Source organism: Populus euphratica, unplaced genomic scaffold (assembly GCF_000495115.2).
Source record: "Populus euphratica unplaced genomic scaffold, PopEup_1.0 scaffold25.1, whole genome shotgun sequence".
NCBI classification, from domain to species: domain Eukaryota; kingdom Viridiplantae; phylum Streptophyta; class Magnoliopsida; order Malpighiales; family Salicaceae; genus Populus; species Populus euphratica.
In genome coordinates this window covers 2,925,476-2,997,216 of record NW_011499851.1, presented here as the reverse complement: position 1 = coordinate 2,997,216, position 71,741 = coordinate 2,925,476, and the positions used below count along the sequence as shown (strand labels likewise).

The following is a 71,741-nucleotide window of genomic DNA, read 5'->3' as shown; positions in this document are numbered from 1 at the left end:
GACTGTTCCTGTTCACAAATTAGCAGACATATTTGTTGCTAGCTTTGAGATAAGTTTTGAAGAGCAGCTATCTATGTTGGATTCTGTTGATCTGAAGGCAAGGCTGTCAAAAGCTAATGAGCTGGTTGACCGACATTTACAGGTAATCTGTTCATCCTCTGATAGCTAATATCTGATGCATTTACATGAAGTGAACTTGATTATTCCTCTGGTCTTTATGGACTCTTGCATTAACATTTATTTGTGGACAGTCAATACGTGTGGCAGAGAAGATCACACAAAAGGTTGAAGGACAATTGTCAAAATCACAGAAAGAGTTTCTTCTGCGTCAGCAGGTATGCCTTTTTCTTAGCTAGTATATGTAGATACTTCAGCATATTTGAAGCATCTATTATGGAAATGAGAGCCCAGTTTTCTGGTTTCAGTCATGCAATTTAAATGTTTTTAGACATAAGCTATTTTAGATGCAAGTTATGTTTTAACCAATTGGTAGGATATTTTTGGAGGATTCATGCTACTATCAGTGATAAACAATTTTTTCTCTCCGGAGGATGGAAGTTCAAACAATCTATAAGTCCTGTCATAAGGCTTTAATTTAAAGATAGAAGTTGAAGTGCTGCATTTTATTTTCACCTTTTAAGTTCATTATCCAATGGAGCAATTTTAGCAGTATTGGGGGAAGAGGGAGAGAGGGTTATGATAATATAGTTTTTACACTTATCAGACTCCCCAGAATTATTTTGTGAGTGATGGGGCCTGAAAGGCGCCTTAATTGAAGGCTATTAGATTGATGTTGGCTGGTTTACTTAGCCATCAGATCTGGAACTATTCATCTTAGCTTTTTTTTTTTTTTTGTAATATATATATGGTTATGGCTATAGATTATGATGCAAAGTGCTATCAGATTGATAAAAGTGCGGCTGCTGACCCATTAGTAAATTGTTTACTTATATATTATAGAACATTCTTTTCTAAATCTTTACTAGATATTATAATAATTATAAGAACATTTTTTTCTAAATCTTTGCTTGATATTACAATTATTATAATTTTTGGGCTTATCCATTTGATACATATTCTAGATGAGGGCTATAAAAGAGGAGCTTGGTGACAATGATGATGATGAGGATGATGTGGCTGCCATAGAAAGGAAGATGCAAAGTGCAGGGATGCCTTCAAATATCTGGAAGCATGCCCAAAAGGAGTTGAGGTATGTGTTTTTGGATAAGATAGAACAGATGATCACAATCTTTTGATAGCTGAATTTAGAGTGGCAATAAAAGTAGTTGATTCTTATCCAGTCAAGGATTTTACTAAAACTACATGTTGATGCAGCATTAAAATATTGTTATTTTGGGAAGTTTACATGAAGAAATGCCATAACTTGTGTAGATGACTTTATTCCAAATTCCCTACAGTCCTAGAAAACTCTTATGAAGACTTGATGGTGTTAGAAATTGTAAATGTCAACATTTAGATCTGAGAAGACATCTGATTTACAAACATTCCATTGCATTTAGTGTTGTGCAAACCCTGACACTGGAGAAGCTTGTATCCTTCCTCTCAATTTATACTTGCATCAATATTTGTTGATGCTGATTGGATGACCCAAGTTTTTTAGGGTTATCCATACATAGAGACTAGGTGGATCACTGTTGCATACCCATTAGGCTGCTGCATTTCTAATATCTCAGTGGGATGTCATAGAGCCAAAAGAGGTTCTTATCCTAATTTAAGGTGAGAATTATCTTCAATGGGTTACCTGCAATCGCTAATTCTCATGGTTTCTGTGTTTTACCTTGTTTCCTCTAGAAAAATTTAGACTTAATTTGAATTGAAGTCTCTTGCTCAGAAATGTTCTAATCCAAGACCATAATTTCATATTCTCCTGCCTTGGGTTTTCTGTTCATTTCTACTATACCTGCACTTTTTTTTCCATTTCAGGAGGCTTAAGAAGATGCAACCTCAGCAACCTGGTTATAATAGTTCACATGTTTACTTGGAGCTTCTTGCTGATCTGCCCTGGCAGACGGGAAGTGAACAACTTGAATTGGATCTAAAAGCTGCAAAAGAACGTCTTGATAATGACCACTATGGTCTGATCAAGATCAAGCAACGTATTATTGAATATCTAGCTGTTCGCAAGGTTGACCTATTTTCAAGTGTTGTTTCCTTGCATGAATTTTTAAAATTTTGAATTTCAATTAGATTTTTGTTGGATTCATTTGTTCCACTACAGCTTAAACCAGATGCAAGAGGCCCAGTGTTATGTTTTGTTGGTCCACCAGGTGTTGGAAAAACATCTCTGGCTTCGTCTATTGCTGCTGCCCTGGGCAGAAAATTTGTCCGTATATCACTTGGTGGCATTAAGGACGAGGCTGACATTAGAGGGCACAGGAGAACATACATTGGAAGCATGCCAGGGCGTCTCATAGATGGGATAAAGGTAGAAAGTACTGTGACGGATTATATCTTTGCAATTTTTGCTCTTTCTTGTCAATATCTTTGTTGGTACACAAGCCTCTGGAAGGTATTTCAATTAGGACAGGAATTTCTATATGGGGTAGCTGGAAGTTTTCTATTATGCTTGTGCATCAGCTTTTAATACCTGAGTATTATCCACATATGTAACTCACACAAACTAGATTCCTATTAGTCCCTATCATTATATGACTGAAATCACACTTAAAAATTTGCCTCTGTAATTCTAGAGGAGAAGCAGTGATGCTTTAATTGCAATCAAAGTGTTCCATGAAACCTGTTAGTTCTCTTGAGAGCTCAATAAACAACATATGGACAGATTAAATTCTGTCACAAGTGCACTGAAATCTAAAAGTTCATTCTTTTAGATTTGTCAGATTAGTGGGAGATTATTGTCCTTTCTGCAATGATGGACTACATTTTCAGAGGAAATGGAACACAATTTCCAATTGGTCATTATTTTATGCCAATAGATGTCTTTGTAGAAGGGAAAAAACCATGATTTCTTTGATCAGTAATGCAGTTATCGGCCCAGTTCATACTCCCTGATTTGTGCCAAGCATGCGATGCCAATGGGTTTTAATGAACAAATGATCTGAACTGAAGAAGGCTCACCCAGTTTTCAAGCTCATCCATGGGATTCTGCTTCAATTTATGTACTTTATGTCCTTAGTTCTGGAACTATGTAGATTTGCATAATTTGAGCTTTCTCCTTTCTTGCTTCTTTTGATTTGAGTTATTTTTTTGTCTGGATAATACAGCATGCTCATAATTGGAACCTTCTGTATTCATGCTTACCTTTCTAGTCTAAAACTTGGGTGTAAATTAGACTGGAATTGGATAATTAAGTTCTGTACCATCCTGCAATTGATTTGTTTGTTGTGTAAGAGTTGAATTTTGAAGCCAAGAGCCAACTTCCTCTCTGGAGAAAAAGGAAGATCATGTGACCAAGTTTGTGATATGTTTCTTTTTCTGGTCTTTTGGCTTTAGAGAGTGGGTGTTTGCAATCCTGTGATGCTACTGGATGAGATTGACAAGACAGGTTCTGATGTGCGCGGGGATCCAGCTTCAGCTCTGCTGGAGGTTCTTGATCCTGAACAGAATAAAACATTCAATGATCAGTATCCTTTTATTTTTGCTGCAGGATGTCTTTCACTGAATCTTAGTTTGGTCTCACTGGACACACATTTGCATCACTAATGATTAATTCCAGATACATTTGGTTTTTTCATTACTATTGTTAAAGATCCAAATTCTATTTGTTTTTCTTTCAATAGGACCAGGATCTATTTGAAGGCAAGAAGTTCATATGGAGAAGGTTTTGAAATTTAGAGCTGATTTGATGCCATTAAATCTGAACTCTGATTAAAATAACATCTCCCTCATGATAAGTATGCCAGAATGATGCTTCCTTAACTTAAGGTCTGTAGCTATCTGAATGTTCCATTTGACCTGTCAAAGGTGATTTTTGTGGCAACTGCAAATAAGATGCAGCCTATTCCTCCACCTCTTTTAGACAGGATGGAGGTCATTGAGCTGCCTGGATACACTCCTGAAGAAAAGCTTAGAATAGCGATGCAGTATTTGATTCCAAGAGTTTTGGATCAGCATGGGTTGAGCTCTGAGTTCCTTCAAATTCCAGAGGTAGAGGATTTGCTAGGGCTGTTTTTATCATTTATAAACTTCATGCTCAAGGATATCATTGCCCTTCACAATTGCAAATTGTGCTTGCTTGTGAGATTAAATTTAGTGTTTTCTTATTCTCATAGAAGTCCACCATTAAGCATTTCATATTGGTGTGAACATCTTTTAGTTGGAGGTCATCTATGGAAGTAGTACTATTTATACTTGATGAATACTTTTTGTTGAAAGTTGTCAGCCAGTGATTTCATTAGTCATCAAATGCGTGTAATGGTGTGGTCATTTATTATCTATCATAGGATACCATCCCTGTATGTTCAAATCCTGGTTGTTGAGACTTCAATTTTTCAGATATTGAATTGTGATAATATTCATGTCTGGTCAGATCATCAAGGTATCTGTATATTCCATTGAAATATTTTCAAAGGGAAGGGTAGATACAGTAATGGCATGATATTTTCTGAATCATCCAATCATCGCATTTCTTTCTTTCTAAATGCTTTGTCCAATTGTTGTGTTGTTTTTTCTGAAGTGGTTCATTCAATATTTGACTTATGGATGCTATGGTAAGTGTAATAAGAATGAAGTGTTTGAGTGGTAGAGGGAGAGGCAGACAAAAATTGACATAGTTTGAATTGTTAAAAAACAGATTTAGAATCATGACAATTTTCTGAAAGTTTCTCATAACCAATATTAATGGGGAAGGAGATCCATGTAATTACTCCATCTAGCTTGGGATGGAGACGAGTTGAATTCACCATGACCATCTGTTTAACATAATATCTTTGAAATTTTGCAGTCTCACATATGATGATCTGATTACTTCTTTCCAAACTAAGATGAATCCATGTCTTTATGTCTTCCTGCTTTGGAATTATAAAGAAAATGAGAAACAAAAGGAAAGGACTCAGTGAGATTACTGCAGATTCTGTAACAAGCTGCACATGTTGTAAGGGAATATATGTCCTGAAAGCCTTCCCAATATTGCAGGCTATGGTGGAATTTGTCATTCAGAGATACACAAGGGAGGCAGGTGTACGAAATCTGGAGAGAAACTTGGCTGCCTTGGCTCGTGCTGCAGCTGTAAGAGTTGCAGAGCAAGAACAAACTGTACCATTGAGCAAAGATATGCACCGGCTTGCTTCACCATTGTTGGAGAACAGACTTTCTGAGGGAGCAGAAGTGGAAATGGAAGTTATACCAATGAACGAAAACAATCATGAGATATCAAACACATTCAGTATTGCCTCACCTTTGGTTGTGGATGAACCTATGCTGGAGAAAGTACTGGGGGTAATGATTTTTCTCATCATTTCTTGATTTTCAACAGGATGCTTTTATGTTTAGATGCTTCTAATTTTATATGCATCAGTCAAGTTTATTTTAATAGGTTTGTGCTTTGTTATATTCATCTGCTTAGCAATTAGATTTAGTTGGTTTACTATTGTACATAAGGGTGTTAATCTTGTGTTGCTGGAACCTGATTGTGAAAATTTTCTTTATATTGAAGCACTTGCATGACAGGCTCACTTGGATGATCTTATTAAAATTGATGACATTTGGTTATGCTTTAATGGTTCCCTTTTCCAAATTGAGAATACTGAGTAGGATTGTGGTTTGGCTATTTCAAATTTCTTTGATAGAATTGGTATGTGCCAAAAGCCAAGCATGATAACTGCACTGCTGGCATCTTGGTTTTTGTCTTGGCATTCATGGAGGAAGTTAAATTGCTCAACCTTCCGTTTTGTTTGTTGGAGTTTGGATTATAGCATGCTAAAACATTTTTTATGTTGACTAAATACTGTGGTTTGTCCATTTACATCATGTAGCATGTGAGATTGTAATTTTGACCACATCTGAGAATCTTTTTCTGTGATTCAGCCTCCACGGTTTGATGACAGAGAAGCAGCAGAGCGTGTTGCAACCCCAGGTATTTCAGTTGGGCTTGTCTGGACTGCCTTTGGTGGAGAGGTTCAGTTTGTGGAGGCTACATCAATGGTTGGAAAGGGTGAATTACTTCTCACTGGACAACTTGGTGATGTAATTAAAGAATCAGCACAAATAGCACTGACATGGGTAATTCAAATTTTTCCCGATCTTTAGTTCATTCCTTGTACAATTATGAAATGAATAATTATCACTATTGAGGAAGACCATGCTTTAAACTGGTTTTAAACTGCTTATGTAATGTTTATTTGCCCTATATTGAAGAGTGCAGCACCTTCCACTGTTTGAAATGTATGATTGGATATAAAATCACAAAAAATAAGCTGTTATGCAGAATATAATCCTGTTTTATACTCAGAAAATTTCATTCAGAGATACTTAATCTGAGTCTTCTATGATGTAGGTACGAGCAAGGGCAACTAATCTTAAGTTGGCAGCTGCTGACGAAACCGATCTCCTTGAGGGTCGAGATGTTCATATACATTTCCCTGCTGGTGCTGTACCTAAGGATGGGCCCTCAGCTGGTGTGACATTGGTAACAGCTCTGGTTTCACTGTTTAGTCAGAAAAGAGCAAGAGCAGATACAGCTATGACTGGGGAGATGACTTTGAGGGGCCTTGTGCTTCCTGTTGGCGGTGTCAAGGATAAGGTATAGCCATTTGATTAGCTAGTCTTGTTAGTTTTATCCACTAAAAAAGAGTATCTTAACTGTGAAGTGGTATGATAGAGCAGTTGGTTTCACCTCTAGCACTTCTCTTCTTTCTTTCTTTCTTTCCCTTTTCTTTTCAAGTTGAGCCATATGCCACAACAATGACATTTTGACATTTTGTTTTTTCCATTTAGAGCTTAATAAATGGATTTCTTGTACCAAATTACTGTGTTTGTTGGAAATGTTAACGTTTTATAGTTGTACCTGGTCTTATGTGTTCTTGCTGAAAATGTAAACACATTCTCTGTTATTGTGTTTTCATATGCAACATATTTGTGCCGGATCAGATTGGTGACTACCAATTTAGGCTTCAGTTTTAAGCTTGATATTCTTCCAAGCATTGGCAAATAATGGTTTCTTCCATTAAAATTATTAGGATCATCCAAACTTTTCTGTATTACTTGACAACTGCCTGGCTAAGCAGTTGGGAATGCCAATTGGTAGGCTCTAGCAAATTCAGTAACATTTCTTACGAGAATCAAATCTTCTTGTAAAATGGAGTTTGTGATAAGTGATGTAGCTTTCTGGGGATGTTGCTAGTATCTTGTGCTCGTTTTTTCATATATGCATATCTAATTTGATAGATTGTAGTTTTGCATGTATGTTTTTGTGGTCAATATGATGGTTATGGCTTACTTGATTAATGTACCATTTGTTTAAAAAATGGACCATAGTCATTAGTTTGGGGAAACACCATCTCTTAGCCATGAACTTTATCAATGTAGGTGCCCAGCTTTGCCCATGTGTAGTATGCATATATCAAAGGTGCAGTTTCTTAGATTGTTCTCTTTTGCAGATATTGGCGGCACACCGCAATGGCATCAAGAGAGTAATTCTGCCAGAGAAAAATTTAAAGGATTTGGTTGAAGTACCCGCTGCTGTGCTTGGCAGTCTCGAGGTAATTTTATCTGTTTGAAGCATAACGAGTCTTTTTTATCAGTACATGTTAAACATAGATTAACTAGTCTACTATGGAACCACAGTGCCAATTCCTCTTTTAGATTCTAATACTGATTCTAGAATCCCCTTGCCTTTTTAATTCATTTACCTCACATTTCTGGTCATGTTAAAAGGATTCTGGATGGCAAATATATTCTATTTGATTCATTTGTGAATTCGTTGGTAGCGTGGACATTTTCCCCTTCAATGGACTGTTTGAGATTAGTACAGGTCAATTGCCAGAATCTCTCACATTGAGGAATCTTTTTATTTTAGATTTCTCAACCATACGAAACTTAAGCATGGTAGTCAGATGGTAAACATTTCTTGTGATGATGCTTGCCTCACCTGTGTGCATCCCACTCTCATTTTGACAGATTTTACTGGCTAAGCGAATGGAAGACGTGCTGGAGCAAGCTTTTGAAGGTGGCTGCCCTTGGAAACAACACTCAAAATTATGACAGAACCCCCTAGGACCATATCTAACCAATCCCTGTTGACATGGTATTTGGCATGTCCCATGTAAATTGGCAGACAACAGATTTCGCCTTCATTCTGCTGCCGCCTTCAGCAATAGGAGATCAAAAGAAGTGACATTCAGTTATACTGGCCACTGGTCAAACAAGGAATGGCAAGTTCTACCGCTTGGACCTTAACATTCATAATCTTTGAAAAGTTACCCATGAATCCACCCCCCTCCCCTCTCATGCGTCATGCGGTGGCTGTATTTATAGCAGGTGGCTTGGGTAAGCCACCGCATCCCTATTGTTTCGGCACCCCTTCCCCTTCTCATCCTTTTATGTGATTATAGATTAGTGTATGTATAAGTTATTTATTTAACGGAGCTAGGCAATGCCTGCCATTCAGTTAAATGGGACACTGATTGGAAGTTGTGTAAATTTGTTCTGAATGTCGAGGCTTGTCTTGACAGGTTATTTTACACGGTTCCTGATTATACCAGCAGCCGCTTCATAGTGTATGGCTTGTCTATATGTGGACGACCATATACATATAATTTGAAGGCCTAGTGAGAATTGTTGGAAGCTTAAGCTTGAAGTATCAGGCAGTATCAGGCTCTCTGCCAATTGATTGTTACATCAAAGGATTACTGATTTAGTCGCGATGCAGCACAGTTGCAGCAACAATACTAAAATCAAATGATAGAGTCGCACTCCTTGATGTAACTTCCTTTCTGATCTGTCTGTTCACATGTAATACAAGGCAGATCCGCTGTATGATTTCACCAATACTCAAGGTGTAAACTAAAATTGTGTTGTTATGGGTAGCTATCTCATTAATCTTATGACTTAATACTAGGATTTCTGGTGTGTCGTAGCAACGGCGGGGCATTTGAAAATGTGATGATAATTTATTTTTTTAAATGTTTTTATTTCGAAAAAAAATAATATTTTTTTTATCTTCATCTTTATTTTTTATATTAATATATTAAAATGATATAAAAAAATTAAATTGAAGTAAAGAAAAAATTATAAAAAATATTTTTTTAAAAGTGTTCTTATAATGAAAAAATTAATAGGTTTCTGGAAGTCACAGCGTTATCCATCAACTATCTCAATTTTTTTGAGCAACGTCAATAAATAAAGAGCTTTGAGCAGATTTAAGATGTTCGACAGATTGCAAGGGCATGCACGATGCAGTAAACCATCTTTTGAAGAACAACGAACCAAATCTTTCTAATTCTTTGTGCTAGTTTGGAAGCATACAGTTCCGTCTCACTGCTCATTAATTAAAAATCAGGCAAGGGTCCTGGATTCAAAACAGAGTCACCCTGATAGTCCCGCTGTATACTCAACAAGCTCAATTCACCAGAGCACTTCCATTTTCGTGTCATCAAACAACTTGTGAAAAACAGACTTATCGTTGACTTTTTTTTTTGGTTTTTTTTTATCGTTGGTTTTTCTTAATAATATTATTAAATTAGTCAAAACTATTGAATTTATTTGAATTAATGACACAAATCCTAGATTTTTGTTGCTATTTTAAAAACACTATCATTGCATGACATTATTTTCTCTGTAAAAACTGTCCATGCAAATGTGCAAGATCAAGTAAACCTCCGTTCAAAATCGATAAGCTAAATTAACAGTTGTGAGAGAAAATATTGTTAATCATGAACAAAATAGAGTCAAGCAATGTTGTTATGCATGGTCAAAATGGAGTCAGTAGGAGGCGGGGATGAGACATATCTGCTGAACTAACTACAACTGAGGAGAAGGCAGATTTGTTACAGCACCGCAGGGTTTCTCAATCACTATTCTAAATCGATAGATTTAATATCTACATCTAGAAATTTTTTAAAAAGAAATTATATTATAGTGATGCTTTTTACAAATGATTTAGGTTTTTATGAAACCTCAAATCCCATAAAAATAACTTAAATATGGATGTTATGAGTCCCTAGCCTTCTTCCAAACCCTTTTTTTTTTGTTTTCCTTAACATAAGAATTTTCACGGGCCATCTTTCACAGCTAGAGACGAAGTGTAACATATCCCCAAAAAATTTGGATGCTATTTCCACTGGATTTTCTATGTGATTGTTACAAAACAATGTAATATATTGCAATTCTATTTGTACCAATTTAAAAACAATTAAGATGCGTATATAAAAAGTCATGAGAAAATATTTTTACATCAAGTATATGCTTAAATAATTCGTCCATTAAAATATTCATATTCTTCACGATAATATAATATACTTGATTTCAAAATATTGATGGATAATCATATATCCAAATCTGCTTGTTTCTCTTTTGATTTGATGTGATTGTCGGCCACCCAAAAGCCAGGGCCTCCATCTCCTAACCCTCTTCGGCCACCCAACAGCAAGGGCCTCCCTCTCCTAACCCTCTTCTTCTCTGACACGGGCTCTCCATCTCCTTATTTATTTGTTCCAGAAAAAAAGAAGAAGGTAGAGTTGATTTGCAAGAAATGATGGGAAGCTACAAGCGGCCACAAAGACCTGGAAAAAAATTGCGATGGAGGTGCATCATCACGTAAACCAGCAAAAAAGATGGAAAAATTGCAACTCTGCTTTTCGAGAGATCGAACAAAATTGAACCAATATGCTAGCAGGGAGATGATTTGTGGCTAGCACAGGTCTGCTGCACTACTTTGATATCATTTCTCTAATCGAATTATACGATAATTTAAATTGTTTAGTTGTTAGTATTAATAGTTAAGCAGGAAGCATACCTTAATATTTATCATGCTGGGAGAGATTGAATGTTTATGTAGCGATATCTGTTAACTAATCTAGACAACTACTTGGGATGATATTTTACCATAACATGTAAGTTTATTACATCAATCAAGTCATGTTTTGCAAGGTATGCATGTATTTCAATGCTGAATACCTTATTATTTGAGATAGAATAAATTGATATATAATATTTTTTTATGTAATATTTATTAAATATATTATTCATATTGCTATAGATGACGAGTACTAATTTTTTTATGTATATATTTGATGTATTATTTAACACGGGAGGCTCAAAAAGTAACAGCTGTGTTGCATAAAAAAAATTGATTAGATAAAATATGATTTGGTAAAATATTATTAATGAATGATAAGATTATTTTTTATGAACAGAGAGATATAGTTAGGAAAGAAAGTTTGTTTATGAGTGATCAAATTCCATTCACAAACATTCCAATATTATCTATGAGCTAGAGAGAATTTGGTGTTGACCTATTCATAAACATTATAAGTATATCCACATATTAAATGAGTTAAGGTGGTGTAGCTTGCTTATGAACACTTGAACACTTTAAGCATGTTCACAAGCAGAGTTTATTTTTAGGTATAATTAGATTATATATTTTAATGTTGTAAAAATTATAAATTTAATTTAAATTTATAAAATATTATGTGAATTTTAATTATATTAAATAATAAATCATGAATTTTGATGAATTGAGAAATGTGTTGATTGATGAATTTTGAATTGTTTTAAGAGTTGAAATTTTAATTGTTGGGCTATTTTTATTTTTTTTTACATGGAGTTGAAATACTTGAAAAACAACCCTACTCGTATTTTTACTAGGCTCACTAAATTATATTATTTTTAAAATATTTTTGTATTGTGTCATTTTTTCTATATGTTTTTTCCTATGCTATTTATTTCATAAAAAAAAACTTATCTTTTTATATATTAAGACAAAAATATATAATAGCTAAAATTGTCAATGTATACACATACAAAATAGGAGGAAAATATTTGTTGACAAGGAAAAAAACTGCAAGTAAAATTCTTTCAAGATAATATTTCATCCTAGCACTTCTAAATGACAACATAAATGCCTTGGTCCTCGTAAATTTTAAGATAAATCTAATGTTTTTTTATTGGATATTGAATTTTATAATTTATTTTGATTTATTATCTATAAAATAATCTTAATCTCATGATCTGGGTTACGAGTTTTACGGATTACTTGACTCTGTTATTTTTTAAATTTTACCCTTCAATATTGAACTGATTAAGAATTAAACTTCGTAATTATTTTTTATTTTATTTTCATGGGATTATCACAGTTTTATGATCCGAGTTGTAAGTTTTGCGTTTTAGCTAGGTTCATTTAAGTTTTTTTCTCCTTTTTTTAATTATTTTTTTAAATTTCATCCTTCAATATTGGATTGATGTAAATTATACTTTATATTTTTTAAATTTTTTTGAAGTTATCTCAATCTTCTAAGCTGTGTTTGATAGGTTAACCTAGATTCTTTTTTTTATTTTATATTTTTTCAATTTAATCCTTTAACATTGGATTGATTAAGAATTAAATTTTATTTATTTTTTTTTCTATACGATTATCATGGTTTTATGACTTATATCACATGTTAGGTTTGTTGACTAGTTTTTCTTCTTTTTTTTTTAGTTGATTTTTTTTTAATTTCACCATTTAATATTAAATTGATTGATAATTAGATTTCATAATTTATTTCGATTTGTATTATATCTTAATCTCATAATCTAGATCATGAGTTTAATCGGTTAATTCCAGTGGTTTTTTTATATCTTTTTTAATTATTTTTTTTAATTTTATTTTTCAACATTGAGTTAATTGAAAATTGAACTTTATAACTTATTTGATTTACTTTTTATAAAGTTACCTTATTTCATAACTTAAAGTTTAGAAAATTAACTTGAGTTAACTCTTAGCTTATTTTTTTAGTTCAATTTTATTCTTTAAAGATGATTGAGAATTAAATTTAATATTTATTTATTTTTGACTGCTTAGTTCAATTTTATTCTTTAAAGGTGATTAAGAATTAAATTTAATATTTATTTATTTTTGATTGCTTTAGTTACCAAAATTTCATGATCTGAGTAATGAATATAACAAGTTGACATGATTTAATCCAAGATCAATCTAACATGTAATTTCAATATTTTTTAAAAAATCATCTTAATCTTTTTAATCAAACTACACTTTTATCAGTTATTTAAGATGTGTTTTGAACTATCAAGATGTTTTTTAAACTATCAAGTTAACCATATCATATTAAATCAATTCTCAATGTAATTCTAACATTAACATCTCAATATTTTTTTTACATTAAAAAACTAATTCAATCCAACCCCATGTAGCTGGGTCAATGATCTACTAACAAACTGTTTAAAGTTCATCTCTAATAATGTTTAGTGAAATAAGAGTTTTTATCGGACAAATTATAAAATAACAAACATCAAAAATCATTTTGAACCAAATTTTGTTAAAAAAAGATAGAAATTACCATATTACTTATTTTGATTGAAAACTAATCCTAACATTAAAATGATTTCCCTGGCTGGTCATGAGGTCTAGCATGAATCCAAATGAATCAAACAACAGCTAAAGTTCATGCTCTCAAAGGGCTACTAAAACAAAAAATAACATTAGCAATTCACCTGATTATTGCCATGACATTCTGAACTAGCAGATCTATTTAAATGAGTAATATAAACGTCTTTACTAGGAGATTATAACCAGTTCGAAGCTGTAACCAAGAGGAATGCCTCATCACATAACCAAGACTCTACAATTGTGCAACATGCATCATCTTTATCTAACATCACCATGGCTTTAAAAGAGATGGAAGGTCATACCACCAAAAAAAAATTATCTTACAAAAATAATCTGAACCTAGTGTCGCAGGCTTGGAAAGAGAGAGAAGAGCTAGCATGGAACACCAAAAATGATTTATCTTCCACTAAACTATCTTTAATGTAGTGTATGATTTTTGTTAGATGATAATATAAATTATATTTTAGGATCTCATCTAAAACCTTAAATTTTTAGGTTAAGATGATTTTTTAACATGGAACTTCACCTAAAATTTTAAGCTTTTGAGTTGAATTGATTCTTTGACATAATATTAGAGTCTTGATGACCAACAGTCACGAGTTCGAATCTCACCATTCTTATTTATTTGATAAAAATTAAACACAAGGTAATGTGAGCCTGTACAAATTTCAAGTTTAAAGAGCTTTTACTTGAATATGTGTGTTTGAAAATAATATAAATTATATCCTAAAACCTCACCTGAAAACTTAAACTATTGAATTGAATTGGTGCTTTGGCATTTCTACAATGAACTAAAAAACAAACTGAACAAACTGATCCTATCTTGCTCACAACATTTTTTTTTTCCTCCAATAATTCAATTCATGTGGCACTATAATTACAAAGAAGGAAACCTGCACACCTATAACCAATGCCTTCACACTATTTTCAATAAATTTACACGGCAAAGCAGTCTCACCTGAGGAATCAGCCTGATGCAAAGGGTGAAAGCCTCTTCCCCTGACCCTGTCAACAAGACAGAGAAACCAAGATATATAAATCTTTCCAGATGCATCAGTTTCTTTGAATTCATGAACTAGATTCGTGAGCCCAAAAGGCATCTGGATCTGGGCAGAACAAAGAAATGTCTTGGATTTCTAGATTAGCAATGTGCCAATCTACTAAACGAGCTTGTACTGACTTGAACAGCAGAAGGATAGTTGACAACAGCCACCATTTATTGTCCTCTCTGTCAGTAAACATGACCAAAGCTTTTTCAGATACTTGATAAAACATAACACCAAAAAAAAATCTTAAACAAACAAAAATAAAGAATCGAGCTAAATTAATCAGAATTCCAACTAGCTTGGCTAATGATCACAGTAGTTGCTACTGTGATCATTAGCAGTGCGGCCAAAGTTCCTGGAAAATTACTATGTTATTGAAGGCAATACAGCATAGGATGAATTAATGTCTTTGGCCTAAGTTAATAGATTAAATCACCTTTCAGACATATCTGAGACTAAGTTAACAGATCAAGTCATATGATTCTGACTAATTTTACCATATCTCACATCTGTCGTCTCCATTCAACATCGAAAACATAAACAAAGAAAACCACCTACAGAGACTTTTCACAGAGTTCAGAGAACAGGAACTAGATGAATTTGAATAAAAGATATATGTGGCTGTCAATGGGTTTTGAGCACAACTGATGCAATTTTCTTTCTGCAAGGGCCAATCAGGGATAAATGTCAACCAATCTGATCTTTGTGTGGCCTTTCTTCGAATCCAACAAATAAAGACTAAGTGGCAGATTATTAAAAATTCCAAATGCTACAAGTACATAATTTCTATCATTTAATATGTCTATGAAACATCAAAACATGAAACTAAAATCTAGGCAAGCAATGAAGAAAAAGGCTCAACAAATGAAACCAGTTAATTTACACCTTCAATCCAATACAAGCATTTAATAAGACAGGAAAACTTTCAGTAATCTACAGTAAAACTTACTAAGAGGGGTATGCAGATTACATATATCACATATGCTATGTACGGGTGAAAGACTAATTAACAAATCAGAATCCCTTGGTGCACAAAAAACAAGAACTGAACTTAGAAGTACCATAACTATATCGTTGTCATTGAACTTCATATGGAGAAAATGAATTATTTGAGACTGGCACAAGTGCATATAGAGTTGGCATGCAGGTTATTACTGCACAATATTTGACAGTTGTTATTTTCATCTTACAGTCCAATCATTTGATTTAGGACAGATTAGATATAAAACCTCACCTTCTAATGTTCCATGTGTTTTCCTCATCATGTGGTCGGAGAGAAGAAAATCCATAATGAAAAATACCACAAGTGAAAGCTACAGCCTGCAGAAAGCAACAAAAGGGTTATAGTTTATTAAGTCGTCTAAAAGAGAGTAACTCAAGTAAGACTCATGAAGGGTGCAGAGTTTTTGTTGCCCTGAGTCTGCAATTTATGTTGTATGCGTTAAGGGATGGAAGGTTTCTGCTATAACTTGTGCCTTAAAAATCTGTATCAATGAAGGTAAACTAGGCTAAAAAGAGAAATTGTTTGGAAAGCCAAAGCTCTTAAGAAGCTTTGTAATTGCAAGTAGTGATTAGCAAGTAGTTTGGGAGAAAAGTACAGCACTTTTGGTATAACTTACAATGTTAGACAGGGAGGTTGCATTCCATAATGCATATACACGAGCATGTGAGGCTCTTCTAGGTTCTCTGCTGAATAAGGCATTCAAGCCTGCAGGGAATGGAGAAAGCAAGGATAGAGGAAGAACAAGCAGTACAGCAAGGAAAGCACCAAGAGAAATCCAATAGAACTGAAGTAATGTGAGAAGTGTGACAGAAAGATCTGCCAAAAGCATGATAGTAATGAAAAGCTGAAGAGCATCCTGAAACAACAAAAAGTAAAAGAATTCGGTGAAAAAAAAGAAGAAGCAAGAGAGAGGTACTAAATGTATAGCCATCCAGTACCTGACGGCCAACAGGCCTAGTGTTATGCAATAAGAGAGAGAGCGGAGAGAGAAAGTCCCTTTTAAAATCCAGAGATTTCAAGGTAGCTTCATTCAGAAGACCTCCATGAATTCCCCCAGTCATCCTTTTGCGAGATAAAGATTGACTCAAGTATGGCTGCTCTTGCTGCAGCTGCTTAAGACTTCTGCTTGCACATGAGGCACTGTTCCTGTAATTTGAATGACGGCTGACTCTATAAGATGATAATATTTCGGGCCACTAGCATATGATGACTCAAGAAGCAAGAAAAAAAGCAATTTGGTCCATGTAGCATTACTACCACATTTTTCCATGCTATTTGAACAATGAAAAGTCATTGCAACAAGATGTTTGGATCACTCCATAAAAGCACTATATTGTGCAAGTTGCTTTGGATACAAGATTTTGCCTTACAAATGCAATTTTTTCTCCATCTTTAAAGCATATTCCTATTACCTCTCCAGTTAAAGACATTAAATAAAATGGTTCAAGACAACTAATGAAATATGACCATTTTACAACTTCCCAATCAATATTATTCTATCACCTGCTGTCTGTCTCTCTGCCACTTCCCAACAGGTATAACTTAGATTAGAACATGACACTAGCACATTACAGATTATAACTCTCAAAATTACCTTGTTGGTTCACCATTGCCTTTATCTACCCAGTCAGACTGGTGAATAGAATGGAGAGAATAATCACCAACCGTTACTAAGACACCTAACTGATAGTAACCAGAAGCAGTTGCTTGGAACCATCCCAGCTCCATCTTAACTCTGTGGAACTCAAGCTGGGGGTTGCCATGACTGCATATCCAATCAATGACAGGAAGTAGAGCAGAGCGGATAGATCCATGCCTCACGATCCTCAATTGGGCATTTAAACCAGCCACCAAATGATTCCAGACAGTTGCTGGGACATGCTGCAATGATGTATTTCTGCATGTCAGAAGAACATTGGAGAAGGATAAGGTGATACTTAAAATCCTAATTTATGTCAAAAGTCATACCTGACCAAGAAGATTGGTCAATAATGTGTCACTATGTAGATTATAAGGTGACATATAGCTCCCATCACCTCCAAATATTATGCACATGGGAAATCTCTTTTGTATTATAGACACTATATCTAAACGCTTCTCATCACCACCAAGGAAAAAGTCAATATAAGCAACCATTAAGTCTGGCGTCGCTCCAACCTGCATCAGTTGCCACTCATATAAAGACAAAAGGAAAAAATAGATATTCTCCCACTTAAAAAGAAATGCAAACAGAAACTGTTTGAAAAGAAAATTCAGCAAAAAAGTAAACTGTACAAGCACTCCTTGAACTATATAGGCCAGTTTGATTGACATCCCTGTATTAATTTTGTTCTAATTGACCCCCCTTCTGGTATATTCCGTCCAATTTAGCCATTAAATATCACATGCAAGTCACCAACAAGTCATCAAACTATCAAGGGTTAATTTCTTAATGATAGCCTTAATTATATCGTGAATAATGTTTTTTATCACAAGATTAGCATATGTTAGTTTTTTTTAATGTTTTTGACTAATTATCTATGATATTTTGATATTTTACTATGAAACATGTGCAACTCACATGCTAGTTAATGGAAAAATAGAAGGAATGTAATGGTTTTATAGCATACCAGCCAGTGAATAGTAAGAGCATGGCACATCAATAAATTGCTTGGGCTAGGCTATGGTTTTATAGCATACGAACCAGAATGACACAAACCACGATGGGCTTGTGCTGGTACAGCAAGGGACTAGCATGATCGACCAAAATTGGCCATGCTACAGCATAATAACATACTTATCAAAACATAATCCACTTATTTCCATGCACTTAGAGACAAATGTACAGCTTGTTTGTTTAAAAATTTTTATTAGCTCACAATTCATGAGTTATTTAACCATTAGAAACCTAGATGCACATATAATGTCAATAATAGATGACATAGTTAGGTTACTTGTATTTTTTATATTTATTTCCTTCCATTTAATTAGAAAAAAATAACTAATATCTGATAAAATATCATAAAAAAATAAATTTAAATGGGCTGGCACAACAGAGCAATTGCTCGTGGGTCAAGGATAGCAATATTTTGTTATAAAAAAATTAGGAGAGAAGGTACGAATAAACTTGATTAGTATTTAAAAGTGCATTTTTATCAAGGTTTTATATCATCATTTTGCACTTGAAATATCAATAACCCCTTAACCAAAGCATGTTTTATAATAATATATCTAATAATATAAGAAATCTTTAATTTATATTAAATGTTCATTTTAAATTCAGCTTATCATATAAATAAAAGAATTGATTGATAAGTTTAAGAACTAAAATTGAAAGGACAAAGAGATGGCCAAACTTAGAAAAAAGATGCAGGTGTAGTTTAAACGAGAACACTATTTGGTAATTGGGTCATGTTTAGAATTGTAGATCTCGGATTTAGGTCTATTTTATATGTATGAAAAGGTAAGACACAAGCCTACAACTTTCACGAGGAGCCCAAGATTTAAAAAGGTTATTTTCAAGTTCAAATTGTAGCAATAACGAATAAGTCCGAATATGTCCTGCAACCCGAACACTGTTCAGTGTTTGACCTATATCTGAAGTTCTAAAAGTCCAAATGACCTCCATTTTTTTTTCTGGAAAGCTGAGACAATTTCCTACAACTTTCATATTTTCAAATGGTTCCAATTCTGACGTTATCAATGACGTTTTGGGCAGACAAAAGAAGATAAGGATTATCACCAAGTCAAGAGTTGGTTCATAGCCCATACTGTATGGTATAACCGACACCTGAGCTATGAAAAAAACTTGATTTGTTGTTAACATAAGTTATAATCATGACTACGTGACAATATTTACAAATATTAACATTATTCGAATAAGATAACTAATGTAATCATGTTAACAATTTATAATCTGATTGTAATCTCCTTTGTGTGTTGTTTCCAATTGAGTAATAAAAATTTATACTATACTTGTTTGACATACTATTAGTGAATCCTCTAACCTTGATATTTGTTGTTATCATTGTCTAATCCTTACATTGATCTTCCATCTCAAAGTTCTGATCAACTTCTTCTTGTTCTTACTACTACTACTACTACTATTGTTATTGTTGTATTATTGTTATCTATAATTTATATAATTAATCTCTCTGTGGTTCGACCCCGATCTTGCCGGGTTATTTATTACTTTGACACTCCTGCACTTAGGAGAACACATAATCTTTTGGTCATGTCGAAACTCTTACTTATTTTATGTTATTCTCAAATGAGAGGAAATCTCTATAGACTTGACTTAAATTACAACTCTTTCAATACATGTATTTATACTAGTACGATAATTTTGGACACTTGATCAGATAACCACATCATTAAAAGGAAACTTTGAATTTAAACTTCAAAATTAATTCCAACACTCTCCTAATTTTGAAAATCCTATGAAACTTGCAAATTGCAAAATTGTTTCTTCTTTAACCATTTCCCTTGGCATTCATCCCTGAAGATCTTGGATCTTTATTTTCGTCATTCTTTATCATCATGACGAGCTAAAGGCATCTCATTGTCATCTTTTTAATCTTCTTATCTTTAACAACAATATTTACTTGAACACAACTCTTCTGAGCTATTTTTCTTGTCTAGTGGTTGTTGTCGCATTCTTTAGCATGGCTTTTTAGCCATATCCCTTCTTTTTTTTAAGAGCTTTTTTCTTTTCTTCATTTGTGATTCTTATTATACCACATCATCTCTTGCACATGGACTTCTCTGCTTGCACTTAGCATCTCTTAACTTCTGATATCATTCTCTTGTTTCTTATATCATTCTCTTAATGCAAGGTTCTAATTTTCTTGTTGGACTCTATCATCTTGCACCTAAATTATTATTTTGTTTTTTGGAAGTTGATTGTTCATCCACTCACCCAAGGTTTCTCCCTTCAACACATGCTATAACCTTTTAAACGCTTTATTAGACCGAACTAAATATGATACCATGTTAGAAAAAATTAGAGAAGAAGGTATGGACCTAGATTACTATTCTTTCAATCCATGTATTTATATAGTCTAAGGATAATTCTAGACACTTAATAGGACAACCACATCATTAAGAAATGCACCTAGAAGAACTAAAAATGACACAATTTAGACTTCAAAATTAATTTCAACACATTTATCATGCATGAGCATTTCTTTACGAGTGTCAAAACACAACATTTGCTCCTAAATACATTTATTTATTTTGTTGAATACATTGTGAGCTTCAAAAGATAAGAAAAACATTATTGCATGCATAAACATTTCTTGGAGATTCCCAAGTTCCAACCACCATAAAGACAGTAAATAAGTTATGGGGGTGCTAGTATCATGCCAGAAGTGAGAAGTCACTGTTAGCTTGAAGTATTGACAAATAAAACACCTAAAAAAAAGTGAAGTTCTGTAAATGAAACAACTGAAAAGTTAAGAGAACAACAAATCAAACCTTCATCCCCTTGTACAGGGCTCGAGATCGACAAGAGCGAAGACACAAGTGGTCATATTCAGACTTGACATATTCCTGAAGTCGATGAATTTTATTTCTCTGCCGCCACTGTTTCCAGGACCACGCACAAGGATAGGCAAGCACGGAAAGTATGCTGTGGACTGACCCTTCCCACCATTCATAAGCGGCAACAGAATTTATATCATCAATAAACCTGTTAAAAGCATCTTCATACCTGCATGCGGATCAAAAAAGGTTTTCCCTTTATAAATAATAATTAATAAATACAGAATAAGATGGAAACAGTGGAGGCTCGTACAATCTGTGCTTTCACTTCAAGGGCTTGCAAAGTATGTCCAGGTATGTATTGGAACAGTTCACAAAGGAGCATGTCTTAGATCAAGAATAAGTTCAATAGAATAAAATTATACAGGATAGAAATGGAAAAACAAGCATGGGATAAGAAAAGCTTCACAGTTTACTATATCTTGTCAGCATCGAGAAGTGGATTGAGTCTACCATGGTCAAGAATTTTGATTGAAAAAAAAGGGTAATCAATGAATATTATTTGAGGAATAAAAAATTAACCCCAAACATTATATTAAAAAACTATCCAATTATATCCTCCTTTGATGTCATTGAAAGTCATCCAGTTTACTTACACAATCTCAACAATTGCATCCGGGAGAAAGTATGGAAGATGCCAGGGTTCCCTAAAAGTATTGGGGCCCATAAAGTACATTCTGTAGACATGGCTCTTACTTTCTTCAGCTCTAGTTCCTCGCACCTAGGTTTAAAATACAATCAAATGTGAAATTGTCAAAGTGCTGTATTGTATCTTGACCCATTTATAGCTGCAGCATATATAGTCGAAGGCAGTTTGCTATCAAAGTACCTCTGATAGGGAAAGTAGATGTGGAAAGTGGTGATGACTCTGATGCTCAACTGAACTTGCACCATAACAAGAACCTGATCCTACCAGTTTGACTCTCACTGTACTCAACAATAGAGCTAGAAGCACCAAAAGGAAAGACAGAATGAGGGCAAAAGGCCAAGGGCCTCCAAATGTATACACCAGCTCCTCAAGAGGAGTATAACAATTTGGCATCCTGTACTTGTCAGATATGCATTTATAGGGACAAGATGGCTGACTAACCCCCCCTGCAGTGGACCGGTGACTTAAATATCAAATCACATCAGTTAAAAAAAGTAGAGATAGAGAGAGTAATGTCAATCAGAAATACCTCGTACATGTATGAAATTTGCACGATTAGGAAGAAGATCAAGAGAGCAAGGAATGCAAAGACTTTCATCAGAGCCATCAACATCTTTGAAAGTACCAAGAGGGCATTCCTGTAGATAAGGTGCATCATTTAATTATAGGAGACGAGTCAAGCAAACACTATGTGTTGGTGGGTGGGTGGGTGTGGGTGTGTCTTTATCATTTAAGAAATACAAATACTATCTTGCAACAATGCAAATTACAACTGGATAGTGAAATGTAATCCTGTGAACAAGAATTCCCATCGATGTTTTGCTAAGTTGCTGATTAGACCTGGAAGTTTTTGGGAATTGAAAATTGAACTTCAAAGTACATCCATCGCAATCTGTGCTCAATACATAAAGTTTTCAAAAAAATCTCATATATCCACAATCCACCTAGTCCATTTTTTCCACTATGTTAATATTTTTGCATATTTAATTGTTTATATGTCAACCATTTTAGGTTAAAGAAACTAGGCATAATAATCAAATGACCAAAGCATGTATTACAACTAAGTTTATGGACACTATTTGGCTCTTCCTTGTCCTGGGATTAGGAATTCCAAATAGCATGAAGAAAAACAACTTAAAAGATTAAAAGCTAAAGAAAACCTAGTGCTGCTAGAAGACTAAATTATCAAAGTCCGCTGAAAATATGCAGGAAATGCATAAAGTGCTGACCTACCCTTGCCTATAAACTGCCCAGACTACATTAACTTCAAGAATGAAGCAACCAACAACCACATGAGGGCAGTGTCAGAACAACAGGTACCTTGCAAAATGTACCATAGAGGCCCTTTGGGCACTTTTTCCCAGTGATGGTGCCTTCCTCCCCAAAAAGACCACCATTTTCTCCAGCTCCTCCACTGTGATATCAAGTAAACTTCTTATATGTTATATGCATCTCCAAGTGATGTATTCCATTATTACAAAATAGCTTAGTTATGATATAACTAGTCTAATACATGTGGCATAAGAAGAAAGAGAAGGCGGAATGTCCAGCCTTGATGAAAAGTCCACAGAGTGCTCTGTGTGTGCACGCGAGCTCTCATATCACATAACATGCTTCCCTTCTATCTATGTGAAGCATACCTGTTGTTAATTGAACCACTTATACATGCAACTGGAACATATTCATCCCCAGTGTCTATCTTATACCAATGAAAATGAACTCTTCCACCCCCACCTCCCCCACCACCAAGAGGGCTGCCATTTCCCCCGCGAACAGATAGATATGATTTTTTCGCAAGCATAAGCTCTTGCAGGAAAAGAAGAACCGTCCCGCCAGAACCTCCACCAAGTCCACCAATCAAAGAAGCATTACTATTTACTGATGCTTTATCAAAGCTTTGACCATCTACCATCAACGATCCATAAAGATTGAGCCTTAACAGTGGCCATTGGATGGAGCCCATCACTGGCAAACATGAAGCACAAGTTAGTAAGCATGATCTGGGATTGATGTCAAACAGAATGCTGTTAAGTGGAGAAACTCAAAGCACACGGAATAAAATCACAAATATTTGCAGATATGTAAAATACTGTTCAGAAATATTCAAGCATCACAGGTGAATATGTAAACAAATAGTAACATAACGTGAAAATGAAAATTTTGTTGTTAAACTAGTGATTTATGAAAATATTACCAATCATCCCCCCTCCAAGAACATTTCCATAGGACTGATTGGGACCTTGGGTTCCGCTTCCCAATTCACAAGGAAGATCAGCATTACCGTATTTATTACCACCATTACTCATGATCCCATTAAAACAACCTGAGCCCCCTCTTCCCCCATGCCCAGCACCACTACCAGCTCCTTTGGAATAGTTCCCTTTTCCAACACCACCATTGCAACCTGAAGAGGAAATCTGCAGATTAGAATTAAAAACATACAACTGGATGCTGAGGATACTCTCTAAAAAGAGCAGTGCAATTAGAACAATGATCGCCCATCAGCCAAAAAAAGAAATACAATAATACTATTAGACTCTCTACCTAACTCCGATGCAGTAATCAAGCCATCAGTATCAATAATGATAGTTCTTGCCCTGTGGATGTGGATAATACTCCCCTTTATAATGCCATTTACAAGGAGGTCCTCGACCCGACAAATCTGCCAAATATTTAAAATTTAAAGATTCCACAAGTAAACACCAATAGACAAAGAAGAGCTGATACATCAAAAGAAGAGTTGCAGCCATTAAATAATTCCAAATTAAAAGACTGCACAGAAGAAGGACTGACCAACACTTCGACATCAAAACAGAAATGACAAACTTGGAGCACAAACTGCTTGAAGAAGTCTAAACTGGTAAAAAAACCAAACTGTGCGGATTATAATGGCATCAGCTGTTCAGACATCAAAGAAAATTTGAGTCCCTAAAACTACAAAAATTCCAAGAATGACATGCTGAAGATACTGTGGAACACGTGCCATGAACACATGCTTCAATTCATGCCGAAACAAGGAATATAAAGGTGGTTAATGAAAGAATGGCGGTGCTTTAGCTAATAATGTGGCAGTACAAATCATTTCTACCCTGAAAGCATAAAAAACAGATGGTAGCCAAAGCTGATCAATTTATCTATGATAGAAGCACAAATATGATGTTTCATGAGATTTCTAGCTGGTCTTCAAGTTGAGACATTAAAATATACTTGGATGACTCCACAAAACTGCAAGTTGCAAACTTAAGATGATGTTGCAGGAAAATGATGAGTTAATATTTTAGGTTCTTTGGAGTAATATTTCAATATTCTCAACTTCTCTATTCTGTTCATTTAATTCCTTAGTGCTATACCTGCTTGAACATGAACAAGATTAGCCCCACAAGAAGAGTCATTTCTATCTGCCTGGGAGCACAGACAATAACTAGTATATGAAATATTCATACTTTAAATTCAACTCTTACTTGAAGTGAAAACGACAGCGTGTAATTAACATGGCAATCATCTGGGGGAGTTATCAAATCTATTGGGCATGTCTGACTCTCACAAAGGGATTTTGTAACTCTGCAACAACATAAAAAAAAGGTAATGATAAAGGAAATATTATGATGCTTTAATTGTATTAATACAGCATATCCCAATACTTAAAATAGAAGTTCATACTCACACACTTCTGCTAGCATCATCATCCAACGGAGCTTGAAGTAAAGAACCAGGTCCAACCTGTATTTGGCATGGAGTCACTAGCAGTTATGCCCAAATGTACTCCACGACCTTATGCCATAATGGGCATTAGCAATAACAGAATAATCACACAAATCATAAGGAAATTACCAGTCATATCTGGAAAAAAAAATGATGTGATTATGAGATTAAAACTGTTTTCAGACATCATCAAGAAATGTCACCCAGTACCCATAATTTCTAGTGAAAAAGATCCAAGGATAAAAGGAATTCACACATGATTATATTCTAATTCAAACAAGGTAAGAGTGCAGAAGCAAATAGAATAGATGACTCTTTCATGCCATTTTTTAATTCAACACTGTAATGGAATTTCAGCTTCTAACCAAATTACAGAAAAAGATGAAGAAGAAAGAGTTGGTTGGAGAGGGTAGTGTTTTTATGCCCTCCATTGTATTGTCACAGTTTTCATCACGACTTGTTTGCATAGTAACCCAGATCCAAACCACCCACATCTTTTTATCAACCTTGAATGTTTATCCTAACATACTTCTTGGAGTGAAACATCAGCTGCCTGAACGATTACTTGCAACCATCCCTTAGAACATTATAGCGTTTCCAAATCCATGTTATAGAGTTTACAAATCTGTGTTATAGAGTTTACAAATCTGGGTGTCGCATGACTGCTGATTAGGCTCATTAAATGCTGAGAACAAGCCATTAATCTTTTGAAGCACTTGGAGTTTCAACAAGGTACAAGGTTACAATAGACTTTAAATAAAACACAACACTATAAATAAAAAAGAATGAAACATATCCATATGCTAATGGCTTACAGTTATGTTATAGAAAAGAGACAGGGAAAGTCGCTGGCCTCGAATTGTATCACCATGACCCGTCAACTTCAGTAGTCCCTGACCATATAACCCCAAATTTGCATTTGAGCCGAGGACAGAGCCTGCCTGCAAACACAAGCGAAAATCAGCCTCAGATTTTTAGTTGAAGACAAACATGATGTATTTTTAAATGAAGTGATAAGCTTTAAAATTGAGGTTAAAACCATCATACCCTTAGAACAATCAGATTCCTGACTTCAAGGACAGAAGCAGTAACAATAGTATTTCCACCTCCATCTATTTCAATTTTGGAGTTCCACATGAGTAGCATTTTGATGGCAACTCTAAATGCACCAAAAACCTTCATTTTTGAGAGTGGAAAGTTTTAGCTCCTCAAATAGAGAATACGGGATATATCCATGCAAGGTTTGAAGCAATGAAACTCAAAAAAATCTGAAAAGAGAAAAAGACTTCAAAATATGCTAAATATGGCTGCAAAAACTGGCATGTAAAGGAATTGAAAACCTTTTAAATTCGATTTCTTTTTTTTTCCCTCCCTTTTTCATCAGGGAGATACCTTTTTTTATTACTTGCATTCACTCTTATTTATTCTTAATGAAAATATCTAGTAAATATGACTGCAATAAACCAGTAGAAATAAGCTGGCTGGACTTAAACCTTTTTTCAATTAATTAGAAAAATTACCATGTACAATGTGATGATATTTTGTTTTGATGAGATACGTTCACTGAAAAAGGTCAGGAATCCGAAAACATAAGACATCCTCCAAAGTAACACAAAAAGGCTCCCCGGTCCCATGTTCAAACATCAATGGTATGAATAGGATATAAGCTGAACTGGCACTCATTAAGGCCCTTGCAAAATTAAATCACATTCTTTCTTCACTTTATAAATAATCTATCCAGTGCAAATTGCAATATGGCTTCGGTACTTGTTTTTCTCAGTGATTGGGAGGGGGTGATGCTCCTTCCTCCAAACCTTCCCTCATTCCAGTCTTCACAATACATGCATCTTTCAAGAAATTGGAAGAGGGCCGTGTTTGGAAGAAAGAAAAACAACCAAAACCAGAAACCAGTTCCTTCTACACCTCATTTTTCTTTCTAGTAAAAATATAAATATTAATCTTAGTATTTTACAGATATGTAATCTACATATGCATTATGCATGTGTATATCTGTTTGTGTAACATAAGTTGGATTTTTCCCCATTAAAGGTTTTGTACAACATTATGAATGATTTCAAGATAGACACGTGCATATTGATTCAGCCTGTACAGAAATGAAACATGAATATTGTTCAACAAAGATACCTTTATGATAGAATCGCTCATCAAAAGTTCTTCTGCTACAAGCTCGAATTCTGATACTGGAAAGTCAGACAATCCAAAAACAATGCTGCCTCCACGATATAAACTAATCTGACCTCTAACCTATGCATTCAAGGAGTTGGAAACAACGTTAAAAGTATTAAGACTTCAGAATGTGTGAAATTCATCATGCAGTGAAGAACAGTAGCATTTTATGAAAAACAGTGGTGACAATGAAGACCGTGTTTCTTCACAGATTCCACTGGAAGACAAAGAATAACCACTAAAGTAGTAAGAGAAACAACAGCTTCCATGACTATGGCAGAATAATGGTCCAAGAATCTGACAACCACTACCAACAGGAAAATATACATTCAAGTTTGTCAGTTGAAGTTCATGAAGAAAGTGTCTACTAGAGAGAAGTTCATCAAATTTCCTAGGTGAAGATGTCTCATGAACCTAGATCATTCTCTAAACAAAATTATATTCCAGATTTATATAAATCACCTTCTTCATTAACTCAAGCTTCAAATATCACAAATGACACAGGCTCAAACAACCAAGGTTTCTAAGGAAAACCTACTGTGCTAGTTCAGTTAACAACCTTCACAATCTACAACAGAAATAAACATGTCAAGTAGGTGTCATGTAAAACCATTTTATGATCTTGAATAATCATATAAAATTAATTTCAGAAGTAGTAATGTCAAGGTGGATTATAACATTTGATGGCATGTAATGTCAAGGTGGAAATGCGCCATCACAAATGCATCATTTCTTGGCACATGTGACAAGTCAGAAATTGGGTTGCAGACAACTAATAATGCATTTCCATTTCGATATTATCTGTTTAAGAAGAAACATGTCATGAATTACTAGGAGGAACAACCTACAAAGCACCAGCATGTCTAAAAGTAAAAGCACACAGGCTCACTTGACAGAAATCACATGTGTTCTTGAGGAAATATAAGCTTTGGGAGACAATGTATATGAATTATAGGTGCTAAAACTTGTTATTTGCATATGCAGAGAGCACAAACAAGCAACCCATTCAACAAAATAGTAACATATATGTATGAAGAGAAAATATTAGACAACCTGAACCCTGCTCCAAACCAGTGGAACCAAAACTTTTGCAGAATTCTCCACAAAAACATTTGACCACAGGATCATAGTAGGGAAATCAAGCAAAGGGGTTTCTGTTTCTGTCATCACGTAGTCATTGCTCACTCTTAAACTGAGTAAATCTGCGTTAAAGAATGTACCAGCTGCTCCAGCATTCCCAGGACAGCCAATACTCAAACCACCTGCCACAAGAAAACATAAGAATTATCTCAAAAGAAATCATGGAAATTTTCATCTTCTTGCAAGAAGTCCATACATGATGGTAAGTAAGAAAAGATCTTAGCTGGTGCTCATGATGAAGATAGAGAAAAACATGTTTATGACTTCCAAAAGATTAAACAAATGGCAAAAGATAAAAAGTTAATGACTGCATAAGAAACTAGAAATAATAGTTAGGAAATGAGATATGGAATATGGTGAATTCAGCTCATAGCCAACAGAAAACATGTTCTGGTAATGCGCCAACTTTATTGATTTCACATGTACCCTACTGCACATGTATAGATCAGCTTTGCACCTCTTTGTGAAATTAAAAAAAAAAAAAGTCCATCAAAGCTTTTGGGTTCAAGACTGGTAAGTGAATGGATTGATCTCATCAAAAGGAACTTCCAGTGTGCACTATTAAGATTTATTTAGCAAGTGGAGCCTCTTGCACATGAATGAAATATTATAAGTTAACTAAAGTTGCTTCTACTACTACAAACAGATGTTTGATCAGAACAAACCATGCACAGTAACTTTCACATCTTCCTGTATGCTATAACAATCCAAGGAAACTCTTCCACCGCCACCTCCACCCCATCCTCTTCCACCTGCTGCACTAACAGTTCCATATCCCTTCCTGTGCAATCAAAACACGATGCAAGAAGTTGCATAAACAAATGAACCAAAAAAACAGCAGCACAAAAAATTGTAAATCTCCTTCCTAATCCTGATATGATAAGCAATGTATCAAATAAAAATCTCAACAGTATACTACTTTGAAAACCTCTTTCCTAATTCTGATATGTTAAGCAATGTATCAAATATAAATCTCAACAGTATACAACCCCCCCCCCTCCCCCCAAAATGGCAAAAAAAAAGAGAGGGAAATTCCAGTATTAAAATCTCACCACTCAGCTTCCTAAACCTTTTTAAGGAATAGCAAATGTCAAATAATTTGAAAACAGTACGAGAAGCATAAAAAAAATATCTTTCCATTTCTTCAACCAAAAAGTATAAATATAATAACCACAGCTAAGACAATAACATTGATTTAATTGTACGATAGAATAAATGACGCAGAATTTGAGCTGCTTATAGAATCCTTTCATTGTATCAAATGCCTTCACCTAAGGGGCCAAGAAATGGCTATCAATTGATATAAACATAGTAAAGCCAACTCAAAAGGAGAATAGTCAAAATATGATTGAAGATGCACTCTGCTAAAATGTCGCTGAACAGACATCCAAATCAAAACTGCTGCAAGCTATGCAGCATTGAAGGCAACATACTCCACAAAAGAATTTCTTGCTAGCTTAAGTGAGTTTTAAAAATAGGATGAAACTCTTACACAGCATAGAGCAAGTGAAGATCCAGTAAAAAATGATGCATAGGAAATTTCAGATCTAGGATCTATCTGATCCCACTCCACCACTCTTTGTTTCAAAGCTTATAGCCAACAAAGTGTATGACTGGGGAGCAAAACCATGGAGGCTCCTAAAGATTTGTCCAAAGTAACAGACAATAAAAGAGAGATGTTAAAGAAGGCAGGCCAAGCATTCAATTCCAATCAACCTTTTAAGAGTAGATAGATTATCGTAAGCTTTTGAATTTCTCTATGCTGTACAAGAATGGGGTTCCAAGGTTCTGATCATAATAGACTATAAAAAAGGGATACACTCAAAGAACGCTTCAAGGGCAATGAGACTCGTAGAATACTTTAGACATGAATTGCTCAGTAACTGAATAATTATGGAGCCTGGGATGTGCCATGTCTAAAGCAGTGTGGTTACTGGTAGACCTTGGCTGTCAACTTGCAGAGAATATAAAGAAACCTATTCAAAACTTGATCTTACATCAACAAAGATATTTAAAGAGTTCATGCAAGAGCACCTACTGACAATGAAAAGCTAGTGACCCACACTAATGATGCCTATTTGTCCAACTAGCAGGTAACATGTCCACATGCATTACCACAGCACAAAAAAAAAAGAAGAAGAAGAAGAAGAAGCATGAATTAGTCATTCAGACAATGAATACTCACAGCTTCACAGCATGCACAAATATGCTTCCACCAGACCCACCTCCCCCATTCAGCCCCCCATCCCCACCTTCTGCAGTGACAGATCCATTCAAGTATAATATTTCCTTCACTTGAAGCTTGACACGTCCCCCACCATTCCCTCCACATTTATTCTGAGAGGATGTGCCACCGCCCTTACTACCATAGCTCCATGGCTCAGCCAAGGTTGACCAAGCATAAACATCACCACCCCAATTACTTGTTTTGTTTCTTTTCAAACAGGAAGCACCTCGCCCACCGTGACCCCCACCACCTCCATCATCCCCAACTGGAGTACCACTAGTTTGAGGCGGCGGTGATCCACCCAAGGCTGTTGTATTTATACAAGAGTGACTATCCATGGTCAAGTTGGCAGCAGAAAAAACAACTGTACCAGCAATGATTGCTGCATGTTGACCAATGTTAACATTTCCAGTCATATTAACTGTCACCATGCATCCCTCTATTGGGCATACAATTGAAACATGTGGAATTATTTCTAAGTTTCCTGTTCCATAAATATAAAGATCAGAATTCAAATACAAATTTGAGTTTACCAAGCAAGTGGTATTAAGCGATCCCACTCCTAGTTCCTCGCAGGATACAGAGCTGTTTAATGGGAGAGAAATATTTAATGTTTTAACATAGCTAGAGGTGCCATTTCTAGAGTGATTGCTTGAAACTGATCCAGAACTATGTAACCCATTTCCTGACCAAATTTCCCCACCCTCATACTGCCCTGGTGCAAAAGAAATGGTGGACGGACAAAAAAGCCCTAAAAGAAAGCAACAAAAAAGCTGCCATTGCATTAGGAAAGGACACATTACCACCCACATGAACCAAGTACTTCTTGCCTGCAATTAAAACTTAGGTTCCTAAATATCAGTTGGTTCAGTGTGGTCATACACATGCGTAGTGCAGTCATTAATTCCTCAACTCTTTGGAGATATATGCGTTTCATAAAAATGCCACACCTTCAACTTGGTTGCAGCGGATATTAGCCTGTCAAGTAGACCAAGAGTTTATAAGAAGATTTGAAAACAACAAAATGGAATCAGCGGTCTATCTAACTAACCTAGAGGATTTAACTTCCAAATAGCACGCTAAGTGTGAGATATGAGTTTTTCAATAGAACAATTCACAAATAAACTTTCCACGAAGAGAAACCAATGTAAAACAATATTTGACCACAAAAACTAGCGCAATAACTGTTATATGAAACAATATTTCTCCTCATTTTATGTAAGAATTTTTCCAGTGTAAAAAACCAAGCATCCCTTTGACATGTTGAAAATGATAAATATCGGATCTTCCATCAGTAGCACTTCAGCATCAACAACACTATTTTCATTTTTTTTTTCAACATTAAATTTCAACTGTCTAGACTGCCACAATTTGCTGCATGCTTAATCGTTTAGTTCTTGTTGGAAGAAATATTCTCATCCTTAATCTTCTCTATTTCGCACAGCAAGCCAATTTCACCCTTCAACAGCAATTCGACAAGCATAATGTGCTTTTGATGTTTTTTATACACAATTAATTCTGATGGCATTTCATAAATTCAAATACAGAATTTCCACTCAAAAGAGCACTAAAAACAAGCTGATCATCTGAAATTTGTTCATTCAAGCAAATCTGATCGCAATTTCAAAATCCTATGCACACATAAAACAAGTTTTAATAGCAAACATTCATGCTTGTAAAATTAATACTCGCATTTCTCACTGAGCTCGAAACAGAGCAAGAAAGATTCTACTTCTAAACACTAAAACGACAGCTGCGATCTGCCATTTCAATTCTCACTCCCAAAACTAAAAATCAAACATCAAGGGGCCAAAATTGAGCAAAAATCTCACTTAAAATCTCAATTCAGTGAGTGTGAGCGAGGAGGTACCGTGTCTGGCGAGAGAGAAAAAGAGGCGGAAAATTGTAGTGAATCTAAAGGAGCGATGCTTCGCTATTTTCGTAAATGGTTCGTTTTTTTCTTGCTTTAAACTGTTGTCTGTTTCTTTTGCTTTTGATTACGACTCCAATTAGAGTTTGTTTTTATTTAAATTGATTTGATGTTTTTCTGGTTTTTTTAAACAAGCAGAGAGAGGAGGGGGCCTTCGAGTCCATGCTACGTTTATGCGTAGCTGGCCTGAACTCTCTCATGTTTATCGGCAGTATGTAAATGTGTTTTAAACAGTGTTTTTAAATTTTTTTAATGTATTAATATTAAAAAATAAAAAAATATTATTTTAATATATTTTTAAATAAAAAATAATTATTATCAAATTCTTAAATATGCTTTTACATAAATTTTTAATTTTTTTTAATACAAAGGAAGCGTTCTATCTCGAATGTACCTTTATTCTACATTAAAATAGCAAAGTTGCCTTATAAACAGTGAGAATTATCAGATTGAAAAGTCGAAATACTTTCCGACATATTTTTCTGGTCATAAGAATATGGAAGGCGTCCTTATCCAATAAAATATTTTTGTACAAGTTTGATATTCTAATATTATAATTAAGAATAAATTAAAAATTATTTTAATATATTTTTAAATAAAAATACATTTAAAAAATACATTACATTACAGTATTTAGAATTCAAAATGGTTGTTCCATTAATAAAGAAAAGATATATACTTTCAGCACTGATTTAATATATATATATATATATATATAACAAAAATTTGTGAAAAATTAGTTCAAAATAAAGAGAAATGAGATTTAATTCAACGAGCAAGTCTATTTTACAAAAACTTCATCATCAAAAAATTAGATATTATAACTACTGCATCATTCATACGTGTTATAATCATTAATAAATCGCACATGCAATTTTTCATTTTATATATATATATATATATATATTATGTGTGTTGTTAAAGATTTTCTTTATTTTATTTTTTATTAAATTATTTTAATTTTATAATTTTAGTTGTAAATTTGGATAATTAACTTGAATTAATTCAACTTTTATTGTTTGAGTTATAAGTTTGTCACGTTAACAAAGATTTTTTTCAATTAAATTTTATTATTTTATATTTAATGAGTTTTGTTTTCCATAAAACTCTTGAATGAGTATTTATATTTATATTTGAAGAAAAATAAAAATATTGTTAATATTTGTAATAAATAATTAATAAGGTAAGAAACTCTTTTTTTTCAAATGAATTCAAAATGAAATTAAATGTTTAGCATTATAATGATTTATACTCAAATTTATAGTATAATGATATAGCAATTATAGTTATAAAATTAAATATTTATTTATTATATTGAAATGAATAATGATAAGTTGACTCTTAAATGTCAAATTTTCACATTTGAGTTTAATCAAATTAATTATAAAAATTAAATGAAAAAGCAACAAATCAATTGTTTTTTTTATTTTGAATTTTTTTTCAAGTTACTATGGTTTTTCTAAAAAAAAAGATTTGGTTCATCTTTTATTATTGTTTATTATTTTATTATCTAATTAAAATAAAATTAATATATTTAACTTAACCAGGTCTATAATCGTAAATTTTTCTTTGTAATTCAAAATGTGTTTATAAAATTTAAATATTATTATTTATAAAAAAAAATAACCGACCCGTCATATATTGCGTGTACATGGCTAGTGAAGAAATATAAGAAAGGTAAAATCAATTTTAATGCTTAAGATTTCTTTGGATTACCAAAATGCAAAGCATGTATACAAATGTCAAATAAGGGTAAACGGGTGTTCTAAGAATCTTTGTTAGGAACTAATTAAATCTACTAATTTAACCTCCAGTTTATTTTTTGATGATAGAATTTACTGTAAATCATAGAAGTTGGTGTATTAAATAGGGAAATAATTAAATTTACTAATTTAGCCTTCAGTTCTTAAAATCTTTCGATTTTTTTGAATTTCAACAAAATTTTATCCGCAATGTAAACTAGTATATACTAAATGATATTTTCTAATCAATTAAAGCATTGATTTATATTTAAAAAAAATTGGAATATTTTTAAAGATATTATATATATATAAAAGATTTTCTTAACAGATTTCAACTACCAACTTGAAATATGTTTGACAATCACAAGAAAAATCATTAAAATAACCCTATTATTCAATTAGACCTTGTAATTTTGTATGGATTTGTTCTTTTGAGTTCTATACATGTGTGTTTTTGTAATTGAAAATAAATAAATAAATAAATATATCAAGATATTCTTTTTTAAGAGTCTAAGATTTTATAAGTATTAAACTAACCTGACCTAATTGTGGTAATATTGGTTTTGTATTTTTTTTTTTCATCACCATATGGGAATAGAAATTAGGTTCGTTTAGTGGGAAAATAAAAAGAAATATTGCTTTGGTGGGAAGGGGAAAGAGAGTTTTTGTTAAGGTTATTTTTGTCGAATAAAAGTTAATCTAAGGATATAAGTTATTTTTTTAATTAAAATTAGATTTTCTTTTTCATTTAAGGACATATATTACATTTTTAAGTAGACATAGATTTTATTGTCATTTATATTAAAATCCAATGAAAATAATAAATAATCAATAATAATTATGTTTAGATTATGCTTAATGAGTGGTCAAAGAGCCCCCGCTAACTCTTGTCATCAAATATCAAGGCACATAATATTATATTAGAATATTTTTTTATTTACAACATTATATACGAAAATATCAAATATCAATGAAAACACCCTAATCGCATCCAATGATTTTTCCAACCACATAATTTGATCGAACTTACTGAAAGTTAATTATACCCATAATTTCAACCACATAATATCCAATGATTATTAATCTATAATTGAAACAAAATAATCTACAGATAAGAACAATCTAATGCACAAACTCGTAAAAGGTAAGAACATGTTGTTAGGTCTTATTGGATAAGGTTGTGCGTGCTCCAACTTATACCCATGCACTTTCCTGGCTGAATTCATTTTTTTTTTATTTGATTCCTAGCTATATAATTATGAAGTCATTATATTTATAAAAAAAAATTATGAAAAGCGTACTTTAAAAAAAAAATCACTTCTCACAATAACTCATTCATTAAATCGATGAATCTCAATAGTAATAGTAAATCCCACATATTCAATGACTGAAGCTTTTGATGAAATAAGCATTATTAAAAAAAACAAAACACAGCTGAGTTTTCACCTTTTGTTTTATCAATCCATTTCTTCTTTTTAAGATATTCCTAGAAAATTAAAAAACAAATTAATGAAATATTTTATTGGCATATAATAAAGATTTAATTGACAATAAAAAATATCAACGAAATAAAATATCTAACAATATATTTTTTAATAGTGGTGTTCATGATATTTTTCAAAGGTAGTAATATGTTGCCTATTTCATCGATATTTTTTTATTTTTGATGGAGTTGTAACAATAATATTTCATTTGACCATTGATAATTCTATCATTATTTATTTTTTTATTGATTTTTTCATTACCTATTTCATTAGTAATATTCTTTAAGTTTTACCAAAAGTTTCATAACAAGTGAAAGGTTTTTGGTAGAAAAGTAATGATATCAAGTTTTCGATGAAAAATTTTAATTTTTTGTTTTGTTTTTTATGATTCTCAAGCCGACAACTGATTGCTCATAACAAACCGATAGCTACAATCAAAAAAGCATGTCTAAAAATTGATTTATAGAAACTTCACAAAGAATAATGTTAAATAGATAGCACAACCTAAGTTTTCATAGTTAAAAGATACAAGTAGTAAATTTATATGAGTAATGCACAACAATAAGATAAATAAAATTCAATACACGGATAACTTTTTTTTAAAAAAAAATAGATATGAAGAACACATTATAATTTTAGTAGGAAACCATTAAAATTTCAATTAAAATACAATTAAATCAGCAATGTTAAATATACATACCTAATATATCATATAAGGTTTGAACAAGGTGAAAAGGAAAGGGGGAAGATCTTGAACCATAAAGTTTAGAAGGGAGAGGAAAAGGTAATTCATAATTGCACCTAGTTAAGCCGTATACATTATATTTTCTTGTAAGAGTTATATTATCACATTTTGCATCTCAATAGATAGTTGTTCGAGAATTCTTTTCCAGACAATTTCATAAAAATCATGTGATATATAACTTAGGTCAAAATATGATGTACATACAGTTAAAACAGTATAGTTAACAATAGTAAAAAGAATATGTGAAAGTGTCTTCTCTAAATTTCACAATTATATTAGAGGCTATTTGTTTGCGTGGTTGCTTCTGCATTTGCAGCAACCACAAAAAACAAATATTTAGTTATAAAAAAATACAATTTATTTTTGGTAGGAACCATAATAATTCATGTTTGCAACACGATTTTGGCAAAGCAGTTTTTGGCTGCTTTTTGTTCTTCAAACCGTGTTTTAATGAATAGTGCAATTCACTTGCATTATTTACTTAAAATAATGAATAGTTCACTTAAATAATTTTTTTTAAAATTTGTTTATTTTTTGTACATTAAAAAAAAACCTAGTTTAGAGTGTGGATTAAATTCACTCGCATTGTAATGTCAAATCAATTTTATTCCTGATAATATTTTATCTAATTTTACTACATGCTCAAAAAATTATAGAAATTGTACTTCTTGTCGGATGAATTTTGTATGTAATGGAATTGTAAATGGTTTAATGAAATAATAAAAACTATTTTATATAAAGTATTACTTATTTCATGATGTAATAACAATAGTTAAATCTACAATATTTAAATTAAAAATCATTAATATTAATATATATTTTTTTAAATTATTTTATAACCTCAATTTCAAAAGCATTTTTAACCAAACACATTAAACTATTTTTGTCCAACCTCAATTCCCACCACAGTTTAAACCAACTATTTATTTTTTCAAATCAACCTCAACTAAAAGTAATTTTTATAAAACAATTTTTTTCAAACCATAACCACAACAGTTATGTCAATGCCAAACATACAAAGATGTTTGTTTTGTTATCCTCGACTATTGAACATTTGTCTATAGCTTTTACATTAGATATCTGTTCATAATCATAACCTTAATTCATGTCACTATCACTACTCAAATAACTTGATGAAACAAAAAGCTTTTGTTAGACTTTAACTTGTTGTCTAAAAGAATAACAATGAACATAATTCAAAATAATCATTATTATCATTATCTCATCATAACTTTTTCTACACTTTCACCATCAAAATAATAACCACCACCTTACTGCCACCATTATTAATTATTATCATTGTCCTATCATTATCACCATCATTAATCATCATATCGTAACCACTTTTAATATCATCATTACAATAATAATCACTATCATTATCATCGATATTATTATTACCATAATTATCACTACAAATTTTATCATCATTATTACTATCTCTATTATAAACATCATAAATTTTTATATCATATTATCATCAAATAAATAATAGCATCAATTAATACCCTAATTGTTATCAATAACTTATCAATTATGCATCATTTCTTCGGTTCAAATATATTCAACCTAAATTAATATCATTAATTAATATAAATCCCACATGAAATCAATTGTCACCAAATTTCCAACTTAATTAACACAAATTAATTGATACCTATTAAATTACTCATGATTTCTTCAATTCTAACACATTTAAGTTACAAAATCATACTCAAATTTATTAAGTGATAAATTAAATATATTTACTCCAAATCTCAAACAAATTTTAAAATACAAATCATACATTAATATAATAAAATTATCATTATAAAACAACCAAAACAGTTATATATACAAGCAGTTATAAAAACTACAAACAAACTTTAATAAATTAACTTTAAACATAGATGGGTAAGTTTACTTTCTTAACAGAGGAAAGCTTAACAAGAAATGAAACCAGGGGTGGGAAGCTGATACTACTGAAGAGGTCGGTAAGCATCAAAGGGTTATGTAGTTGGTTTTGTAAAGGGGTGGAATTGATGAAATGAGAATGAAAAAAAGAGAGAAAGATAAAGAGTTGTGATTTTAATTGAATAGAAAAATAGAAAGGAGGACTATCAAGTTTTAATTCCTTTTAAAATCACCGATGCAATTTCAATGGCCAATTTAATACGTTAGAAGTCCTAACAAAATTGTCAACATAATTTTTATCTTATTTTTTTATTTCATCACTAAGAAATTATTATGAAAAAAATTGTTGTAAATTTCATAAGTAAACAACACTAAAATAATTTTTGTCAGTGTTCCTATTACTTTTTTTTTCTAATTTTCATATAGTTTTACTCATAAAAATAATCATGGAGAAATATTTGATTCGCCATAAAAAATTGTGCATTTTACATATTAAAAGCTTACCTGAAAGCCATGCATAAAAAAAAACAGGACTGCCCAATTATTATTTTTTTTCCTTTTATCCTCCTCTCTTCCTTCTCTCTTTCTTTTCTTCAGACGTGGTTGGCCCATCTCCCTTTCATTTTCAACCCTACTCACCTTTTCTTTTCTCTTCTCCTCTCTTTTTGTCTTTCCTAGGCCCGGGAGGGCTTTTCTTTCCTTTCCCCCACCTCCTCCTCCTCCTCCTCCTCCTCTCGGTCTGGTTGGGCCTCCTCTCTTCCTTCCACCTTTATAATTTCTGTACTGTCAATGTGTGTAGAAGAACACGGCAGCAGCTCAGTTGAGTTTACACAGAACCATATAAAAAATCAAGGGGGCATCATTGTATTTTTCTTTTTCTTTAGATAAATCTGAAACCCACGTCAGCTGTTTCGAGAGGAAAAAGAGAACTTATTCTGCCTTATTAAGACATTCTTAAATATTAAAGCACCTGTCTTCTTAACGTCCTTGAATATATAACACATGAACACACACACATATAACTCATATCACTCTCAAGTAAATTTTTCAGCCTTTAATTTTTAATTTTTATTTTAAGTCTTTTGCATATTTGCAAAACTATAAAAGGTTTTTACGGTGATTGGTACTTTTCAGTAGTGAATTAATATTTTTTTTTATGATTTTGTATCAAAACATGAGGCTGCATGTTATCTTTTAAGAATTTAATTTTGTTTTCAATTTATGATTTTGTATCAAAACATGAGGCTGCATGTTGTCTTTTAAGCATTTAATTTTGTAAGAAAACAAATTACTATTCCAAAATTTCAATTTATATCGGCATCTTATAAGAAATTACCACATATACTTTTCCCAGCTTTCTATCTCTATTTTCAGCTTTTCTTTGAGCACCAACTTTATTAACAATAGTTTTAACTACATGTTTTTTTATCAAAATTATTTTTATTAATTTTTTTTAATATTAAGTTAGTTGAGAATTCAACTTTAATTTTTCTCATATATTTTTTTATAAAATTATTTTCTTGTTTTTTCTTTTCAATTTTGTGTTTTTTTAGAATTATTTTTATTTTTTTAATATAAAACTAGTTAAAAATTTAGTTTTGTAGTTTTTTTTTTAAATATTGTGGATTGATACAATATTTTTATAATTTTTTTTAGAATTATCTTTATTGATTTTATGTTTTTCATATTAAGTTAGTTGATAATTTAGTTTTATAATTTTTTAAAAAAATATTGTGGATTGCTACAATGTTCCCTCATATGATTTTTTTGTTATAATTTTTTTTTAAATTATATTTATAAATTTTATTATTTTAAATATTGAGTTGGTTGAGAATTACAACTGTAAATTTTTTTATCAAACATTATAAATTGCTATAATATTTTCCTGTATGATTTTTTTTGTTATGATTTTTTTTAAAAAAATTTTTATTTAGTTTATTTTTTAAATATTAATCTTGTTAAAAATTTAATTTTATAGCTTTTTTTAAAATATTATAAATTATAATATTTTTTTTATATTATTTTTTTAAAACACAAACATGTCATAAAGCCACCGCATTTCACGAGTTTTCTTTAAAGCTCAAAAATGCCGGAGCTGTCAATCAAACCAAAAGAAGGCTGCTCATTGAGGGTTGTTGGTGGCGGGGATCCCTGAATGCTAGTTGGAGATGGTAGTGGAATCTAGCTGAGATTCTGGGCAGGCTATGGTTGTTGAGATTTGTTGATAGTAGTAGTGGAAATCCACCAGTTAGAGTTGCCACTCGCAAGCAATTCCTTGTCGTGCGTGAAAACAAATGAAGGATTACTTTTTTGGAGCGCTTTCTTCGTTATTTTCGCACACTTAATTTTATTGTATTACTTTTTTATTGTTATCTTTTTAATTTATAAGGATTTTTAATAGAGAAATAAGCAATTTAATAAAAATGAGCAGCATAATTTTAAATTTAACTCTTGGATAGGGTTAAGATTTGACCTCATCATTTATTCATTTTATTAATTCTTTTTTCTATGTAGATTGAGACTCTTGATAATTTAAATAGGATTTTATTAATTAAGAATTTTTTTATATTTAAAATGGCAATTTTTTCTTAGGTGAACCTGGATGTCGCGCCATCCTTGCATCTGGAAGCAAGAAAAAAAAAAGGCGCGCAAGTTGAGAAATAAATTAAAAAATAAAATGAAAGGTTTGTCTATAGAAACCGACAGTTTGTCAAAGCTTTCAAAGACTGTTAACCACGGCCGTCAGAGAGATAGACATAGCCGGTCAAACACTTAAAATCCACGAACTCGGAGACGTGTATGACTCTTTAACGGGTCGTGCATTCACCGGGTCATGGATTTGGGACTCAGCCTTGCTACTCTCTCGGTGGCTCGCGACTTCTCAGTTTGATTTGCGAGACAAGTTCGTCATCGAGCTCGGCGCGGGAGCCGGACTGCCAGGCTTGACAGCGGCACTACTTGGCGCTAGTCGAGTCTTGCTAACGGACATCGCGCCGCTGCTCCCTGGCTTAGTAAAGAACGTTGAAGCGAACGAGTTGGAAGACCGAGTCGAGGTGAGGGAACTCGTTTGGGGATCGGAGGAGTCGCTGAGTCGAATAGGAGAGTTGAGGCGATTCGACGTCGTGCTGCTGAGCGATGTGTTTTTTGACCTGGAGGAGGTGGCGGCGCTTGGGCGGACGTTGAAGAAGGTGTCTGGGAACAAGACCAGGGTTCTGGCGGCGAGCGAGGTGAGGTTTTGGACAGGCGAGTGCTTAAATGAGTTGGCGAGTCAGGGTTTCAAAGTTGTAGAGGTGCCGATTCAAGAGGATGGGAGTGACGGTGGAAGGGATATCTTTGCAGTGTACAGCATAATCCCGCCGGATGAAGAGGAGTGTCAAAAGAACACGTCGGGCTCCTAAAAGGTTATGGTTATTATGGTAATGTAGTCTATTATGTAGTGTATTAATAAATATGGATTGAGATAAACTATTTATCTGGCTAAAATTTAGTTTTAAACTTTGTTCCTGCGGTGGTAACTTTCTTTTATCAAATAAGAGCGGCTACGGGCTCATAATCCTCTACAAAAACTTCACTTGGGTAGAACGTAAGTAGACGACGCACAATAGCTTTTCCCACGGCTTCCCTCTTGATGAACTTTGAAACCAGGTCCATTAGTGAAGTATTTAGCAAATTGTTTGCAACTAGATTCGCTATTTTTCTGGATTTATCATTGCATTAAACATCTTTGTTTTCCCATTCATAAACATGGCCACCAATAAAAGCAAATTACAAGCAGAAACCATCGCCACTATTCATTAGATATTACTTCATTGTCTCCAAAGAGTACAGATCTGTGACCTTGCAGAAGCCCCATGGTACCAAGAATTTAAAGCAAAGCCCATTTGATGTAAAAACCAATCCCACACTTGAAACATACCAGCCAAGTGCAAGATATCACTGGCTGGCTGCACATATTGAATTCCTCGGATATCATCGTCTAACCATCTAGCTGCTGTTTATAAGAGTATAATTACATGTCAGGAAGAGCTGAAAGGGTCAGGCGACTTTCCCAGTCAATGTGAAAAACTCTTCAGTGGTGGTAACTGCTTTCGTATAATTAATAGGGGTCTCCCCTGCAGGTCAAGTATTATATATACCCCTCATCACGACGTCCACACCCTTCCAGCAAAGCATGCCATGTAATGCTCCTTCGGAACTTTACCTTCTCAAAACACTCTACTTTAAACAGGCAATTGGGTTTATCCTTTTCTTTCTCAGCCTCGGATGTGCAGCCCACATCTGCTCACACACCCCATAGCTCTCTGCTATGGCTCACTATCTTTTATTCTTATCACCCAAGGTATTCTTTGGCTAATGGAGTATACCAAAACTGACCTCAAAAGAACGACAAACTCTTCTGCGCTCTTGGCAGAGGGCACATGTGACGGCACAAACCAAGTTGCTGAATTCAAAGATCATAACCCATCATAGCCACACACAAAAAAGTTACCATGCACTCTCAACCGTTGTAATGGATTTTCTGGTTTTGGGTGCCCTGACCCTGCTGAGACTGCTGTTGTGGAGCCTGTAAGTTCACCGGCTGAGTGTTGTAGTGGGCAAAGGGCTGAGAGTAAAGAGAATTCATCAAGCCCTGCATATAAATTGACCAAACTATGTTTTATATACTGGGAAGAACCACCAACCGACTTACAAACAAAAACTGCAAAATTATGCAACAAAAAAAGAAGAGGCAAAATTAACACAGCGCTGCAAGCATTTGATAAACATGCAAACATATACATGATGCCAAATTTTCCTACATGCAGTTTTGGTAGTTTTGCCTCTTGCACTTCTTTATCTCTAGAGCTTCAGGTATCAGAAAATACCTGAGATTGAAGTTGGTTTGGAGTGGTTATGCCAAAGTGGCTCTGCGATGCATCATCTTGTGAGGGATCATTAAAGCCAACCTGAGTGAATAGCCCTTGTGATCCATGAGCCATGTAATCCTGCAAACAGAAGTTCATCAGGGCTCAGATAAACAGCAGTCTATCGGTGATTAAGAAAAAATACATGATGTTTTCAAAAGGCAAACCTGAGACATGAAATCATTTCCAGAACCAAAACGAGAAAATCTAGCTTGAGAATTCTGATTCAAGAAGTTGCCTGGAAACCCGCCTTGGGCTCCCTGTGTAACATAATCCACAGCATATCCACTTTGAGATGCCTGCAGAGCATTTTGCATTACAAAAAAAATCTCAAGACAGAAGTGCATTCTCTACCACCACTGCAAAAGGAAAGACCATATTTGGTTGAAGCAAGACTTCAAACACAGAAGTTAAATGACAAGTTAATCTTCTCATTTTGCCTCATTTGCTGCTAAGCAAAGCCTACCATTATATACTCGAGAAATTTTGCCAACCCCTTGATTATCATGTATAAATTCAAAGCAAACCTAGACCAGAGTATGAAAAGCATTTGAAAATACAAAAAACTGAATATTCCACCAAAGAAAAAATCTAACATCACATTCTCCGTCCATTTGCACCATCTATGAAAAAAAGAAAAAAAAATACTACTGGACATATAACATGATCTCTACTCTTGCAGGGCTTATATACCTGAGTGGAGAAATCAGCAACATTGTAAGGAACATGCGATCCCTGGCTTTTGAAGTCATCACCCAAGAACTCCTGGTTGATTGCCGTCAGAAAAGGAATTAGATGGGACAAAAAAGGAGAGGCAAACTAAGTCAATAAAACATAATTTTTAAGGATAACAAGCCGGGAAAATACCTGGGACATACCCCCCATGGAAAATCCATCACGAAATGTTTGGCTCGATCCCTGAACTGGAATCTATTTATGCAACAAACACATTCAGGACACAAGAATACTATGATAGCAATAAAATCATATAGATGAATCAAATTGTTAAGAAAAATAGCTTACATTATTAATGTATCCAGGCTGAGATAATGCACTACCCACAGATGGCTGGCTATTTGGATTCTCCAGGGAAGAAAAATTGAAAGATCCAATGTTCCCATTGCCTTGCTGAGTGCCTTGCTGGTGTGGGAGATGACTTCCAATAGGTGCACCAGCATTGCCGCGCCCAGCACCAAAACCTCGACTTCCGGGCTGAGGGACTTGAGGAACAGCTCCAATTGGTCCATGCACAGCTCCACGAGTCGGAATAGCATATGGTTGAGAAGGTGGATCACCATGAAATGGTGGAATGGGGACCCGAGGCATTGGAAACCCAGCAGGATGAGCACCAGGCTTGTGGGTACCATTGGGTGGGGCAGGTGGCATATAAGATCCTATATTTGGGACAACACAATCTAACAAGTCAACTTAAGCACAGCAGAGGAACTTGATTGAATAATAATGAGTGTGCTTCAGTCCTATTCTACTTTTGAGTATGCATATCCTCAGGGACTCATGGAACTTAGATGCCATCACTGTGTAAAAATTCTAGGATTCTAACTAGCCAAGTGAATCGTAGCATACCCCTGGCACGGGAGTTTCTTCTATCAGCATTTGGGCTAGCTGAGGCGACAGACCCAAAATTATCATTAGGGACAATTCCAGGTCCACCACCAAAGAAAAGCCTCCTATCGTTATAAATCTGTATGAAAACATGGCCAACCACAATCAGTTCGTATTTATTCCTGACAAGCACTTCATGATACAAAAGACTAAAAAAACAACACAAAAATGGAAACTTGGACAAATTTATCCTTAGTCAATGATGCTGCCCTTTCCTAGAAAGTTGAACCCCGTACCTTTTTGGGCTTTTGAAATTGAACCATACTCTGCTTTAAGTTATTCAAAGGTCCTTCAACCAAGCACTCATGTTCCTGGTGAAACAATTGTAGCAACCAGAAAGAGTAAAAATGTTTCAGTAATAGCAAAAAGTTGTGCAAATGAGAGTTCCATAAAAAGCATAACACAACAGGTAGAGAAGACATACCTTGTAGTGAGTTAATAAGCTATTCCACAAAGGCTGCTTACTTAGAACTTTCGGGTTTCCCAAGATGACAATACCATATCGAGCACGGGTTAGAGCTACATTCAATCTCCGAGGATCATTAAGAAATCCAATGCCCTAGAGAAAGTGACAGTGGTCAAGCACGCGATCATAAAAGAAAACCTTTTTATCTACCACAAGAGACACCTTTGATGGTGAACAAAATAAGAATGGGCTGGAAATTAAGTCTAAAAACTACACCAGTATCTGTCAGCATTGAATTTGGGGGGGGGGGGGGGGGTGTCTAGTACAATAATCTGACACACACAGAAGGGATATTTCACATATGTTATCAAGCAAGTTCTGACGACCACTCAAAGATATATGGCACCAAACCCATCAAATAAGTGCTTCCACATGAGTCTTGTTAGAACTAGGACCCTACCTTCTAGCATACATGTGACGGGGAGGAGGAAGAGGGCAACTTCGGGATGAGCACCACATAACGAAAAGGTTAAATGCTGAATGATAGCATCACACCCAAATTCTCCCTTCTACGACCGCAATTTGATATAGTCCTACGACTGGACAAACCCAAATTCTCTCTTCTAATACCACATTTTGATAGTTTCATGTGACCAGACAGGGCCTTTTTTATTCATGTGATTACCAACAATGGATTTGATAATGGTCTCCATTAAATGTCCACGTGCACAAATGAGGATTGAAGCCATGATAAGATGATACAGCATGCACAAAAGAGTGCAATAAATAAATGAGCACACAACCCAAAAGGCTTGAAAAAATAGAAAACAAGATCAAGATTCAAAGCTCGGGCTCTGAGTTGAACAGCTACATTCAGCCTACCCCTTAAAATTAACCACATAAGTTTTGTGATCCATAGAATTTGGGAGGGTATAGAGAACCAACCTGATGTTCATTGCTCCTAACACAAGACAAAATAATGTAGTCCTTTTCCCTTCCCTGAAATGAATCAACGCTTGCAACCTGGAAAAAAAATGCTAAACCATGTAGCAATTGCAAGTACATATTGAACAGCATCTAGACCCATAGAACAGAAGCTATGAATTACCTCAATTTCCTTGTATAGTTGCTGCCTAAGGGCACCGTTTCTTGACATATAATTCACAATATATGCTCTCTGTCCCTCGTAAGGTGTTATCACTCCAATCTGTAAAATGTTGTACAAAATCAAAATATTGTAAAGCAAAGAAGAAATGCACCTATGAAAGCAAGAAGAGAAGATACACATGCCTGACTAGGGACCACACCGCTCCTCAAAAACGTAGTTACAATTTTTTCAACATTTGCAGCCTCCGTACGATTTAGATAGGATGTCCCGCTGGCACTTATCTCTTCTTGTCCCATCTAAAGAACAGCCATCGAGTTACAAAACATAGCCTTGAAAAAATATAACAGGATATACACAAAAGGAGACCAGAGATTTGTAGTGCATTAAAAGAACTTGCTGGAAAATTCTTTTAAGTTAACAATATTAGCATATTAAAATAAATATATTGTCATAATTTCTTTCTGATACTATTCAGGTGGGAATATCACACAATTCCTATAGACTGTATCAGCCCAAAAAATGCACTAGCTAAGTAATTATCCTTTTTGTTTAAAGTATTGTAATATAATATAACCAATATGCAAATATCATACCTGGACATAAAAGAACATTGGACGATTTGGCACAGGCCAAGGGAAATCAATGCCTGATGACTGTCTCTCATTGACAGTCACACCATTTTGCAGAGTGCCTTCATAAAAGCTGTTGGATGGAAATTCAGAAAGAGATGGGTGCATGCGATATTGAACCTGGAGTATGAAAGAAGAAAACATAAGTAACAGCTTAGCAGCATCCTATGAAAGAAATTAAATCAGCCTTGATACAAAGAAAGATGAAATTTAGTGCAAAGTAACTAAATTATAATTGATAATGAGCAGTTCCTAACAACCATTTCATTCCAAGCAGGATAAATGTGCTAACCATAAATACATGAGCAGACCACACACAGAGATAACTGAAATAACATTACCTGCAATCTAATTGGTTTCACACCAAGTAAAACAAGGCGTTCAAAGAGAGACTGGGCTAACCCAGCACGAGCAGCTTTCTTGCACATAATGACAGGACCAAGCTGGCAATGGTCACCAACAAAAACAACCTAGCAGATAACTACTCATCAGAACTGAAGCATTTGATAGTAAAATGGCCATGTCAAAAATCTTGAATACCTGTTTCGCCCCAAGTACCAAAGGAATGAGACACTCTGGTTCAGTCGCCTGAGTTGACTCATCAATAAGTACCTAAAATAAGGTAAAGAGTGTAAGTTTCCAATAGTTTAGCAACAAAAGATGAGGGCAAAAACAAACGATAAGAAGAAAAAACAGAAGAAAAATAAGATGCATTTCTACCTGGCGAAACCTAAAATTTGCCAACCGAGGATCTCCAGCACCAACACAAGTGCAACATATGACATCAGCACTTTGAGAAATTTCCCTTTCTGTTGCTCGTTTCAGAGCTTTGTATTTTTTCTCATCACTACTGGACAGTTCTCCTGTTGATATAGGAACAGAGAAGAGGGGAAAGAAAGAAAGAATGAGAACAGTATTAGGATACACTCTGAAGTCCACTGTAAAACTGTATATCAAGACTGGCACATCCAACCAGAATAAAACCAAATCTACAGCACCAGGTACAAAAGAAATTATGTTGTCAGGGAAGAGTTATTTGTACAATTTCTAGTAGCACCAGTCTCAAATCCAGAAGCCAGATATAGTTATTCCTACGACTATCAAGAATACATTAAACTTCTAAAGACTGAGTGACAAATCAACAAGGTCCCAAATCATATAATCCCACATGCTTTGAATGCATATGAAAATGTAGGGGTGCGCAACTCTATGCAGAAGTTGAGGTAATCAAATTCACAAATGAGCATCTCATTTGCAACTTGTAATTAATAATGAAGAATTCCATTTTAAATATTTAAGAGGAAGGACACACCTTGTTCATCTTTCAACTGTTGCAACTTGTGAAGTTCACTTTTCTCTGAAGTGTCTAGATGTCTAACCTGTACCAGTCACTAGTAATTAGAATCTATAACAGGAAAGCTAAAATTGAGAAGTGCACACATGAAAAGAAAAGGAAAATGAAAGGCAGGACTCTACTAATTGACAAACCTGATAGTGAAGGGTGAGATGCTCAACAGGAGAACTAACAGCTTCCCTTGATTTTGCACATAGCCTAACAACCTTAGTTGAGGAAATACAATCCATGAAAAACAAAATTATGTCAAAATACATTTACTTGTTAGTTTAAATGACCGGCATTACAAAAGATTTAATTTGAGCACCCAGATAGTATAACATACTATCAGCAAATAAGTGTTTTATGTTACTCCATAGAAACATGAAAAATCAGCAAATAATTCCTAGGACTAGTTTTCTTCTTCAAAATATTAATTCAATCCTTCATAAACTAAAGATCATCAGGGAACAAAAAAAGATAAGAAAAAAATATGAAAATAACAGCAAATATTTTTAGGGACCAGTTTTCCTTTTCAAAAATTTAATTTGAGCCTTCAACATCCATCAGGGAACAAAAGAAAATTCAAGGACATGACTAGCCATGACTTATCCACGCTAACAGAGATGAAGAAACAGGCCCAATGGTATAAAAACCTCACTGCCTTTCCAAGATCATAAAATGCAGCCCCAAAAAGAAATATTTCCAAATGTGTAAGTCAGAGAACCACGTATCAGACAGCAATTTGTTGAGATGAAAATGGGATTAAGAGGTTTGAAGAAGGACAAGGACAAGGCCCCTGGTCTCAATGTATCACTATAACTTTTTCTAGTCCTGCAGGGACAAGACTGAAGATGATCTCATCAGTGAAGGAAACATGGATTCTACATTCTTGATGTTGATTCCTAAAAAATAGTTCTATCGAAGTTAGGGACTTCACACCTTTCAACCTAAGCTGATTGCGGATATTTTCACCTAGCAACTAGGTTTAGTCCGACAGGACATATGCAAAGTATTAAAATACTATTTCTTAATGTGCAAGTATTTGGAGGGGCAGATGTAATTGAATAGAGTGCAGATTTGCTGACCCAATTATTAAATTTTGGGAGGGCACAGAAAGCAAAATCTTTTTGAAGGTGCTACGTCGCTCCCCGTTGGATTTTACCATTAAAGGTCAATTCTTCTCAAAGCAGCCAAGGTGAAGATAATTTTTCTTAGCATCTCTCGCTTGTTGCTGTGTTGCTCTCCGTTGGATTTTACCATTAAAGGTCACTTCTTCTCAAAGCAGCCAAGGTGGGGTAGGATAATTTTCCTTAGCATTTCTCGCTTGTTGCTACTGGTATCTAGAAGAGTGTCTTTGACTAATATTTGCCAAGATTGGAAGGCCTTTCTAGTTTGATCTCAATATCTGTACTTTCAGAGGGCGGTTTATTCTCTTTCTTGAGAATCTTCTTTTGTCCATATTAACAAAGCATTTTAATTACAAATACAACAACAAAATTTCAAACTTAAGCTCAACAAATGTGAGCGTAAATGACAAGAATCAATTTATACTCGACAACAGAGTGGCAGGAAAAAAATTATACGAAATTAGTAATTAGGCAGGGCTTTGTGATCTCACCTTTAAGCCGGTGGCACTTATCTTCTCAGCTAGCTGATCTACAGCTACATTACTTGGGGCACACACCAAAACCTAAAGGAGTTGAAGTACCTTGAGTCATGCATGCAGTCAAGTATCTGAATGAGCTGATAGTAAGCATTTTAAAGAACTTGCCTGTCCTTGTCCCTGTTTAGCCATATGATATACAATGGCGGCAGAAGTGACAGTTTTTCCTGTTCCAGGTGGACCTTGAATCAAACTTATAGGCTTCTGGAGGACATTCTTCACAGCAAGAACCTGTTAAGTGGAGGAAGATTAGGATGACTTACAGCAACACACAGTTAAATAAGGAATTCCATTAAAATAGTTTAAAAAATCACAAGTTAATAGGAATGAAGACAACAATTTGCATTCTGATATGGAAGCACAAATATTCCGAAAAATCTCAGCTAAGTTAAGATCAAAACATTGCAGCAAGGAATTCATCATAAGCCACATAATTATCCCACATGAAACCATCAGGGAAGTTTTTGATTAGTTCACAACAAATCAATCCGTAAAAGAACATGGACAAGCATCAGACCATCGAATATGATGCAGTTCATGGCAATGACCCTTTTTTGTTCCGGTCACAAATAAAGACATCTTCAGTGCAAGAATAATTGGTGGATAGAAAGTAAAGGAAAGATTCCCCCCCCAAAAAAAAAAAAAAGAAAAAGAAAAAAGAAAAAAGATAACAGAAATAGAAGCAACAAAAAATCAAAACCATGTCAAAATGGCACTCAAGTGCATAAATCAATATATATCCAACAATCCATGAGATGTCCCCCAAAAGTATTAGCTTATGTTCTCTGCATTTGAGAAACTACTGACTTGTCATAACAACACCTTGAAGCCAGAGATTTTCAAGTGGTGGAATCATTAGTCTGAACAGAAAGATCCTAGTTTGAGACAAGATGCACTAAAATTCAACTAGTTTAAACTTGGAAATTGGATGGGTAGTCAAGGCATCATACTTGTGATGCATTCAGCTCTGGGAGACCAGGTGCACCAAAACGGCGAGGCAATGCACTGCGAACTGTTTGATTCTCAACCTCATGGCCCAACAAGTGATGGTATATATACCTGAAGAAGGAAACTAGCATTATAAAGACGTTCAAAAACGGCAATCCATGTTCAATACACAAGACAGTACCAAGACAACAGAAAAACAAGGAGATATGCTAGCTCAGTATTAATATACAAATACACAGTGGTAGCACATTACAAGCAAATGATAACTACCCACTAATAGTAACATTAGTTTGTATAAGATGATAAGATGTTACTAGCATGCCTAATCTCCGCCTTACTTCAAATAGAGACAAATAAAAAATGAGATAAACCAAAACATGATTCACATCCAGTTCTCATTGTCTTGTGTCACAGTAAATAAAAAAAGCGCAAACAAAATTGAATCAGCCAACCTACCCACTGACACTGGTTTCATCCACTGCAAAAGTCTTCATTGCTCCCTGCATCCGATCAAAGCTCGTGCTCTTCCAAACAAAATCAACACTAAAACCATGGCTCATATCAACAGGAACTCCCTTCATACAAATAACAACATTAAGCAATAGTGTCAACATAACTTAAAGAAAATCAGAAGTGAGAAATCAAGCACATTAGTATCAGAACTACCTGACTAGCGCGAAGCTCGAGTGCAACCTCCTCTTGTGCAGTTAGCTTGATCTGAAATAATAGAGAAGCAGCTTAATACCAACATTAGAAGCATTTAGTCATGTGTTGTCTTCCTTTGAGAATGTAAATCACCTATTAATACCAGATTAAATTGAAAATAATTAAAACTTCAAGAATTGATATCAGAAGAGAGCTGCATACCACGTGCCCAACTGATTGCCATGCTGGATGAGCTGCATCTCCAGAATAGCGCAGTCGCAACTCATCACCAGGTACAAGGCGCAACTCATTGTCCTCCTATAAAATCAGCAGTTCAACTTCCTTAAAATGACAATACAGATAGAAGCATGCAAACAACAGAAATCAAGCAGCACAAGGCAGAAAAAGAAAAGAGAGTAATAAACTAAACTCAGACCCGTGTTTCTAAACAAGCAGGTAAGTAATACATTACACCATGCTCAACATTTCTAAACAACTAGGAGAAATAGAAGGGAGAAGATGTCGCAATTGGCAATAAAAATTAAAAAATGAAAGAGCAAAAGCAAAAGAGTAAGCACCTTTGGAAATACAAAATATGCAACACGCTTCTTGTTAAGGCCAATATCCCATCGAATAGTGACATTATCCTTGCTTTGAGACTCTTTCATCATCTACAGGAAAATAGCATTATAAGAAGCTGCTTAGTCTTTTGAAGTGTCGGAGATGGATTTTAAGGTGAGAACAATAAAACCTAAAAGGGATTAGGAAAAGAGGAGGTGCATACTTTATCATAGTCAGCTTCAAGCTTAATAAGTGGAGCAAATACATTTTGATACTGCAAAAAAAGAAATTGTCAACTCATCTGCAGAGAGCCATAATTGACTTATTGTATTTCATGTTACATATCAAACCTAATTTAACAACTATCATTAAAGCAGACACCTGATATGCATCTTCATACTTCAATGCTACAGGCTGAGGTTCATCATCAACACCAGGCTTCTCAAGATCTTCAAGAGTGGCATCAGGATTTGTTTTCCAAAGTTCTTCCACTTTATTTATTTGTTGAGCACTAATTTGGCGTGCCCTCAACTGCTCCTGTTCAGATGGGATCTGCAAAATACAACATATAATGCTGTTCTTGAAATAATAGAACCCTTTACTGATGAATAGGAAACTACCAACCTTCACAAGCCACTGTAGAAAACACCTATCATCAATTAGAGGGCACCACTGGCTCAGGTCCCAGTTCATGTCCTTCAGTGCATTAACATTCAAGCACGGCTCCCTGCAGAGGAGGACAACAACACTCTCTGTCTTGGCCGATATAAATCCAAGAAGAAACACATTTCGGCAACCACAGTTGTAGCACTCAAGAATTGTTTCTCCCAGAGGGCTGTCTTTATGGAGACAGACCTCTTTATGCTTTGCTCGAACCTAAAAGAAGTTCCAATAAAATAAAACTCAATTCAAAAGCAATGTTAAAAATTGCCTCCATACTAAATTCAACTAAGAAGCTGACAGGAAATAGGGAATGGCAAATTTAATTGTTCGGATTCAATTTTGCAGACAGTGAAAATACATAGCATGGGGTGACAAATACATTCTGAAGTACGGCACTAAAATGCTATAGGACATTTGCAAAATTAGAATCCCAAGTGTGATGGTCATCATGATCTAGAAACCAAAACCAAAACCAATGCAACATTACTAGCTTCCTTAAGACTTCTAAAATATATTCAGTTGAGTTTAAATCTCCAGTCATGATTCAGGGTATTAACATTTAGCTGCAGTTGTCAAATAAAATAACATTTTTGTGTCACACCATTGCCCTTTCGCATATTTTTAAGTCTAAGTAAAGTGAGATTACCTAATTACTGGACCCCTCGTAAGGAAAGACCAAAGCAACCTGAAACTCTTCAATCCTAGCATCTTGCATTTCCATTCTTCACATATTTCCATATAATGGATTTTCTTTAACAGCTCAACATTTATTAAAAACTAATCACTTCAATTTCAATTAAATTCTAAAAAGAGCAAAACCCAATGCGATTCAGCACTTCCCTACTTGGCCAAAATCCCCCCTCCCCCATAAAAAAAGTCCAAATAAATTGCCCGAATTCAAAACAAAAAAACCGCACAAAACTAAATGGAGCCAAATTTAAAGTTTAACTCACTCTGAGAGCTCATATTTTCATTCTTAGCATCCTTTATATTCAAGAATAACATGTTCTACAAGCTACAGCCTAATCAGTAGTCACTCCAATTTCAATCCCAAGAATAAAAAAATAGAACCACACGAAAATCAAACAAAAGAAACGCACAAACCACACTCACCAGATGATTAACAATATGCGAACCAGAGGTATTCCCTCTCGAATTACAAAACCACTTTCTACAGGACGGCACATTACACCTTACTACACACGCAGGATTCGAAACCCCACAGTACCTACACGCGTGCTCCGTAAAATCTCCTTTCCCAAAATCATACCCATCATCATCTCCCGTCTCTTCAAAATTCAACCCTCCCATACTCGCCACTAACCCCTCCACCACCCCCTGGGTCCCACTATTCGCTCCTCCCCGCGCAGCAGATTTTGACGCAGCAGGTGAATCAGAGTGGTGATCGGAATTGGAAGCGGCGGCACGGTGGTCGGATGAGGTAGGGTCTACGGAGGAGGATGCGGCGGCAAGCGAGTCTGAAGGAGTGGGCCAGTTCACCGGAGAGCGGAATTCGGGGTAGTCAAAATCGGATTCGCCTTGTGTGTTGAATTCAAGGAAGGTGTAGGCGTCTGTTGCTGTGTCTGGCTGCGACGCTGTTTCGTATAGGCTGTTGTCTTGGGCATCCATTGTGATTATCAGGGATTTTGATCCGATTAGGCTTCTTCTTTTTTTTTGTTAGGGTTTGGAGAGCGAAATGCGAAATGGGGATGAATAGGAGAAGAGAGTTTTAATTCGGGTGTTTCAGGGAGGAGGAGAAAGTGAAAAGAGGCGCTACACGCGCTGGCTTAATTGGGATGAGGAGTGTGGGATCTTTAGGTAAAGGGCACATGAGATGGGAGATTTGGGGAATGGATGGGCATGTGAGATAAGTGGGTTGGACTTTGGATGCGGCAATACGATTGCCGTACTGAGCCGGAGCGCGTGGGACTTGTACAGAAAAGGGGCTAATTACTGTGACTTCATGCGACGTTGTGGAGGAGTTGGGCAGATTTTTTTTTTCTTCGAATATTTTGAATTTTTTATTTAAATTAATTTTTTTATATTTTTAAATTATTTTAATATATTAAAATCAAGTAAAAAATATTAAAAAAACTACTATAACATTAAACATTACCTTAATATTATTATAGAGTAACATATGATTGTTCTTTACATGTGATAATTGTGATAGTTGTTTTTTTTCAAGCTATTTTTTATTAAAATATATATTAAAATATTTTTTTAATTTTTTTAAAATTTATTAAAAAATAAGGACCAAATTTGTCATATAATAAAGTTAAAAAAATTAAATTAAAAAATTAATTTTATAAATTATTTTAAATAAAATAAATAATAATCAAAAGAAATAAGACTAACTTTGATAGATAAAAAAGTTAAAAAATTAAAAAATTAAAAAAAATTAATTTTATAAATTATTTCATATAAAATAAATAGCAATCAGAAAAATAGAGACCAAACTATAGAGAAACAAATTATAAATAAAGAGAAAAATAAATAATAATTAAATAAATAAGGATAAAAGTAAATAAAAAAATTAAAATTTAAGGAATGAAATTGAAAAATAAATAAATAAAGGATTCAAAATAAAATATATAGCAATCAAAAAATCAACAATTAAATTTGATATAATAAATAAATAATATGATATTTTTAAATTTTTCACAACTTTTAGAAAATATATTCCACCTAAAATTAAAAAATATATATATTTTTATGAAAACTATATAAAAATTTTCTCTAACTATAAATTTTTTTATTAACCAATAATTTTAATGAAAAAATATTAAAAAATTTAAAAAGTAGTTTTAGAAATACCAATTTTTCTTTTATAGGTTATAAAAAAAAAATTCAAGAAATAAATGAGGCTTGATAGTCTGTTTATAGGTTATAGCCATTTTTCTATTTCATTTTCAGTTTTGTATTACCCTTTCATTTGCAATAAAAAAAAACTCAAAAATATGTTTGCTATCCAAAAATAAAGAGAAATGTTTTTGAAAAAATAAAAATTACAACTATTTTCCATAAAAAAAAATTGAAATAATAAACTATAATAATATTTTAAAATTTTAATTTATGATGGTTTAATTATAACATAATAATTTTTTATTTAAACCAAAAGTTACTATGAAAAAATTATACTTGTTAATTAAAAAATAGATATTTATATTAAATTTATAATAAAAATAAATTCATGACTCCAACCAAGTATGAAATATAAAAAATAGAAAAAACAATTAATGTTTTGCATTGCTAAAAATGTCTGTGTATAAAATATAAAAAAAATTGCATTGTTTATTTTTTTCATAAGAAAAAACAGTGAAAACTTGTAAAAAAAATGTGAAAAAATTATAAAATATGCTTTTCAAACTCGGAATATTTTCAGTTTTTTGGACGAAGAAAAATTATATTTGAATAAAATATCCCAGTTTTCCTTTCTTGGCTCCAACTTTTCAAAAAATTAGAGTATTATTCTATTTCCAAGCAACCCGTAAAAAATTCCTGCTCTGTTAGCCTCGTTAACATTGGCACCATTCACTTTTAACCTAAAAATATATTTTTTATTATTATTTCAAACAAATAGACAGTACTTGGTTGGTTCAAATTGCAATAGAAATGTGATTTAATACAAGCCATGGATGTTAAATCTGGTATTAACATGATGTGTAACTTGACTAGTTAGTTCCCGGATTTATTTTTCAGAGATTATCAATTTGAATTTTATAAACTTCAAGATTATTAGAGATTTATAAGTTAAGTTGTGAGATTAATTAAATTACACGTAAACTAGTTCAAATAATCACATCAATTTAAAAAAAAATATAGAGTCTAGTCTAAATTGATTTCTTTTAATAGTTTCAAACATTTACTTGACTAAACTTAGGTGGCCAAATAGTCAACTAATAGAGCTTGAGAGAGACCTCTTATGTTAATTCCAATGATTTTTTTTCTAGAACAACATCATTTTGAAATTGACTCAGTAATCTATAAGTTGGTTTGAATATAAATATACACCATATCTTGGACCATATTTGATAACCATGAAACAAATCAACAATAATCACTCCAACAAGAGCCTTTTGTTTTAAAAAAGCAATATCACTGGGTCGTACTATACTACTGATCATAACATTTTTTTCTTGACATTAAAAAATATTGAATTATTGATAATGTGTTTTTTATTAGAAAAAAATGTTAAATCATGAAAGGATTGACTTGGCATAATCCGATCAACTTCACAAGTCTAAAAAATATAGTTTTACTAAAAAAAATCAAGATGAAATTTTAAAAAAAATATTAAGACAGAAACATATCTGATCGACTCAGGTCTATCTAGGTTAATTTGTTAAATCTATAACTTAGATCATGAGACTAAGTTAACCCCACATAAAGCAAATCAAAGTAAATCATAAAACTTAATTCATAATCAACACAATATTGAAGAATAAAAACTAAAAAAATTATATAATTAAAAAAACACAAAAAACAAACAATTAAAGACAACTTAGATTGACATGCTAAACCGATAATTTGGATCATGTAACTAAGATAACCCTGTATAAAGAAAATAAAACAAATTATGAGGCCCAGTTCCCAGTCAACTCAATGTTAAATGATAAAATTAAAAAAAAATATCAATTAAAAAAAGAGTCAAATTAGCCTATTAAACTTGTAACTTATGTAATGAAACTACGATAACCTCATAAAAAGTGAATAAAAAATATATATGTTTCATTCCAAATCAACCATACAGTGAGGGATAAGATTGAGGAAAAAACCTTTCACTGGAAAAATAGAAGGAAAATTCAAATTAACATACCAAACTTGTGATCTAAGTTATAAAATTAAGATAAGTAAACTCGATGTTAAATATGAAATTTTCAAAAAAAAATACTAAACCTAAAAAAAAGCATTGTTAAAGTGAATTGTGCGAGAATATTGAGTCTCAACATGGATCGCAAGACTGAGATAAAAAAAATTAATATTAAATAATAAATTTAAAAAAATCTCAAGAAAAAATCAAAGAGCATTGCTCAAGTGTTTTATGAGGTGAGGAGCAACGAATTCTCCTCCTTAGTTGGTTTGTGTTGATATTTTTTTTTGAAAAAAACTTTATTTAATTTCAAAATATTAATTATTCTATTGTCACTCCTATCTCTAACTTTTTTTATTTTATCAAAATTGCATAAAGTATAATAAATATAAGACAATATCACTCTTTGGGTTATCTATTGTTAATGATAGTTAAATATTATAACCATTTTACTCATCCTAGTTAGATGTTTTTATTAAAAATATCTAAACAAACCATAGTTTGCTTGTGATTATAAGAGTTAATCTAAAGTTCAAGTCGTAAATTACAAGGCTGACCTACTTCAACTTAATATTTTTTAAAAAAAAAAAACTAGAAATAATGTTATTTCAATAAAAAATATATATATATTTTCACCAACTCCACTTATACCAGGTCTCAAGATCGCAAGTCATCATATTAGCTTTCCATGCTAGGCTAGGTCTTACAACTAGGAATCTAGGAAAACCATTTTTTGTTTTTTTATTTTATTTTATCAATTATACATAAAGTATAATGAATATAAGACAATATCACTCCCTAGTTTATCCATTGTTAATGAAAATTAAATATTATATCCACTTTATAAATGCTTGTTAAATATGTTTTTTTCAAAAAAATATCAAAAAAAAACTTCAATTTATCCTTAGTCACAACAATTGATCAAAGGTCCGGATCATGAGTTAGAAGACTGGCATGGTTTAATATAACCTTTTTATTTTTTTTACTTTTTTCCACCAGCCTGGCTTATACTAGGTGATGGAATAACGAGTCATCATATTAACCCATTAGGCCAAATTATTAATGAATCATTTATCTTATAAATCATTGTGATTATTTTTTACAAGTTAGTAAATTGTAGGGGACAAAAGAAAAATTGATCATGATTTGATGATAAGATTATTTTTTAAGGTATATACAAGTTTAACTTTATTTTAACGAGGTATGTTAAAAGTATTTTATCATTAACAATGGATAGATTCAAGATGATGTTATATAATATGTGTCATGTTTGAAATATAATTAAAAGTTTTGTAATTTAATTTATACTAGCTGATAGCTTGAAGTTAGATTAAGGTTTCTCCACACTATAAAACAATACAAGGAGGTGAAGGAAAACATTATATATCCACAAAAAAAAAACATTGTGATTTGAAACATTTTTTTTTGTATTTAAAGTATTTTCTATTCTTGATTTGTTTGTTTTTTTTTCAATATTATCATTTAACATTGTATTCATTGAAAATTAGACTTGATAATTTTTTTGGATTAGTTTGCTATGATGTTTTCATAATATCAAAAAAATATTTTGAGATTAAGTTAATACTCTGTTTAACAAGGTAGAATCAATTATCTTATTAAAACAAATTGAAAATGTGGAGAGAAAAATTTTACACCGAAACCAAAAAGCAGTTTTGTTTTCTTTTTTTTCACAATTCATGAAGTGTGGATTTTAAAATTTTGGCACCCAAAGTTCCTTCATCTTTTATCATTGTTTTTAGATTTTGACATTTTGGTCTTATACTTTATTTATTTTATATTTTAACCCCTAAATTTTATAGGAAGAGAAAGTAATTAAAAAACAACAAAAAAGAAAGAAATTGGTTAGTTGTCTGTATTCCGGTAACCAAAAACGTTAATATTGGTCTTATTGAGTTCTATTTAACTATAAAAGTTTTGTTTATTTGTTTTTTATCCATCATATTATTGAAAAAGGAAGATAAAGGCTTGAATTTTTTTTATATACATTTTTGACATATTGATTTTTTAGTTTAAATATGGGTTTATTAAGGTTTATGAGTTGTTTCTCAAATATTTTTATATAAAAATGGTGAAAATAGTTTTGATGAATCCAAAAGGTAGGTGGTCACAATGTTATTAGACGACATATGATTTATCTATTTTTTTTTTAAAAAAATAACGGTCAAGTATATAGGTTTAATTTTATAACCCACACGCTTTAACTTTTTTTTTGAATAGCTTCAGCAATTAACCAGACACACTAGCCTATATAGACCTAAAAACCTTGTTTTTTTTTTTTCCTTCTTTATGTTGTTTTATATATTTTTTTCCTTAAGATTTAACTAAAATTCATTAAAATACAAAGGGGATGTTATTTTTTTTAATACCATTTTTTTTTAATTTTTTTAAATAGGATTAGAACATTGTTTTTATTATATTATTATGCACTCTTTTTGTATATCCTTCATGACCTTTTTTTCTGGTGACTTTTCCAAGTATATTTATTTTTATTATTTTATAATTAAATAAAAATTAAAATTCAATCAAGTTATTATCTTGATTAAGAGTTTAACAAGTTAACTCAAATTGATCGAGTCATTTCAAATATTATTATCTTAATATTAAGAAAAAAAGTTAAAATGACATTGTCTTGGTATTTTTTAAAAGTTAAGCTGAGTTTTAACTAAATTAATAGGGATATTCTTTAACCATTAAATTGAGTATATCACATAAAAAAAATTATAATCAATTTAATTTGAAATCTGTTTCGAGCAAAGCTAGGACAAGGGATATTGATGTCAACATGGCGAGGCTAGGTTGCTTTAATAGCATTTCCAAAGAGTTTAGAATTCTAGTCCGTAATGTGATTATGATCCTGATAAGATGTTGTATATAAAACAAATATTATGGTATAAAATTGCCGCACTTTAATGAGATAAAATTGCTTTAATTAGATAAATACCTTTTCTTATCCTTACTTCAAATTACCCAAATTCTTTTTGACATTTGTTCTTATTACTTGACTTTAAAAAAAAACATAAATTATATTTTTATAAAAAAGAGAGATATTAATAAGAAAATGAGAAATTATACTATCAAATTATTTTATTTAATTGAAATTTGAATTATTACTATTCTTAGAAAAATTATTATCAAATAATTAATTTTTTTTGAAAGGCTCAACACGAAGATAAATATCTTAATCTACATTTATCTTCAACTTTTTATTTTCTTCTCTAGTTAGCATTACTAACTCTTTTTAATATTTATTTGTGTAATTATTTCTCAATTTATGTTATTAAAAATATGCATCAATTTCTTATTTCACAATTAATTCTTTTATGCTAGAAAACATGTTGACAATATTTGTATATTTTTTTACATTAAAGATACTTTTAATTTGACGAGCATAAATTAAAAGAATTAGGATTGTTATTGTTTATATGAACTATGACCGGATTTTTCTTTTATGTTTCGATTATCAAACTTTTTTAATTGCAATTTCATCATCCCAAGTTAAGTTAGATTAACATGGTTTTTTTAATTTGAATCTTCTTGCACACACAAAATGTTTAGGGATATTTCGGTAATGAATTGAAGAAAAAATATTACAAAATAAGATTTACTTGTAGCTAAAAATGAAAATTAAAAGAATAAAAACCGAATTCAACAAACAAAACAAAGCAAATTCCATTTTGATACTGGCATAGAAAATTTCAATTTATTCCCTATTATTTTCATTATATCTATTGTTTGGTCCTTGGTATTCCATTTTGGTATTTTAACATTTTAATCCTTAATAAGTTGTGAAATGAAAGAGAACGCCAATGAAAAATGCTATGAGAGAGAAAGTGTCGGATGATCCGGGTGTTAATAGGTTGAACTTTTTCAGAGGAGTACGTCTCAAAATGCCAACAAAAAATAGGCTGGAGTTGTTAATGTTTTGTTATTTGTTTATTTTTGAAGGGATTAAAAACTATATTTATTTTGAAAACATATTTATAAAGGTTTTTGATATGTTTTTTACTGCAAATAAAAACAATTAAGAAAAATAGTTTTAATGGTCCTAAATCTCAAAATCTATTTTCTTGTGTCCAACAAATATTGTAGTAATTTCTATCTCTCCCAAAGCTTATCTTAGTCTTTTTATCTTATCATTTTAATTTCTATCTCTCCCAAAGCCTATCTTATTCTTGTGCTTCAGTTGCTATAATATATGATTTTGTTCTCGTACATGTCACCTGTTTTCTTTCTTATCTTCTTTTTCTGTGCAACTGCTATATTGGGTTTTATCCAAGTTTTATTGCTATATGCTTTAGGTGCACCGCAAAGGAGGCAATAAAGCTAGTAATTATGTAAACTAGGTGAACGAAGAGAACAAGTAGATCACTGTCTATTCTTAGAATAAAACGAATCTTCCAAGGTCTTGTTTTGGGATTGGTTACAGAACCCTTAAAGTTCTGAAATTTTCAATTTATCTCGAAGCTTTTAGCATCCCCTTCAAGGAGAGGGGGGTAGCTTATTATTGCGTAATATAAAAAATCAATTTGTTTTTGTTTTAAATTATTTTTTTAATATTGTTTAATTATTTTAATGTATAAATATCAAAAATAAATTTTAAAAAATAATATAAATTATTTTAATACATTTCCAAAAAAAAAAAACCAATAGCAAGGAAAATCATGCGACTGGTTTTCTGCGTTGTTTACTGTGCATCAGCTAAACTGAAAATGGTGCTTTTACGGGAACAACACAGCAACACAGCATGCCTAGAATACAAGTCTTTAAACATTCATATTTTTTTTTAAACATCTGGAATAGATAAATATTCGCATTCTCGGATAACAAAGACAACAAATCAACAGCGCTCCAGTCCGTCCACTGCAGCTGACTTATACCTAGAATCTTGTAGACAATCACCATCTCCATGGTACTGCAAAACGGAATTTTTTTTACGATATGCGATTGAGTAAATCCATTTCCAAAGCAGTCTTCATCCTGAAATTCAATATAGTCTGCTCGTGAAAAATAGTATCTTAAATCATGAAACCAAATAGATGAATGAATAGATTCAAAGTTCTAAATTTTTACATGGGAAAAGTAGACATTCAGTAAAGATTGATTAAAAGGTTTTAAGTCTCTGATTCGCTTGGCTCCCCTCTATTTATTTTCCAGCCCAACTTGTCCAAAATTGGATTGAAAGCTATCTTTCCACCCTTATCCTTCATGTTTTGCCGTTAAAACCCCATCTAAACAGGCTGTTATATTCCAAGAGAAGGGCTTTCAAGTCCTCGGGATAAGAAAACACTCATTGGAATTGTTTTGGTAACCAAAGGTCATCTAAAAATGCAGGGCTGATAAGTGACTATAGACTTGAGAGGAATACAGGGAAAAGATTACCGAATAATAACTTTAGGAGATGCTGGAGTGGGCAGAAACTTTGATTGAAATGAAAGGGCAAAGCAATTAAACAAGGAACCAGGACGTAACATGGTGATGCCCCCCTCTGTCCCTCCCATCAAATTAGATGCACTACACTTTTCATTGATGAGACGGCAGTATCCATAACATATTGCCTAATAAGAAAATTCCAACTCCCCATTTCCATCCACTTAAGCTTAACTCAACTCGCTGATTACATTTGTATGCTACCTATTTAAACTTGCCAAAGCCAAAGCACCTCAAACTTCCAACACTATCAGTTCGATTGCGCAGAAACTCGTGCCAGGAGGAACATAATAGCATTATGCTATCCAGCCACGAGTAAAAAGCAAGCGCTGAAGTGCCCAAACCACCTTAACAAAGTATGAGATAAGAAATATGCGTTGACAGATACAATGCAGAGAAGGGACAGCAAAGCAAAAGACACAACGAGCGTTTACGCTTTTCCAAGCATATTGCCCACAGGGTCAAATCGAACAGGTATAAACGAAAAAGACAAGGATTAGAGTGTTTGACTTGAACTTAAAGAATGAGTGGTTACCTTTCGTAACTAGACATCATTCATCATCTTCATGATGGCGTTTCCTGATCTTCTTCTCAGAACGCTTTATATCTCTTCCCACCCGAGGATCATCAGAGCCAGAGGCATCAGGATCAGACAAAGATGTTGCCTTCCTGCTCTTCTGCTTGTGCCTTCGACCAGAATGCTCATATTCATCTGAATCAGAATCATCAGAATGCCGATGACTTCTCCTTCTCCTCTTTTCCTTCCTACTCTTCCTCTTACGGCGTTTCCGATCATCCTCTTCATCTGATGACTCGTTCTCCTTCCTCCGCTTCTCCTTCCTCCTCTTCCTCCTACCCTCATCTCCATCCTCTGAGTCGCTACTTCCTCTCTTCTTACTCCTCCTTTTCTTCGACCTTCCTCTCTTCTTCCTCCCAGAATCTGAACCATCGTCATCAGAGTCCTCCTTCTTCCTAGATGACTTCCCCAGAGCACTACTCTTCTTCTTACCATACCTTTCAGCAATAATCCTTTCAATCTCCGAATCCACCTCAGAATCCGAAGTCTCACTCTCATCCTCATCATCTTCGCTCTCCTCGCCCTGAACCCCTCGTTTCCCATTCCCTTTTATCTTCTCCAACCCAGACAAAACCGCAGCCTGAACTGCTTCCGCATCCTTCTCTTTATCACCATCCTTAACACTCACAAAATTCCTACATTGAAAGGCAAGGTGGCCTACACGACCACATCTCTTACAAGCACCACGAGCCTCATCAGCATTGGATGAGGTAATACGGGCAAGCGCCAGGAGACCCTGAAAGCTGGCATAAGCATTCTCACCTTCAGGCTCAGCGGTGGAGGACTTCTCCTGGGATGATTTTTTGGAGTCATCCTTGTTAGGTGCATAGGGATCATACCCAATTGCACTCTGCCATATACCGTGAGTCTGCAGAGCTGCACTACTGTGCACCCTGTTGTTCGCCGGCATGCGAACTCTTCCTGCTGTCGCCGGCATCTTGAAATATAGAAGTTGATCTGCGATAAACGAGTTGAATAAATAAAAACTAATGAAAATTTTCGAAATTCCAATTAAAAACCTAAAATAGGGCTTGTGATTTCAAAAAACAAAACTGTTAATTAACCTATTCCCAAAAATCTAACTAAATCAAAGTATTCAAACCCTAAAACCCTGAAATATGCAATCTATTGAATCACGAGGAAGGAGTTGTTGATCGCTTACCAGATTAAAAGATGGAGAGAGGAGTTGACCGCCACAGGCGAAGGGGTGTGACGCGTCGGTTGGCTATCAGAGAGAAAAAGAGATGGGGTTGGGGGAGCGTAGAGGAATTTGAGAATGGAGAGAGAGAGAGAGAGAGCAATTTTGAAAGAGGTCCTTTTCTAGTTCTGAGTCCAAAGCGGCGCGTTTCATGGTTTCTGGATAACGCTGTTGTCTAAGACTATTATAGTATTGTTTTTTTCAATGTTTTTTATTTAAAAATATATGAAAATAATATTTATTTTATTTTTAAAAATATATTTTTAATAAAAATATATTAAAATAATTTAAAATTATATAAATCTTCTTTTTTAAAAAAAAATTTCATAAACATTTTTTTAACATAAAAACAAACCCACTATTAACCAAAATACCATCGTAGAAGTTGATACTGACCTTTTTTATAATACACCATCCACAAGGATACCCGCTGCTTATCTTGTTAAGCAGATCGCTCTAATTTTTATCTCCTAGTAACTCTCCGGTGAGCAACTAATACTTGATCAGAGCCGTTTAATCTTCTTCTTCTTCCTTTTTTCCATGTATGGTTTAGATAATGGCCACGAGTTCCTCTTCCTATTTAATGCTTGAACACCTTTATTCAAGCAGCATTGGGCAATTATATTGGATTCTAATTGGCTAGCTTTGAAAGAAAAAAGATTCACCTATCATTTTCCTCTCAGATAACTATAGTAATATATATTATTTTTTCCCTCTTTCTTGAGGTCAAATGCACCAACACGAGTAACACGAGTAATGTTTAGGAATGTAATTCCTTTATTTTTTATATTAAAATATATTAAAATAATATTTTTTTATTTTCAAAAAAATATTTTTTAGACTTCAAAACTATTCTCGACATTACCTTGCTATGAGTTGAGAGTCGTTGTTTACTTGAAGAAAACATGCATTGAGAGCCTTGGCTAAGTTAAGACTAGCCAATAGTTCTTAGTATTCGACCATGGTGTTTAAGGTAAGTAATTAAAAAATAAAGTTTATACTAAAACATTTACCCTTAAGGCTTGTCAAAACCATCATGACTCCATATACATTAGTATTGGAGGAGAAATATTAATTGAAACATAAATATCAAAATTATTAAAAATTTATTTAGAAAAAGGGTATCAATTGATAAACAATTATAATAAAAAAATAATGTCGAATCATTATAAATATTATCTAAAAATAAATATATTTTTGTTTTTAGAAATAAAATTCATTTATATAAAATATATATAAAAAATTACAAATCAATCAAAATAATATCTTCAAAAATTAAGAATATACAAAACAATTTTAAAAAAACTTTATTTAAAAATGCGTAAATAAGCAAGATAAAAAGATATTAATTTAAATAAAAATTAAAAAATTATTAAGAAAGGTATCAAAATATTTAAAAAACAAGAGAAAATTAATATTAAACAAAGAAATCAGAAAAAGAGATTGAGCTAAAAAAAGATGTTAAACATTTTAATTTTTCAAACTTGTGATTCCGATCATTAAACCAAAAAAATCATAAATAAATAAAAACTAGAAAACTCAATTCTCAGCAAAGTAAACACTAAATGACGAGGTCAAGAAAAAAAATTACACAGAAGAATTTAAAATAGAAAATTATGATTAAAAAAATTATGATGAAAATCAAAATAAAAAATAAATGAGAGGGACATTTTGTTTTATTGGAGGTTTAAATTGAAAAGAAAAACTACTTTAATAAAAGAAAAAAAACAAATGACTGATGACTAAATTGAAAAAAAATAATACACTATAAATTTTAATTGAATGATAAAATTAAAAATTAATAAAACTTTAATAAAAAAGCTAATTAAAAAAAATACAATTCAAAAGAAAAAAAGATTGAAATGAAAAAAATAATATACAAATTATAATTGAAGAACTAAATTGAAAACAAACAAAATTTTTATAAAAATACTATGAAAAAAATAAAAATCAAAAAAATAAAAACTAAAATAAAAATACTAAAAATAAAGAGGATGAACACATACTTTTAAGGGGGTGATAGAGAGAAGAAGGAAACAATAGTAACCACGACTAAAAACCATTTATTTGTCGTTAACAAGTGTTGGGCTGTAAGAGGACGCAGTGATACTTCTAATAATACAGTGAAAAGATAATTGTAGCTATTGAGAGTCGTTTATATACTGAAGTGTTGATAATATGTACTGACAACTTTTTAGATTGAAAAACTAATAGAGCAATGTTAAAAGACTAAAATATCCTATCATAAGATATGAAATTAAAACAAATAATATGAAAAAATAATGTGAAAAGATGAAAATGTTTGTGGGCTAATGACTTAATTCTTTTTTTATTTAGAGTGAAAAAATATCTTTTAATTATTATTTTAGAAAATAAAAAAATAATTTTAGTCAAGGTATCTAAAATTTTTGAACCTGAAAAGTAAATTAATCATTTTATTATTCAAAAGAGTGAAAAGACGCGTGTAATCTTGAACAATCCTTTGATAATTAATGAGTTATTAGAAAAGATTAAATTAGCATCCTCATTTTATTTCAAAGGTAAAATCATAATTTCACCGTGAAAGTGAATAGTAATCCATGTGAGAATGTACAGTGATTTCTTGTAATTTAGAGTTTTTGTCAATGTTAATGTTTTTATCAGCACAAAGGAATCATGTACCGTGTCTCAATCGGAAGCTTAAAACCATTCACTTGTATAAACAAAATAAACCGACTAAATCATCTAGGTGGTAGCCAAATGATAAAGACTTGGGACTAAGGGGTTTGTTCCCTCTGTAGTCTCAAGTTCGAGTCCTTAGTTACTCATATGATGACCACTGAGGCTTACATGGTCGTTAACTTTAGGGCCCATGGGATTAGTCGTGGTGCGCGCAAGCTGGCCCGGACACCCACGTTAATCTAAAAAAAAATAAACGGACTAAAGCAAAAAAATAAAAAAAAATAAAAAAATAAAAAAAATAAACCGACTAAAGCAAGGTAGTGATCAAAACGAAGCACGTTTTCTCTTCTTTTGTTCTTCGCTTCCTCTTCTTAGCAACTCCTACTCCTGACAGTAGCATTTCAACCCTTGACCCTTCAACGAAAGATACAACAAACCGAACCTGCAAAAAGTGCGCAGAGGATTCCATGACTTTAGTTCAAGTTCTCTCCGAACAGTTCCTGTCAGTCACGCTACAAACCTTAATGGACTCGAAATAGCTGGCACGGAACTAGCTCTGGAAAACGCAAACACCACTGTTTCAACAGTCATTTATTTGTTATATTTGGTATTATGATAATTTTTATAATTATAATTTTAAAAAATTATTTTATAAAAATTATTTTTAATTAAGATTAATTTGATATTTATATATGTTTGATTAAAATAATAATTAAAATTAAAGTTAAACAAAAAATAGTTTAATGTATTTATTTAAAAATACTTTTTAAATTGAGGTTATAAAATAAGTAAAAAATATACATATATATATTAATAATTTTAAATTTAAATATTATAGATTTAATTACTATTGTTATATCATGAAATAAATAATACTTTATATAAAATATTTTTTATTATTTCATTGAACTATCTACAATTCCATTACGTACAAAATTTATTTGACAAGAACTATAGTTAATTTAATTCACTCTACATTACTTTTTTTTAAAAAACTAACTATTGTTCACGTGATTAATGCAAGTAAATTTAATTCATTTCAAACTAATTTTTCAAAAAAAGTAATATTCATATCAACATAAACAATGCAAGTGAATTGTTGACTTGAAAAAATAAATAGTATTAGTGAATTTATCTTCACTTTTTTAAAAAATTTTATTTACATGAATAGTGTTAAAACTTATTTGCATTATTCATTTAAAAAAATAAACAATACAAGAAAATTTATAATTTACTATACTCTTTAAAAAAATATTATTTAGTGAATGATGTAAATTTACTCGTATTGTTTATTTAAAAAATTAAATAATAAAAAAATAAACAGCTAAAAATTGCTTAGGCAAAACTTGTATTTTAAAGCAAAACCTGTATTTTAAATATGAAATATATCAAACTCTATTAAAAATGAATTATATTTTTAATTTTATCAAATATTTATTTTGCTGTGATTATTTCAAATGTAAAAACAAACACACTTCCGAACTTTTTGAGTTTTGACCTCCTTGCCTTGGCTTGCGGATTGTTTAGAACTATATACTTCAGTTTTCAACGGTCACCAACCACTTTGGTAGTGATGATGTTCTCTTTTCACAATGCAAATACAGCACCCATCTATGTCTATCAAAACAAAATTTCCCTACTCCTTGCTTTGATTACGGGCGGCTCGATCGAGCTAGCAATTATCCTCGAACTTGCCAGCTTTTAGCGACCTAGCCTTTCCTTACTCATGGTCATTTGAGTAAATCTCTCAGGCTGACAAAATTATGCTGCACTGTTATATTTGCAGCAGTTTTACATGCCCCAACAGCAATACAAATACACACATGAATGCTCTGAATGACCACAAACATGTCGCCTATTGTATGTCGGCCAAATCTTATTTTAAAAGCTTGGTCCTATAGTGCAAGGCCAGTTTCGTTCCTGACAACTTCAATGACGATCATAATTTTAACCTGGTCAAAGAGCACACATAATTAAAATCACAATTGAGACTTTTGGGAGGGGGGAGTGCCGTTGATATCCGCCACAGACCCATCAGGCCATCAAGTTGTTGAACTCAGAGGAGGAAGAAATCATAACTACAATATGCATGTGTTGCACGGAGAATATTATTAGGTCCTTTGACATAACAAAGAAAGAGAAGTCCATTGAAAACTGTAATTCCACTGCATATCCTACAACCTATGACCCTATAACCAACCTATGAAATACAAGAACATCCCAACCACGAATCTTTCTAGTCCTAGTTCTCAACCACTCAAGTTTTACCAAAGAGTTCCCCAGGCACAGAGGAAATGCTTCCCAAATAGGACGGCAAATAGAAGAGGAAAAGGACAGAAATAAGTCAGTCAGTCATTTACATATTAGTGAAATATTGTTCCAACAGGGACAATCGTACCAATGGTTAAGAGTTTCAAGGTATCAACAAGCACATCCCCCTGCCTGAGGCTGTGTCTGGGATGAAGCTCCACCGGAAGACTTTAGGTTCACATCAACCATGTCCTCTTGGTTTGTTGAAGAAAGTGCCTCCATTCCTGGTAAGGCTGCAGCGATTTTTCGAAACAATGGCTGCACAAAATTTCATCGATGTGAAGTAAGAGACAAAATACCAAAAGTAAATAAATACGGAAACCAATACATTCTGAATAAAAAAACAGCAGTCACGTCAAAGGACAATAAGGCATTGGATCCAAATTTTTTTTTGTGGGGGTGGGGTGGGGGGCGCCGGGGGAGGGGAAGGTCTGGGCTGTGGAGTCCAGATGTAGCTCAAATAACCATTAAATGCATATTATTGGGCAACGATGGACACCTTCAAGAGATGGCTAACTGAAAGATGGGAAGCCCACCTATCAGATTTCCTTTCTTCTCTTTGATATCCCAGACATGTAAAGATCCCTACCATTAGACAAGGTAGACATCTGGACTATGACCGGTTGAGACTTCAGAACAGAGAGAAAAAGTTATTAAAATATGTAATTAGAATGGAAAAGCATGATCTTGTAAGAGCTTAAGCAAATCAATAGACAGTATTGGAGCATATAGGGCTGTGGAGTCCAGATGTAGCTCAAATAACCATTAAATGCATACTATTGGGCAACGATGGACATCTTCAAGAGAAGGCTGACTGGAAGATGGGAAGCCCATCCATCAAATTTCCTTCCTTCTCTTTGATATCCCAGACATGTAAGGATCCCTACCATTAGACATGGTAGACATCAGGACTATGTCCAGTTGAGACTTCAGAACAGAAGGAAAAGGTTATTTAAACATGTAATTAGAATGGAAAAGCATGATCTTCTTAAGCAAATCAATACAGTATTGAAGCATGTAGGGCTGTGGAGTCCAGATGTAGCTCAAATAACCATTAAATGCATATTATTGGGCAACGATGGACACCTTCAAGAGATGGCTAACTGAAAGATGGGAAGTCCATCTATCAGATTTCCTTCCTTCTCTTTGATATCCCAGACATGTAAAGATCCCTACCATTAGACAAGGTAGACATCTGGACTATGTCCGGTTGAGACTTCAGAACAGAGGGAAAAAGTTATTTAAATATGTAATTAGAATCAAAGAGCACGATCTTGTAGGAGCTTAAGCAAATTAATTGACAGTATTGGAGCATATAGGGCTGTGGAGTCCAGATGTAGCTCAAATAACCATTAAATGCATATTATTGGGCAACGATGGACACCTTCAAGAGATGGCTAACTGAAAGATGGGAAGTCCATCCATCAGATTTCCTTCCTCTCTTAAATATCCCAG

At 33.1% G+C, this 71,741-nt stretch overlaps 6 protein-coding genes across 9 annotated transcripts in view; 2 read left to right on the top strand and 4 right to left on the bottom strand.

Annotated features, from left to right (window-relative positions):
- Positions 1-8,589, top strand: part of LOC105121629 (lon protease homolog 2, peroxisomal) — a 10,187-nt gene extending 1,598 nt beyond the window's left edge. The window contains exons 6-17 of the mRNA XM_011020359.1: positions 1-142; positions 252-335; positions 1,083-1,210; positions 1,945-2,146; positions 2,240-2,446; positions 3,472-3,602; positions 3,912-4,125; positions 5,113-5,415; positions 6,004-6,198; positions 6,473-6,718; positions 7,575-7,676; positions 8,095-8,589. The exon at positions 1-142 is cut by the window's left edge and continues 38 nt beyond it. Of these exons, the coding sequence (XP_011018661.1) occupies positions 1-142; positions 252-335; positions 1,083-1,210; positions 1,945-2,146; positions 2,240-2,446; positions 3,472-3,602; positions 3,912-4,125; positions 5,113-5,415; positions 6,004-6,198; positions 6,473-6,718; positions 7,575-7,676; positions 8,095-8,178 (2,038 nt within the window). The 3' untranslated portion in view covers positions 8,179-8,589. The remainder of the gene's footprint in view (positions 143-251; positions 336-1,082; positions 1,211-1,944; positions 2,147-2,239; positions 2,447-3,471; positions 3,603-3,911; positions 4,126-5,112; positions 5,416-6,003; positions 6,199-6,472; positions 6,719-7,574; positions 7,677-8,094) is intronic.
- A 5,235-nt stretch (positions 8,590-13,824) lies between these two features.
- On the bottom strand, positions 13,825-33,087 carry LOC105121628 (uncharacterized). 2 transcript variants are annotated; one of them, XM_011020357.1, is made up of 24 exons: positions 32,870-33,087; positions 30,958-31,977; positions 29,438-29,553; positions 28,686-28,894; positions 27,591-27,710; positions 26,493-26,621; positions 26,261-26,386; positions 25,408-25,463; positions 25,205-25,304; positions 24,288-24,405; positions 23,938-24,147; positions 23,384-23,708; positions 23,064-23,157; positions 22,273-22,381; positions 21,924-22,189; positions 21,691-21,815; positions 21,029-21,263; positions 17,543-17,731; positions 17,169-17,455; positions 16,513-16,720; positions 16,191-16,430; positions 15,806-15,891; positions 14,305-14,753; positions 13,825-13,959 (listed from the first exon to the last, which is right to left on the bottom strand). In XM_011020357.1, exons 2-23 carry the CDS (start codon positions 31,809-31,811, stop codon positions 14,594-14,596), a joined length of 4,362 nt encoding a protein of 1,453 aa, XP_011018659.1. In that variant the 5' UTR covers positions 31,812-31,977; positions 32,870-33,087; the 3' UTR covers positions 13,825-13,959; positions 14,305-14,593. The 2 variants fall into 2 exon arrangements, with proteins under 2 accessions (XP_011018659.1, XP_011018660.1); XM_011020358.1 differs by lacking the exons at positions 30,958-31,977; positions 32,870-33,087 and adding an exon at positions 30,265-30,451.
- Positions 33,088-40,879: 7,792 nt separating this feature from the next.
- Positions 40,880-43,272, top strand: LOC105121682 (protein N-lysine methyltransferase METTL21A-like). The gene is made up of 2 exons (XM_011020407.1): positions 40,880-40,924; positions 41,490-43,272. Exons 1-2 carry the CDS (start codon positions 40,880-40,882, stop codon positions 42,189-42,191), a joined length of 747 nt encoding a protein of 248 aa, XP_011018709.1. The 3' UTR covers positions 42,192-43,272.
- LOC105121627 (regulator of nonsense transcripts 1 homolog) lies at positions 42,562-55,234 on the bottom strand. The gene is made up of 29 exons (XM_011020356.1): positions 54,393-55,234; positions 53,241-53,492; positions 52,998-53,168; positions 52,840-52,890; positions 52,634-52,726; positions 52,278-52,373; positions 52,077-52,127; positions 51,867-51,985; positions 51,413-51,521; positions 50,571-50,693; positions 50,418-50,489; positions 48,952-49,023; positions 48,776-48,842; positions 48,184-48,326; positions 48,004-48,075; positions 47,805-47,933; positions 47,428-47,583; positions 47,017-47,130; positions 46,835-46,933; positions 46,672-46,749; positions 45,745-45,879; positions 45,557-45,631; positions 45,282-45,399; positions 44,721-45,091; positions 44,565-44,627; positions 44,391-44,462; positions 43,865-43,996; positions 43,659-43,778; positions 42,562-43,423 (listed from the first exon to the last, which is right to left on the bottom strand). Exons 1-29 carry the CDS (start codon positions 54,906-54,908, stop codon positions 43,292-43,294), a joined length of 3,801 nt encoding a protein of 1,266 aa, XP_011018658.1. The 5' UTR covers positions 54,909-55,234; the 3' UTR covers positions 42,562-43,291.
- A 7,538-nt stretch (positions 55,235-62,772) lies between these two features.
- CXIP4 (CAX interacting protein 4) lies at positions 62,773-65,424 on the bottom strand. Of its 2 annotated transcripts, none has more exons than XM_011020355.1 (3): positions 65,280-65,424; positions 64,076-65,074; positions 62,773-63,025 (listed from the first exon to the last, which is right to left on the bottom strand). In XM_011020355.1, exon 2 carries the CDS (start codon positions 65,052-65,054, stop codon positions 64,092-64,094), a length of 963 nt encoding a protein of 320 aa, XP_011018657.1. In that variant the 5' UTR covers positions 65,055-65,074; positions 65,280-65,424; the 3' UTR covers positions 62,773-63,025; positions 64,076-64,091. The 2 variants fall into 2 exon arrangements, with proteins under 2 accessions (XP_011018657.1, XP_011018656.1); XM_011020354.1 differs by having other exon boundaries at positions 62,813-63,090; positions 65,280-65,421.
- A 4,627-nt stretch (positions 65,425-70,051) lies between these two features.
- LOC105121625 (ras-related protein RABH1b-like) overlaps positions 70,052-71,741 on the bottom strand; it is a 4,728-nt gene continuing 3,038 nt past the window's right edge. Inside the window, exon 6 of one of the 2 annotated variants that reach the window (XM_011020351.1) lies at positions 70,052-70,544. In XM_011020351.1, the coding sequence (XP_011018653.1) occupies positions 70,398-70,544 (147 nt within the window). In that variant the 3' untranslated portion in view covers positions 70,052-70,397. Of the gene's footprint in view, positions 70,545-71,070; positions 71,170-71,741 lie in introns of those variants that run through there. The other variant, XM_011020353.1, reaches the window with a different exon arrangement.

What these genes read in the sequence shown, in the direction of transcription:
- LOC105121627 (XM_011020356.1), bottom strand. Translation starts at nt 54,908, where the DNA reads ATGGATGCCCAAGACAACAGCCTATACGAAACAGCGTCGCAGCCAGAC. An exon ending in TGAAACCAATTAGATTGCAG is followed by an intron (nt 47,584 to 47,804) that starts GTAATGTTATTT and finishes TTCATACTCCAG; the next exon opens with GTTCAATATCGCATGCACCC. An exon ending in AGCCTGGATACATTAATAAT is followed by an intron (nt 44,628 to 44,720) that starts GTAAGCTATTTT and finishes TTGCATAAATAG; the next exon opens with ATTCCAGTTCAGGGATCGAG.
- LOC105121628 (XM_011020357.1), bottom strand. Translation starts at nt 31,811, where the DNA reads ATGTGGGTGGTAATGTGTCCTTTCCTAATGCAATGGCAGCTTTTTTGT. An exon ending in GGCAATGGTGAACCAACAAG is followed by an intron (nt 16,721 to 17,168) that starts GTAATTTTGAGA and finishes TTCAAATTACAG; the next exon opens with GAACAGTGCCTCATGTGCAA. An exon ending in CAACCTCCCTGTCTAACATT is followed by an intron (nt 15,892 to 16,190) that starts GTAAGTTATACC and finishes TGCTTTCTGCAG; the next exon opens with GCTGTAGCTTTCACTTGTGG.
- CXIP4 (XM_011020355.1), bottom strand. Translation starts at nt 65,054, where the DNA reads ATGCCGGCGACAGCAGGAAGAGTTCGCATGCCGGCGAACAACAGGGTG.
- LOC105121682 (XM_011020407.1), top strand. Translation starts at nt 40,880, where the DNA reads ATGCCGGAGCTGTCAATCAAACCAAAAGAAGGCTGCTCATTGAGG. An exon ending in AAGAAGGCTGCTCATTGAGG is followed by an intron (nt 40,925 to 41,489) that starts GTTGTTGGTGGC and finishes GTTTGTCTATAG; the next exon opens with AAACCGACAGTTTGTCAAAG.